This window comes from Loxodonta africana, chromosome 7, assembly GCF_030014295.1.
Source record: "Loxodonta africana isolate mLoxAfr1 chromosome 7, mLoxAfr1.hap2, whole genome shotgun sequence".
In the NCBI taxonomy this organism is placed as follows: Eukaryota; Metazoa; Chordata; class Mammalia; order Proboscidea; family Elephantidae; genus Loxodonta; species Loxodonta africana.
This window is the reverse complement of record NC_087348.1, coordinates 88343719-88415807: the sequence shown is the minus strand read 5'-3', so window position 1 is coordinate 88415807 and position 72089 is coordinate 88343719. Positions and strand designations below refer to the sequence as shown.

The 72089-nt window shown below is 39.3% G+C and overlaps 1 protein-coding gene across 1 annotated transcript; it reads left to right on the top strand.

Annotated features, from left to right (window-relative positions):
- The first annotated feature begins 34309 nt into the window (after positions 1 to 34309).
- Positions 34310 to 38065, top strand: LOC135231729 (prostate and testis expressed protein 14-like). Its single transcript, XM_064288661.1, has 3 exons — positions 34310 to 34371; positions 36352 to 36465; positions 37037 to 38065. The coding sequence occupies exons 1-3, from the start codon at positions 34311 to 34313 to the stop codon at positions 37168 to 37170; spliced, it is 309 nt and encodes a 102-aa protein (XP_064144731.1). The 5' UTR covers position 34310; the 3' UTR covers positions 37171 to 38065.
- Positions 38066 to 72089: the final 34024 nt, after the last annotated feature.

Genomic DNA, 72089 nt, shown 5'->3' with positions numbered 1-72089 from the left:
AGACTGAAATGCTGTTGTTGTTGTTAGGTGCCGTCGAGTCGGTTCCAACTCATAGTGACCCTATGCACGACAGAACGAAATACTGCCTGGTCCTGAGCCATCCTTACAATCGTTGTTATGCTTGAGCTCACTGTTGCAGCCACTGTGTCAGTCTACCTCACTGAGGGTCTTCCTCTTTTCCGCTGACCCTGTACTCTGCCAAGCATGATGTCCTTCTCCAGGGACTCATCCCTCCTGACAACATGTTCAAAGTATGTAAGACGCAATCTCGCCATCCTTGCTTCTAAGGAGCATTCTGGTTGTACTTCTTCTAAGTCAGATTTCTTTGTCCTTTTGGCAGTCCATGGTATATTCAATATTCTTCACCAACACCACAATTCAAAGGCGTCAATTCTTCTTTGGTCTTCCTTATTCATTGTCCAGCTTTCACATGCATATAATGCAATTGAAAATACCATAGCTTGGGTCAGGCGCACCTTAGTCTTCAAGGTGACATCCTTGCTCTTCACACTTTAAAGAGATCCTTTGCAGCAGATTTACTCAACGCAATGTGTCTTTTGATTTCTTGACTGCTGCTTCCATGGCTGTTGATTGTGGATCCAAGTAAAATGAAATCCTTGACAACTTCAATCTTTTCTCTGTTTATCATGATGATAAACAGTTGTGAGGATTTTTGTTTTCTTTATGTTGAGGTGTAATCCATACTGAAGGCTGTGGTCTTTGATCTTCATTAGTAACTGCTTCAAGTCCTCTTTACTTTCAGCAAGCAAGGTTGTGCCATCTGCATAATGCAGGTTGTTAATGAGTCTTCCTCCAATCCTGATGCCCCGTTCTTCTTCATATAGTCCAGCTTTTCCTATTATTTGCTCATCATACAGATTGAATAGGTATGGTGAAAGAATACAACCCTGACACACACCTTTCCTGACTTTAAACCAATTAGTATCCCCTTGTTCTGTCCAAACAACTGCTTCTTGATCTATGTAAAGGTTCCTCATAAGCACAGTTAAGTGTTCTGGAATTCCCGTTCTTCACAATGTTATCCATAATTTGTTATGATCCACACAGTTGAATGCCTTTGCACAGTCAATACAACACAGGTAAACATCCTTCTGGTATTCTCTGCTTTCAGCCAGGATCCATTTGACATCAGCAATGATATCCCTGGTTCCATGTCCTCTTCTGAAACCAGCCTGAATTTCTGGCAGTTCCCTGTCGATATACTGCTGCAGCTGTTTCTGAATGATCTTCAGCAAAGTTTTGCTTGCATGTGATATTAATGATACTGTTCTATAATTTCCACATTCGGTTAGATCACCTTTCTTGGGAATAGGCATAAATATGGATCTCTTCCAGTCAGTGGCCAGGAAGCTGTCTTCCATGTTTCTTGGCATAGACGATTGAGCACCTCCAGCACTGCATTTTTTTGTTGAAACATCTCAATTGATATTCCATCAATTCCTGGAGCCTTGTTTTTCACCAATGCCTTCAGAGCAACTTGGACTTCTTCCTTCAGTACCATCAGTTCCTGATCACATGCCACCTCTTGAAATGGTTGAACATCAACCAATTCTTTTTGGTATAATGACCCTGTGTATTCCTTCCATCTTCTTTTGATGCTTCCTGCGTCATTTAATACTTTCCCCGTAGAATCCTTCACTATTGCAACTCGAGGCTTGAATTTTTTTTTTTCAGTTCTTTCACTTTGAGAAACACCGAGCATATTCTTTCCTTTTGGTTTTCCATTTCCAGCTCTTTGCAGATGTCACTATAATACTTTGTCTTCTCGAGACACCCTTTGAAATCTTCTGTTCAGTCTTTCACTTCATCGATTCTTCCTTTTGCTTTAGCTGTGTGACATTCGAGAGCAAGCTTCAGAGTCTCCTCTGACATCCATCTTGGTGTTCTCTTTCTTTCCTGTCTTTTCAATGACCTCTTGCTTTCTTCATGTATGATGTCCCTGATGTCATTCCACAACTCATCTGGTCTTCAGTCACTAGTGTTCAATGCATCAAATCTATTCTTCAGATGGTCTCTAAATTCAGGTGGGATGTACTCAAGGTCATATGTTGGCTTTCGTGGACTTGCTCCGATTTTCTTCAATTTCAGCTTGAACTTGCATATGAACAATTGATGGTCTGTTCCACAGTCAGCCCCTGCCCTTGTTCTGGCTGATGATATTGAGCTTTTCCATCGTCTCTTTCCACAGATGTACTCGATTTGATTTCTGTGTGTTCCATCTGGCAAGGTCCATGTGTATAGTCGCTGTTTATGTTGGTGAAAAAGGTATTTGCAATGAAGAAAACATTGGTCTTGCAAAATTCTATCATTGGATCTCCAGCATTGTTTCTATCACCAAGGCCATATTTCCCAATTACTGATCCTTCATCTTTGTTTCCAACTTTCACATTCCAATCGCCAGTAATTATCAATGCATCTTGATTGCATGTTAGATCAATTTCAGACTGCAACAGCTGATAAAAATCTTCTATTCCTTCATCTTTGGCCCTAGTGGTTGGTGCTTAATTTGAATCATAGTCGTATTAACTGGTCTTCCTTGTAGGCATACGGATATTATCCTATCACTGACAGCATTGTACTTCAGGATAGGTCTTGAAATGTTCTTTTTGATGATGAATGCAACACCATCCCTCTTCAAGTTGTCATTCCCAGCATAGTAGACTATATGATTGTCTGATTCAAAATGGCCAATACCAGTCCATTTCAGCTTACTAATGCCTAGGATACTGATGTTTACGCATTCCATTTCATTTTTGATAATTTCCAATTTTCCTAGATTCATACTTCATACATTCCAGGTTTGAAATATGTCTTCAAAAATATGGGTTATAAATTCTAACCTATATGCTTGTGGTTATAATCCCAGTTGAGAAAGGATTGTCTTTGTTATATTAATAAGGCAAGATTAGTGTAGGATATATCTTGAGTCAATCTGTTTGAGATGTAAAAGGGGTTAAACAAAGGAATGGAATAGAGATGAGGTCAAACAGATGTCAAGACCTGTGGAGATCACCAAGGAACCAGGAAGCAGAAGCTGAAGAGACAAGGACCTTCCTCCAGAGCCCACAGAGGGAGAAGCCTTCCATCTGAGGTGGTGCTCTAAATTCAGATGCTGTGCCTTCCAAACTGTGCAAAAATAAATTTCTATTTGCTAAAGACATCCACTTGTGGTATTTCTATTATAGAAGAATTAGATAACTAAAACAAAAACCAAACCAAACTTGTTGCAGTTGAGTCCATTCCAAATCACAGTGACCCTATAGGACAGAGCAGAACTGCCCCATAGAGTTTCCAAGGAGCACCTGGTGGGTTCCATCTGCTGACCTTTTGGGTAGCAGCTGTAGCACTTAACCACAACACCACCAGGGTTTCCTAGATAGTGAAGACAGCCACAATATAGTCTATCCTCATGAATGTTCTAGGGTGGTTGAAAGGAATGTGTATTCTAGCACTGTTGTGTATTCTACAAATGTCAGTTAGGACTAGTTGTTTGATAGTGTATTTAGATATTCAATGCAGAGGTTTTTCTTTTCGTCAACTTGTTCCATTGATTATTGAGAGAAGAGTTTTGAAATTTCTAGCTATTATTATGAATTGGTCTACTCCTCCCCTTTCATTGGTTGTTGCCTTATGTGCTTTGACATTCTTTGTTAAAGCATAAAACACTCAGGATTATTATGTCTTTTTCTATTCCTTTTTTATCCCTAAGTAATGTCTCTTGTCATCTCTGGTAATATTCATTTTCTTGATAATATACCCACTCTAGCTTTCTTTGGATTATAATTTACATGATACAAATTTTTACATCCTTTTACTTTATCTATGTATCTAGTTGTCTGCCTATCTACCTATCTTTTTATATTTAAAGTAGGCTGTTCTTGAGCACAGCATATAATTTGTCCATGTTTTTTATATGCTGAGACAATCTCTGTTCTTTAATTGGGCATGTTATACTGTTTACTTTTGGTGTAATTATTGAAATGTTTGGATACACATCTACCATCTTGCTAGTTGTTTTCTATTTTTCCCGCAAAAAAAAAGAGGCACTTTGTATGTCTTCTTTTAGACTGTGTATTTTTTGTCATTCCATTTTATCTCTATTATTACTGGTTTATTAGTTATGCCTCTTTCTTAAAATGTTTTGGTGGTTCCTAGGGCTTACGGAAGGAAACCCTGGTGGCGCAGTGGTTAAGTGCTATGGCTGCTAACCATAAGGGTCGGCAGTTCGAATCCGCCAGGAGCTCCTTGGAAACTCTATGGGGCAGTTCTACTCTGTCCTATAGGGTCGCTATGAGTGGGAATCGTCTCGACGGCACTGGGTTTGGTATGATTTTGGTTTAGGGCTTATGGACGCTCGGATCGCTATGAGTCAAAATCCATTCAACGGCAATGGGTGTGATTTTGGTTTGAGGACTTTTGGTATGCACCTATTATTTATCACAATTTACCTTCAAATAATATACCACTGCACATAAAGTGAAGAACCTTACAAAAGTATATTTACAATTTCTCCCTTCCTTTCTTCATGCTATTCTTGTCATATATGTTACTTTTACATGTACTATACATCTCACAATACTCTGTTGCAATTTCTGTATTAGATAGTCTATTACTTTTGGAGCACTTAAAAATAAATAAAACAACGTGCTTTACACTTACCTTCATTTATGCCATTTCTGGTGCTCTTCATATCCTTTTGTAGACCCAAATTTTTATTTGTTACCATATCTGAAGAACTTCCTTAACATTTCCTATAATACACTGCTAGCAATGAATTACCTCAACTTCTCTTTTTTCAGAAAAATTTTTATTTTATCTTCAGTCTTGGAACTATTTATACTGAGTAGGAATTCTGAGCTGGAGCTTTTTCTATTGGTGTTTAAAAGCATTCAGTCCATTGTCTCCTGGATTGCATGGCTTCTGATGAGTATTCTGGTAAAGTTTCTGTTTTTGTTTCTCAGTACTTAAAGAGCTTTCTTCTCTTATTCTCAACATTTTCTCTTCACTGTTGATTTTCAGCAGTTCAATGGTGTTGTGGTTTCAGTATTTATCCTGTTTGGAATTTTCTCAATTTCTTGGATCTGTTTTAATGGTTTTCATTATCTTTGGAAAATCCATGGCCATTGCCTCTTTAAGTATAAATTCTGCTTGATTCTATATCTCTTCTACTTTTGAGAGGCCTATCACATATGTTAGAATCTCTCGTATTATCCCAAAGATCATGAATGCTCTGTGCATTTTCTTCCTCTTCTCTTTTTTATTCCTTTATCTTTTTATGTTTCTGTTTAAATATTTTCTAGGGCTTTCTCTTCAAGTTCATGGGTTCTTTCCTCAGCTGTGATGAGTTTACTGATGAGCCCATTATAGAAATTGTTTACCATTCATATTGTGTTTTTTGTTTCTTTGTTTTGTTTATTTCTGGCATATTCCTTTGAGTCTTTTTTAGACATTCTATTTTTCTTTTCAAATCCTTCATCTGTTCATCCATGTTATCTAAATTTTCTGCTCAATCTTTTATCATGTAAATTACAGTCATTTTAATTCCATATTACACAGTTGCAACAATTGAGCCATTGCTCAAACTAGTTTTAGTGATTAATCTCTTGACAGTGGTTTGGATCCTTCTGCTTTTTTGTGAGTCTTGTTCTTTTTTATAATCTAATGTTGGGGCATTGTGTGTTTAATGTGTTTTTAATGTTGGGGCATTGTGTGTAGAAGTGTAGAGACTGAAATTAATAGTATTGATGCCTACAAATAGACATATCTGCTCTGTGCCACACTGTTAGTATGAGGATTTGGTTAGTGTATTCAGGAGTTGTGGTAGATTGGTCTTTGTTGTTCCTATCATTACACCACAGGCTTCAAATTTGTCTAGTAGTGAGTTGTTGTAGTCATGTGCTTGCATGGATGTCAGGGTTGCTGCAGGGTTTTTCTTTGTGTTCATCTCCTCGCTCAGCTTTCAGCCATCTCTGAATGACTGCACCACAGAAGTCTCTCCCCAGGATTTTGCTCTCTCTCAGCAGTACACTACTTCTGCTTGCTACCCATTGCTAAGCTTATGGTTGTGACAAACGATTCTCTGTTTCTCGATTCAACCACAGTTGAATGCATAGTAAAATGAATGACAATAATTTATTTTAAAAGTGAGATAAATACCATAAGCACATTTTCCTTACCTGAAACGAGACAAAGGTCATTGCCTACTTCAGTAATTCAAATAACTGAATTTAATGAAAAGACTTGAACAGAAGAAAGAATGGGGATTGTTTATGTGGGACACTGCCTCCTTTGAAAGAACCTAAAGCTTTGAAAGACTTACTTTGGAAGAAAAAGCCTTCTTATGATGTAATTCTCTTAAGAAATTGCTCTGAGCTTTCAGTAAGGAAATTCACCTATAGGTGATGCACAGGCCTAGTGGAGCCTCCTGGACACCAAGCAGAAGGTGTCAGCTCACTGAGTGTAGCACTACTCTGAATTGCAAGTAAGGAACAGAGGTACTTGAGGGTAGAGTGGTGCAGGGACTATAGGGAAAGGATCAGGAAAGGATTCACAAACAAGGAGGGATGTAAGAGAAAGACAGTATGAAAGTTGCCTACTTCACGGATTCTGTCCTCTAACAAATGGGGTGTAAAGATTGAAGAACAGAGCCTAAACATTTGTGTTCCATCTGTATAAAGAGGGTACTAATTTTTCCCTGTGTACATTCTTGTGTTGTTTTGTGAAGATGCTGTATGATGATCTAAGTACCATTGCAAATATTATATTTGTAGTCCCCTTGTTTTGTACATACTCTGATCCTGCAAATGCATGTGAAATAGAAATGTGAGAATTAGCTTACATGTTAGAACCAGGTTTCCATTCCTAGATAAACAAAAATATTATCAAAATACATATTAAACTTCACTGTGTATACCATTTTCAGTAATGTTTCTTTTCAGCACTTCAACCAACTTCCTTAAATTCAATTAACTCTAGAATTGCTCAGAAACTTAAAATAAACAAAACACAAAGAATTTGAAACATAAGTTTTATTTTGAGCAGTCATTCTATATGCATGCAGAGAAATCATTTTCTGCTAAAAGCAAGAGGCTCAAATAGGTTAGTTATAATTGTAAAAAACTAATCTTTGGAATTAGTTTAAAATAAATATATTTGATTATTTCTGACTTAATAAACTATTTGCAAATTGGAGGAATATGAGTCTCCCTGCATGAAGAAAATGATCTATGAAGAGTGTAGGGATAGGGTCATGATAGGGAAAAAGAAGGATATTGTTCTGCATAATAAAAGAAGGAAAATTAAGATTCCAGGAGATCTGTGGCTCCTAGAGCTATAGAGAAAAGAGAAAACTGGAGAGCCTGGAGAGGAGTCTTGAGGGGAGATGGTCAGGCAACATGGTATAAAAGACCTCTGTGAATCCCGAAATTTTCAAAAATCCTTATACTCCCATGGAAACCCTGGTGGCACAGTGGTTGAACACTTCAGCTGCTAACCAAAAGGTCTGCAGTTCAAATCTATCAGCCACTCCTGGGAAACTCTATGCGGCAGTTCTACTCTGTCCTATAGGGTCACTATGAGTCAGAATTTATTCAATGGCCACGGGTTTGGATTTTTCTTGTCTTGTACTCCCCTATGTCTTTTCTTATTTAAGCGGCAAAGGGGTGAAAGCCGAAAAGGAGATAAATTTCTTGTGTGGGGTGGTACTGAGCGAAAGTATGAAGGAAGAGGCAGAGCCAAGATGGCGGAACACACAGATGCTTCTGGCGAGCTCTCTTTACAACAAAGACCAGAAAAAATGAGGGAAACAAGTATATTTATGACAAGCTGGTAGCTCTGAGCTTCAAAGGCAAGCTTAGAAAACGAACTGAGGGGCGGGGGAGGAAGAGACTCTTCAGAAGCAGAGAGGAGTAACCAGACCTGAATCACAGGGAACCCTCAGGCACCATTTCTGGAGTAGCGGGGGCAGGCTGGTACTAGCGTTCGGCCACAGTATCCTCAGGGAGCAGCAGGCCAGCCACACAGCCTACTCACACCTCTGGAGCCAGAGAACAATGGTGCCCTCGGCAAAAGCTAAGTACATGGGTATATCTTACTGCACCCCTCCCTGCCCCAAAGCCAGCTTCAGCAGCTGAAATCCCTGGACCTGAGAAAGGCACTTGTTGAGCACCTAGAGTCATCCTCCCGGCCTTGGGGAAGGAAAAAATTTGCAGTTGGGGGAAAAGATAATTTGCTAGCTCCACTAACCAGGGAAGCTCAGGACAGAAGTGGCTCCTGTCCAGGCATAAACCATCCGTGGCCTTTGAGTACCTTTCCTTTCTGCACAGACCTCCGTGGGCCTATTTCAGGAGAATACGCCCTTGTTGGCAGACTCCAACTGTTTTAGCTGTGTGGTGGAGAGGTGGGTGTTTGATGTTTGACATTGCTTTGCCTATTAAACAAGGTCCTCACCTACCCATATCAGGGACCTCAGGACTGGTAGCTCCACTCAGGTCACCCAACCACCCGTGACAGGGGTCCAAAGATTACTGGTACCTCTCAGTCCTTACAACCAAAAAGTTTGGGTGCCCATGGTCCGTCTGCAGAACATTCCCACCTGCACGCTCTAGGAAACAGGGACGCGCTTCCTCAGAGAAACTCGGGGGTCAGTTCTCAGCCCCCTGCCTTGTTCAGACCGTGACCCCCTGCTGCAATCAGATACCGGTATATACAATAATCACCCCTGCCCTACTAAGAATGTAGGACACAGCCTGTACCACACACTTGATGATCAGCTACCTGGAAACCTGAGCTGAATTCATAGAAGAAAACTGAATGGACTCCTAGACTGATATACCTGATAACAGCTCTAGCCATCTGGGGACAGGATGTCAGAGCTCCAAAGGAGAAAATAATCAAGCTAGCTCACTCAAGCAACCCATAGGGGTATACCAAAACAAAAGGAAGCAAGAACCTACAACACAATAAGCAAGCATAAACTAATACAATAACTTATAGATGGCTCAGAGACAACAGTCAATATCGAGTCACGTAAGGAAACAGACCATGATCACCTCAACAGGCTCTCAAAATAAAGAATCCAGAGATCTTCTAGATGAAAGTGCATTCCTGGAATTACCAGATACAGAATACAAAAGTTTAATATGCAGAACTCTTCAAACATCAGGAAGGAAATGAGGCAATACCCAGAACAAACCAAGGAACACACAGATAAAGAAATTGAAGAAATTAGGAAGATTATTCAGGAACATAATGAAAAGTTTAACTAAAAAAAAAACCCGAAACATAGACAGCAATCAGAAATTCAGAAGATTAACAATAAAATTAGAGAAGTAGACAACTCAATAGAAAGTCAGAGCAGAACTGAGCAAGTAGAAGCCAGAATTTCTGAACTCGAAGATAAATCACTTGGCACTAATGTATTTGAAGAAAAATCATATAAAAGAATTTTTAAAAAATGAAGAAACCTTAAGAATCATGTGAGACTCTATCAAGAGAAATTACCTGCAAGTGATTGGAGTGCCAGAACAGGGAGGGATAACAGAAACTACAGAGAGAATTGTTGAAGATTTGTTGGAGGAAAAACTTCCCGAATATCGTGAAAGATGAGAAGATATATATCCAAGATGCTCATGGAACTCCATATAAGGTAGATCTTAAAAGAAAGTCACCAAGACATATTACAATCAAACTTGCCAAAACCAAAGATAAAGAGAGAATTATAAGAGCAGCAAGGGATAAACAAAAAGTCACCTACAAAGACAGCCAATAAGAATAAGCTCAGACTACTCTGCAGAAACCATGCAGACAAGAAGGCAATGGGATGACACATTTAAAAAATTGAAGGAAAAAAATTGTCTGCCAAGAATCATATATCCATCAAAACTGTCCCTTAAATATGAAGGTGAAATTAAGACATTTCCAGATAAACAAAAGTTGAGGGAATTTGTAAAAACCAAATGAAAACTACAAGAAATACTAAAGGGAGTTCTTCAGTTAGAAAATCAATAATATCAGGTATCAACCCAAGACTAGAACACTGAGCAGAGCAACCAGAAGTCAACCCAGACAGGGAAATCAAAAAAAACAAAGCAAGAATATAATTTTTTTTTTAAAAAAAAAGCTCAAAACAGGGTAACAGTGATGTTCTTATATAAAAGAAGACAACATTAAAATAATAAAGAGGGACTAAGAAACGTAACCATACACCTTCCATATGGAGAGGGAGATACGGCGATACAAAGAAATAAAAGCTAGGTTTAAATTTAGAAAAATAGGGGTAAATAATAAGATAACCACAAAGGAGATAAACTATCCTACTCATCAAAATAAAATACAAGAAAAAAATAGAGACTCAGCAGAAACAAAATCAACAACAACAAATATGAGGAAAGGACAATGTATAAAGATAATCTACTCAGCACATAAAATTAAGTAGGAAAAAGAAACTGTCAACAACACACAAAAAAAGACATCAAAATGATAGCACTAAATTCATACCTATCCATAATTACCCTGAATGTAAACAGACTAAATGCACCAATAAAGAGACAGAGAGTGGCAGAATGGATTAAAAAACAAGATCCGTCTATATGCTCCCCACAAGAGACACACCTTAGACTTACAGACACAAACGAACAAAAACTCAAAGGATGGAAAAAACTGTATCAAGCAAACAACAATCAAAAAAGAGCAGGAGTGGCAATATTAATTTCTGACACAATAGACTTTAAAGTTTAATCCATCACAAAGGATAAGGAAGGACACTATATAATGATTAAAGGGACAATACACCAAGAAGATATAACCATCTTAAATATTTATGCACCCAATGACACAGCTGCAAGATACATAAAACAAACTCTATCAGCATTGAAAAGTGAGATATACAGCTCCACAATAATAGTAGAAGGCTTCAACACACCACTTTTGGTGACGGACAGGACATCAGAAAGAAGCTCAGTAAAGACACGGAAGATCTAAATGCCACAGTCACCCAACTTGACATCACAGACATATACAGAACACTCCATCCAACAGCAGTCCAGCACACTTTCTTTTCTAGTGCACATGGAACATTCTCTAGAATAGACCACATATTGGGTCATAAAGCAAGCCTTAGCAGAATCCAAAGCATTGAAATATTACAAAGCATCTTCTCTGACCATAAGGCCATAAAAGTGGAAATCAATAACAGGAAAAGCAGGGAAAAGAAATCAAACACTTGGAAACTGAACTATACCCTGCTCAAAAAAGACTGGATTATAGAAGAGATTAAGGATGGAATAAAGAAATTCAGAGAATCCAATGAGAATGAAAACACTTCCTATCAGAACCTTTGGGACACAGCAAAAGCGGTGCTCAGAGGCCAATTTATATCAATAAATGCGCACATCCAAAAAGAAGAATGGGCCAAAATCAAAGAATTATCCCTACAACTTGAACAAATAGAAAGAGAGCAACAAAAGAAACCCACAGGCACCAGAAGAAAACAAATAATAAAAATTAGACCAGAACTAAATGAAACAGAAAACAGAAAAACAATTGAAAGAATTAACAAGACCAAAAGCTGATTTTTTTTTAAATCAACAAAATTGATAAACCACTGGCCAAACTGACAAAAGAAAAACAGGAGAGGAAGCAAATAACTCAAATAAGAAATCAGATGGGCAATGTTACAGCAGACCCAACTGAAATTAAAATAATCTTATTAGATTACCATGAAAAATTGTACTCTAACAAGTTTGGAAACCTAGAAAAAAATGAATGAATTCCTAGAAGCACACTACCTACCTAAAATAACACAAACAGAGGTAGAACAACTAAACAGACCCATAACAAAAGAAGAGATTGAAAAGGTAATCAAAAAACTCCCAACAAAAAAAATCCCTGGTCCGGATGACTTCACTGCAGAGTTCTACCAAACTTTCAGAGAAGAGTTAACACCACTACTACTAAAGATATTTCAGAGCATAGAAAAGGACAGAATACTCACAAACTCATTCTATGAAGCCAGCACGTCCCTGATACCAAAACCAGGTAAAGACACCACAAAAAAAGAAAATTATAGACCTATATCCCTCATGAACATAGATGCAAAAATCCTCAACAAAATTCTAGACGATAGAATTCAACAACATATCCAAAAAGTAATTCACCATGACCAAGTGGGATTCCTACCAGGCATGCAGGGTTGGTTCAACATTAAAAAAACAATTAATGTAATCCACCACATAAATAAAACAAAAGACAAGAATCACATGATTCTATCAATTGATGCGGAAAAGACATTTGACAAAGTTAAACACCCATTCATGATAAAAGCTCTCAGCAAAATAGGAAAAGAAGGAAAATTCCTCAACATAATAAAGGGCATTTATGCAAAGCCAACAGCCAACATCACCCTAAATGGAGAGAGCCTGAAAGCATTCCCACTGAGATTGGGAACCAGACAAGGATGCCCTTTATCACTGCTCTTATTCAACATTGTGTTGGAGGTCCTAGGCAGAGCAATTAGGCTAGACAAAGAAATAAAAGGCATTCAGATTGGCAAGGAAGAAGTAAAAGTATCTCTATTTGCAGATGACTTGATCTTATAACACAGAAAACCCTAAGGAATCCTCCAGAAAACTACTGAAACTAATAGAAGAGTTCAGCAGACTATCGGGATGCAAGATAAACATACAAAAATCAGTTGGATTCCTCTACACCAACAAAAAGAACATCAAAGAGGAAATCACCAAACCAATGCCATTTACAGTAGCCCCCAAGAAGATAAAATAGTTAGGAATAAATCTTACCAGAGATGTAAAAAAAAGATTTATACAAAGAAAACTACAGTATACTTCTGCAAGAAACCAAAAGAGACTTATATAAGTGGAAAAACATACCTTGCTCATGGATAGGAAGACTTAGCATTATAAAAATGGCTATTCTACCAAAAGTGATCTATACATTTCATGCAATTCGAATCCAAATTCCAACGACATTCTTTAATGAGATGGAGAAACAAATCACCAACTTCATATGGAAGGGAAAGAGGCCCCCGGATAAATAAGGCATTACTGAAAAAGAAGAACAAAGTGGGAGGCCTTATTTTACCCGATTTTAGAACCTATTATACCGCCACAGTAGTCAAAACAGCCTGCTACTGGTACAACAACAGAAACATAGACCAATGGAACAGAATTGAGAATCCAGACATAAATCCATCCACATATGAGCAGTTGATATTTGACAAAGTCCCCAAAACAGTTAAATGGGGAAAAGACAGTCTTTTTAACAAACGGTTCTGGCATAACTGGATACCCATCTGAAAAAAAAGGAAACAAGACCCATACCTCACTCCATTCACAAAAACAAGATCAAAATGGATCAACGACCTAAATATAAAATCTAAAACGATAAAGATCTTGGAAGAAAAAATAGGGACAATGTTAGGAGCCCTAATATAAACAGTATACAAAACATTATTAAGAATGCAGAAGAAAAACTAGATAACTGGGAGCTCCTAAAAATCAAATACCATCCATAGGCTTCACCAAAAGAATAAAAAGACTACCTACAGACTTGGAAAATGTTTTTAGCTATGAAATTTCCGATCAGCTTCTGATCTCTAATATCTACATGATACTGCAAAAACTCAACTACAAAAGACAAATAACCCAATTTAAAAATAGGCAAAAGATATGGATAGACACTTCACTAAAGAAGACATGAGGAACTGTTCACTATCATTAGCCATTAGAGAAATGCAGATCAAAACTACAATGAGATTTCATCTCACTCCAACAAGGCTGGCATTAATCTGAAAAACACAAAATAACGAATGTTGGAGAGGCTGTGCAGAGATTAGAACACTTATCCACTGCTGGTAGGAATGTAAAATGGTACAACCACTTTGGAAATTGATTTGATGCTTCCTTAAAAAGCTAGAAATAGAACTACCATACGATCCAGCAATCCCACTCCTTGGAATATATCCTAGAGAAATAAGAGCCTTTACACAAACAGATATATGCACACCCATGTTTATCGCAGCACTGTTTACAATAACAAAAAGATGGAAGCAACCAAGGTGCCCACCAACAGATGAATGGATAAATAAATTATGGTATATTCACACAATGGAATACTACGCATCGATAAAGAACAGTGATGAATCTGTGAAACATTTCATAACATGGAGGAACCTGGAAGGCATTATGCTGAGTGAAATTAGTCAGTTGCAAAAGGACAAATATTGTATAAGACCACCACTACTAGAACTTGAGAAATAGTTTAAACTGAGAAGAAAACATTCTTTTGTGGTTACGAGAGAGGGGAGGAAGGGAGGGTGGGAAAGGGGTATTCACGAATTAGATAGTAGATAAGAACTACTTTAGGTGAAGGGAAAGACAACACACAATTCAGGGGAGGTCAGCACAACTGTACTAAACCAAGAGCAAAGGAGTTTCCTGAATAAACTGAATGCTTCGAAGGCCAGTGTAGCAGAGGCAGGGGTTTGGGGACCATGATTTCAGGGGACATCTAAGTCAACTGGCATAATAAAATCTATTAAGAAAACATTCTGCATCCCACTTTGAAGAGTGGAGTCTGGGGCCTTAAACGCTAGCAAGCAGCCATCTAAGATGCATCCATTTGTCTCAACCCATCTGGAACAAAGGAGAATGAAGAACACCAAGGACACAAGGTAATTATGAGCCCAAGAGACAGAAAGGGCCACATGAACCAGAGACTACATCATCCTGAGACCAGAAGAACTAGATGGTGCCCGGCTACAACTGATGACTGCCCTGACAGGGAACACAACAGAGTACCCTGAGGGAGCAGGAGAACAGTGGGATGCACACCCCAAATTCTCATAAAAAGACCAGACTTAATGGTCTGAGACTAGAAGAACCCTAGTGGTCATGGCCCCCAGACCTTCTGTTGGCCCAGAACAGGAACCATTCCCAAACCCAACTCTTCAGACATGGATTGGACTGGACAATGGGTTGGAGATGGATGCTGGTGAGGAGTAAGCTTCTTGGATCAGGTAGACACTAGAGACTACGTTGGCATCTCCTGCCTGGAGGGGAAATGAGAGGGCGGAGGGGGTTAGAAGCTGGCAAAATGGACACGAAAAGAGAGAGTGGAGGGAGAGAGCAGGCTGTCTCATTAGGGGGAGGGTAATTGGGAGTATGTATCAAGGTGTATATAAGTTTTTGTGTGAGAGACTGATTTGATTTGTAAACTTTCACTTAAAGCACAATAAAAATTATAAAGGAAAGAAGGAAAGCAAGAGGCCATTAAAAAGACAGGAAAGAAAGAAAAGACCAAAATGTATGTCAGAAGACACTCTGAAACTTGCTCTTAAACGTAGGGTAACTAAAGCGAATGGAAGAAATGATGAAGTAAAAGAACTGAACAGAAGATTTCAAGGGATGGTTTGAGAGGGCAAAGTACAGTACTATAATGACATGTGCAAAGATCTGGAGCTAGAAAACAAAAGGGAAGAACATGCTCATTATTTCTCCAGCTGAAAGAACTGAAAAAATACAAGCCTAGAGTTCCAATATTGAAGGATTCTATGGGCAAAATACTGAACAACTCAGGAAGCATCAAAAGAAAATGGAAGGAATACAGAGTCACTGTACCAAGAAGGACTTATGAACGTTCATTCATTTCAGGAGGTAGCATATGATCAAGAACTGATGGTGCTGAAGTAAGAAATCCAAGCTACACTGAAGGCATTGGATAAAAACAAGGCTCCAGGAACTGACAGAACATCAAATGAGGTGTTTTAACAAACGAATGCAGCACTGGAAATACTCACTTGTCCATGCCAGGAAATTTGGAAGACATCTACCCGGCCAACCAACTGGAAGAGATCCATATTTATGACTATTCCAAAGAAAGGTGATACAAACAAATGTGAAAATTATCACACAATATCGTTAATATCACAGGCAAGTAAAATTTTGCTGAAGATCATTAAAAAGCAGTTACAATAGTACATCGACAAGGAACTGGCAGAAATTCAAGCCAGATTCAGACGAGGATGTAGAACAAGATACATCGTTACTGGTATCAGATGGATCCTGGCTGAAAGCAGAGAATACCAGAAAGATATTGACCAGTCTTTTATTGACTATGCAAAGGCATTTGATTGTGTGGACCATAACAAATCATGGATAATATTGCAAAGAATGGGAATTCCAGAACATTTAATTGTGCTCCTGAGGAACCTCTACATAAATCAAGAGGCAGTTGTTCAGACAGAACAAGGAGATACTGCATGGTTTAAAGTCAGGAAAGGTATGTGTCAGGGTTGTATATTTTCACCATACTTAGTCTCTATGCTGAGCAAATAACTGAAGAGGACTTGAGGCACTTACTGATGAAGGTCAAAGACCACAGTCTTCGGTATGGATTACACCTCAACATAAAGAAACAAAAATCCTCACAACTAGACCAATAAGGTACTTCATGATAAATGGAGAAAAGACTGAAGTCGTCAAGGATTTTATTTTACTTGGACCCACAATCAACACCCATGGAAGCAACGGGCAAGAAATCGAAGGACATATTGCATTGGGCAAATCTGCTGCAAAAGACCTCTTTAAAATGTTAAACAGCAAAGATGTCATTTTTAAGACTGAGGTGCTCCTGACCCAAGCCATGGCGTTTTCATTCACTTCATATGTATGTGAAAGCTGAGCAATGACTAAGGAAGACTGAAGAAGAATTGATGCCTTTGAATTACGGTATTGGTGAAGAATATTGAACACACCATGGACTGCCAGAAGAAAGAACAAATCTGTCTTGGAAGAAGTACAGCCAGAATGCTCCGTAGAAGCCAGGATAGTGAGACCTTGTCTCACGTACTTTCGACGTTTTATCAGGAGGGTTTTGTTGTTCTTATAGTCTAAGATAATTACTACTTGATAGGATTTTTTAAAAGCTTTAGTATCAATTTGATTTTCTCTTTGTTAAAGTTACACTTTTTTTTTTTAACTTACTGGTTTGTTCTGAGGAAGATCTTGTAAAAGCTCTTCTTTATTGTATTTGAAATCTGCCTAAAAGGCAAACGTTCTATGTGTTTTCAGAATAAAATTTTAATCTTAAATTGGCTGTATCGTGTCCTCAATTGTTTAAGAAAAATGAAACACTCTCACTTATGAAAAAGCTGAGCTTTTTGTGTGTGTGTTTAACAATCATATTACCTCTTATATTTTAAAATATTTTTATTGTCACTTTGGTTATATAGATATCCAAGTATTTTTTTTCCATGACTTGTGATTCCATTCACCAAATGGTAAAACCTCAAAAAATCTAACCCTAAATGATATCTTTGTACCTAAATATTGTCTTTTGGCATTTCCCAGCAGGCACTCAGAAAAGTCTCAAAGATTTGTTTTCCTTCTTTTTGCAAACAGAGAGGTACCAGAAATTATCAGACTTATTTTATATGTTATGAGTCACGTGGTGAGTGTTATCAAATCAGAAGAGGGTCTTACAATATTTTGGTACCTCAAGAAGGCAGGAATCAACTCAAATCTGTGGGAACTACAGGTGAACGCTGGTGACAAGTTCTTGGCTTGGTTTTCTAGCTTTGACAGACTTTTACAAATTCAATCTGAGGTTTCTTTTAAACATTCTGCAAAGCAAATTTAGAGGCCTATATAATAAATTGGAGTGTTGGTGGCACAGTGATTAAGAGATCAGCTGCTTACCTAAAGGTTGGCAGTTCAAATCCACCCGCTGCTCATTGGAAACCCTATGGGGCAGTTCTACTCTTTCCTATAGGGTCACTATGAGCTGTAATTAACTCCACAGCAACAGGTTTGGCTTCCTTTTTTTTTTTTTTTTTTGGTATAAGATAAATTACCATTCTTGTTGCCCCTATGTAAATACATATGGCCAATCTTATTGTTATGAATTGAATTGAGTCTAGTCTGGAGGGAACTTGAGTGGCACAAGTGGTTTGTATCTGCCACTAATCAAAAAGTAGAAAGTTAAAATCCACTCATTGGCACTATAGAACAAAAGGTCTGGTGATCTGCTTCCTTAAACATTGTAGCCAAGAAAACTATGGAGCAGTTCTACTCTATATACATGGTATCGCCATGATTCAGGAGCTGAATGGATGGAGGCTAACAACAGCAACATCTAGTCCAGACTCTGGTCTGGAAGGTAAGCCCCATATGGCTATTTTGTGTTCAGGGCTATGTTTATCAACAGTCAAGGTACACATCCCTTTCTCTGAACTTTATTACGAGCTTCATGTATGTTTACTCATGTCGTATTTCTGGGAAGTACTCCTGTGAAGTATGGAATGTTGAGGCCAGTGTGATCCAGAGTCAGCAACACACCTGAGTCTCACAAATCGTTTGGCTGAGTAAAGCAGACATGATTCTCCCATTTTAAACCTAGTTCAAAAGAGACAGAAAGAAGCCATGAAAAACATGCTTCCTTGGTTGGCCATGGAGGTGAGCAGAGCCAGGGATGCTGGGAGAACCAGGAACAGGGCTCCCTTCTAGCAAGGGACGTATACCCTCTACATGGCTCTCATTGGCTGTTCCTCCCAGCCGGGGGCCTATAAAGCAGTGATTCTCAGTGTATGAGGCATTTCAGACTCTATTCTGCCTCTGCTTCTCCCTGGTGTTGAGTTCTGAGTTGGTAAACACCTCTTGCTTCTGATGCTTGCCCTCTCCTTGCTGTTGGGCTGCCTCCAAGGTTAGCTTCTGTGGGCATTTGGAAAGACAGTGGGGGCTGGCCCTAGACGAGCAGAACCCACATGGATGGCTGTGGATTGTTGGTCCATGGAGATGTAAGGACTGAGGTGCAATGATGGTCCCGACCTCCCCTTTAGAGATGGTCTCCACAGCCTCCATTCCACCCCTACTTGTTTTCCTCCTCATGGGCTTCCACTCTCCTTTGCGTCCTCCTTCACTTTTGGCTCAAATTTGCTCATCTTCATTTCTTCCTCCTTTCCCTTCTATTTTACTTCAGGCCCAACCCACCTCCCACGTTAGTACTAATTCGTGATACTCCAAAATTCCTTAAGCTTTCTTTCTGAGAGCCTTAACTTTGAGTTGAAAGGGATCTAGTAAGGTTCTTTGTGGGTGATGAGCACAGATGATGAAGATTGTTCTGAAAGCACTGAGGGGAGAGGTCTCCAGTCACAAAACATGAGGTCTGAGGGAGCTGCAATGTAGGTCATCATTTTCTCCCTCCAGGAACACAGTCCTTATCAGGAAGCCTGAGTACCTGTGATGACAGAGATTCTGTGTCTGGGAACAGGTCTTGCCCGCAGAGGCACACATGCCTGTTCTTCACAAAGGCCCTTGGTGCAGCCCACCCAAAAATGCAAAAGACGTTCCACAGATGTAAGCCAACCACAGAGAAATCAAACCACACTTTTAGCACAATAATCTATGCCAATGTGTGTGGGAACCTGACCATCGTTCATGCTAGTTGCGGGCAAATTCATGTGCACCATCTCCAGACTAGTGGCAAAAGTGAATGAAGAATGAGCCTCATTTGTTGGTTTTCTCTTTTCACCTCTACATTGTCATGATTGTTATCATATCAAACTTGAGGAGAATTGCATGACTCAGAACCATCTGCCGTGCCAAGGATAAAGAGAAGCGCATTCTGAAGAAGTTCGGTGAAAGGTAGGTGGAGGATGAAAAGCCCTCTCAGCAAAATCCTTGCCAAATTTTCAGAACGTGGCTCTTTCAGGAACCCTGGGGGCTGGAGTAGAGACTGAAGGAGGAGTTTTTTTGTTTTTGTCTTTTATCCCTAAAGAGTTGGAACAGAGTCCTCTGGTTCGGGTGCTATGTTGCCCCTGGTCTTTTACAGGACCAATAAACCTCCCAGGAGAATATGGGTTTGCTGAACAGCCTCTGGGCTCATCAGTGCTGCAAGATCATTAGGCAAAAACCTGCTACTAGATTCTGAGGGAAGACAGGAATTGGGCTATAATATTTCCCTGGGGCTTGTTTGTGCTAAGGATTTCCGAAATGAAGGCTCAGTAGGAAGGACTCGAGGCTGGGTGAGGTGGACATGGGCCCACCTCAGTCATTTCATTCCCTTCCCACCAAGCAGCTTCATGTCCAGGGAAATGTGCTGTTTAACCTCACTCACTAATCACTGATTATTCCTCTTCCAACAAATATTCATTAGTTACCTGTTAGGTGGCAAATAGGAAACCCTGGTGGCATAGTGGTTAAGTGCTACAGCTGATAACCAAAAGGCTAGCAGTTCAAATCCACCAGGTGCTCCTTGGAAACTCTATGGGGCAGTTCTACTCTGTCCTATAGGGTCGCTTTGAGTCAAAATCGACTCGATGGCAATGGGTGGGTAGGTGGCAAATGATGGCCTTCCTGGAAAGGATGTGGAAGCAGAAGTTGTTGTTGTTAGGTGCCCTCAAGTTAGTTCTGACTCCTGGCTGTGTACAAGAGAAAGAAACACTACCTGGTACTGCACCATCTTCACAATCGTTATGCTTGAGCCCATTGTTGCAGTCACTGTGTCAATTCATCTTGTTGAGGGTCTTCCTCTTTTTTTGCTGACCTTCTACTTTTCCAAGCATGATGTCCTTCTCCAAGGACTAGTTCCTCCTGATAACATGTCCAAAGTGTATGAGAAGAAATCTTGTCATCCTTGCTTCTAAGGAGCTTTCTGGCTATACATCTTCCAAGACAAATTTGTTTGTTCTTCTGGCAGTCCATGGTATATTCAATATTCTTCTCCAACACCATAATTCAAAGGCATCACTCTTTTCCAGTCTGCCTTATTCATTGTCCACCTTTTGCATGCATCTGAGGTGATAGAAAACACCATCGTTTGGGTCAAGGGCACCTGTGTCCATAAAGTGACATCTTTGGTGTTTAACATTTTAAGGGGATCTTTTTTTGCAGCAGATTTGTCCAAAGCATGACATCCTTTGATTTCTTGACTTCTGCTTCCATGAATTTCCAAGAAAGATGAATTTCCAAATAAAATGAAATCTCTGACAATTTCAATCTTTTCGCCTTTTATCATGATGTATCTCATTGGTCCAGTTGTGAGGACTTTTGTTTTCTTTATGTTGAGGTGTAATCTATACTGAAGGCTGTGGTCTTTGATAGTCATCAGTAAGTGCTTCAAGTCCTCTTCACTTTCAGCAAGTAAGATTGTGTCATCTGCATATCACAGATTGTAAATGAGTCTTCCACCAATCTTGATACTGCATTCTTCTTCATATGGACCAGCTTCTTGGATTATTTGCTCAGCATAGAGATTGAATAAGTATGGTGAAAGAATACAACCTGACACACACTCTTCCTGATTGTAAACCACTCAGTGTCCCGATTGCCTCTTGATCTATGTACAGGTTCCTCATGAGCACAATTAAGTGTTCTAGAATTCCCATTCTTAACAATATTATCCATAATTTGTTATGGTCCACAGTCAAATGTCTTTGCTTATTCAATAAAACACAGGTAAACATCTTTCAGTATTCTTTGCTTTCAGCCAAGATATATCTGACATCAGCAATGGTTTCCCTTGTTCCAAGTCCTCTTCTCCATCTGGCTTTATTTCTGGCAGTTCCCTGTCTAGATGCACTGCTGCAACTGCTTTTCAGTGATCTTCAGCAAAATTTTACTTGCACGTGATATTAAAGATATTTGTTATTGCCAGTAGACTGATCCCACCAGTCGTTCCACAGAAGAAAAGACCAGGTAATCTGCTTCCATAAAGACTAAAGCTAAAGAAACTTTGTGGGGATATTCTACTCTGTCTAGGAATGCCACAAGTCAAAATTGACTCAAAAACACTCAACTACACTCATAAATTTGGCAGATTTCCTTTCCTCTCGAGGTCCCAGAATAGCCTGAGCTAGAGAAGCTGAGACAAGGATTTTCCTCCAGCGTTGACAGAGAGGGAGCCTTCCCCTAGAGCTAGTTCCCTGAATTTAGACTTTCAGTCTCCAAAACAGGGAGTGAATAAATTTCTGTTTATAAAAACCACCCACTTGTGTTTCTGTCATAACAGCACTAAGAAACTAAATTACGGGTGCACCTAATCAAGCACAAACTCTGCAGTTTGGCATTCAAGACTTTTCCCAAGTTGGCCCTAATCATCTACCCTAGTACTCCTAGTACTTTAGTCACAATAACTATGGGATGTTGAGTCATGATAAATGGAATCAACTAGTTATAGTGGCTCAGAACCTCCTCTTCTCCTCTATAAAGCAGGGGAGATAATATATGTCTATTAAAGAAAATCCACCCTCTCCCCTATTTAAACTCAACTCTTAACCCTTCCCTGAAACTAACAACTTATGACCCTGAATCTAACAACTTATGATGAAGAGAAAAGTTCTGGAATCTTACTGTGACCCAGGTCAGAACAGTCAGTGGTGGTAGCCAGGTACAATTTAGTTCTTCTGATCTCAGGGTAGATGAGTTTGTGGCTCATGTAGACTTGTTTCTTCTCTCATGGTTACCCTCTTATTGTTTGCTCCTGGCAAGTAAAGACCAGCTATTGTGTCTTAGATGGCCACTCACAATGCTTTTAAGACCCCAGACACTACTCACCTCACTAGGATGCAGATCCCCTATTGACTGAGCTCTCCCATGAGATGATGGTACTAAGCGTTCAAACCCATAAAACCAATCTTGGAAGGCATTTGGTTATGTCTGCGAAGCATCTGTATTTGTGTCTTCAATGAATCTTTGTATTTACATGTACCTATTTTTTTTTATAGACACTTCTATCTGTATCTGTTCTCCCCTATGTACACACCATATACCAGTACGCCTACACTCATCCATATGTGCTCACTCAATTTACTTTGGTTGTGCTGTGCTCACTACATCTACATTCAGTGCTATGCTCACTACATCCATATTTTCGCTCACCAAACAAAAATTAACAAATCTCTACTCTAAGGCATAGCTTCCCCTCTTCCTGGTAACCACCAATGAACACTGGTCTCTCTATATATATCTATTTCTGTCTTCTTATAAAAGAGGAATCATACAATATTTGTCCTTATATGCTTGACTTATTTCACTGAGCATTATGCCCTCCAGGTCCATCCATGTTATGTTTCGTGCACTCGTCATTGTTTTTGATGCTTGCATTCCTGAGAAATAGTCCTTGGAATTTCTTGAGTAACTGAGGTTCCTTTATTATTTGAAACCTCTGACAACACCTGAGAATTTGTGCAAATGAATAGAGGCTGGCCAGGCCACAGATACCACCTGGAGGCCAATATCAACTAAACTCAGGAAGGACAGTGGGCATGATTGGAATTAATGATGCTAAGGTTAGCCCTTTTACTTATATTTCTTCTCTTTTCTGCTTGAAAAAATTTGCTGTAGCTGGTCAAGATGAGTCTCCTTGTTTGTCTAAACAGAGATGTCTGCCTCTGTGCACACAGATCAACTGTTTAAATAAACACTATATACTTTAATTCCTTTGTGCAACAGTTACTATTTTGTGTTGCACTAAAAGTGTTGTTTGTCATAAAAAGGAGAGTTATAGGGTAGAACACAGGCCCAGGCTCCTTTAGCCTGTTGTTCAAGGCAACCTCACATACAGGCTAATTTCACATTCTTGCCAGACCGGCTTTTACTTGGGCAGACTGTACTGTGGGTCACCTATAAAACTGGATGAGGTTCACGTTCCATTTTGTTTTTGTCCTGAGAGCTTGACTTTGATCCAGAGAGAGCCTTCTCTCTGGTTTTCCACTTGCCAAAGGACACAGAGTGTCAAGTCTGCATTTGGAGGTGGCCAACCATCAGGATGTGGCCCAAGAAACAAGTTGAATAAGCCTAACATTACTACCAAATTTGCCAGCTCTCATGGGGTTATTTAAGTCTCAATCCTCTCCTATTCCTGGAAAAAGTCCTGATAATTCTTGTGCCTACTTTCTAAATGGCATATCTTAACAATGGATAATTTGGGCCTGCAGTGATTACTCTGAAGATTTTTTGAGATTGGTAAACTGCTTTATTTAAGTAGTACAGTAGATAAGAGGGGATCCTGCATTTCTCAAAGAGATTGGAGTGCTTATTTTGATTGGTATGATGTGACTTTTAAAAGAGAGAATAATTCCAGTATTGCCTCTCTAACGGATTTTTTAAAACATGCACAAAACATGGTTAAATCCCCCACTTCAGGAGAAGTAACTGTTAGTCGTTCTGCTCCCATGGATGTATGCAGGTATGTTAAGTGCATATATATCACATTTTTCTACCTCTGGGGGGTGTTACCAAATTAGATTATAATATCCTTTCAAGGAGCTTTATTTTGATTGATTTAAAGATAAATAAGCATTTAAAAATTTAATAGTCTCAGTATTCCCAGAAATTAATGAAAATGAATTTTTAATGACAAAAAAATGTACTTCAACAGTACTTACGTTTTTAGTACAACAGCATAAACACCATTTTCGAGATCTTTTTGGTAACTTAAAATCTTGGATGTTACGAGGTGGGGCCAAGATGGCTGACTAGGTAGAAGCTACCTCGGATCCCTCTTGCAACAAAGACTCAGAAAAACAAGTGAATCAATCACATACATGACAATCTACGAACCCTGACCATCAAACACAGATCTAAAGAGTTGACCTGAGTGACGGAGATTGAGAACGAACAACCATGGGGAAGCAACAACTGCTTTCGGAGCCTGGAGCCAGCGTCCCAGTCAGAAAACCTTGGCACCGGGCTTTGGACTGGGTGCAGGGGAGCTGAGCATGGCATCCTGAGACAGCGCAAACACGGGATGCAGCCCTAGCCCCCAGAAGTGACCTCGGGGGAAGCCCAGCCAGTGCACGCGGGCAGCGCAGCAATGCGGCTAAGAGGAGGAAAAGTCACTGGGAGGCAGCGACTGATTTTGGAGCCTAGAGTGCGGCGTTCCAACCGGGGAACCTTGGCGCTAGGCTTTGGACTGGGAATGGAGGAACTGACCACAGCTTCTGAGACAGCACAAGAACAGGAGGCATGGGCCTGACCCTCGGGGGCAATCTCGACCCAGCCAATGCACACAGGTTACACACCCCTTGGGAATCTCAGATAAAACAGTCATCACCAAACAAGATAAGTAACTTTGTCTATATTCCGGGGTGCTACTCTCTCCTATTTATCTGATCCCTCCCCTCCCCTTCCCAGGCAGCTTCATTAAACATTGGAATTTCCTGAGCCAGAGAGTGAAGTATGCTGCAGTTTTTCTTTTTTTTGTTTTTTTGGCCTTTTCCTAACCCATTCTCCTGGCCTGAGAGAAGCAGCTACAAAAAAAACCCAGGGACCAAAAATCCTTCCCTAGTTGGATTAAAAATACAGAACCAGCTCCAGCCAAGCATGCGAGATCCACGGTCTTGGGCTTTCATCCCTACGAGGAACAAGGTGGCTATTATAATGCAAAGGCAATTCTGATAGGGATCTGACTGTAATTGTTTTAGCAGATTACTGGAAAGACAAGTTTCCCAGGTCTGATATCTCTGCATATTCAACAGAGCCCTCACTGACCCACAACAGGGAACTGAGGGCAGAAGCTCCCCCCAGACCACCTAGCCTCCTGCTTTAGGGGTCTAAGGATGATGACACCTACCAATCTGTAGAGGTACTTGCATTGGGTGCCTAAGGTACAGCGGCAGAGCCCACCCACCAAAGTGCTTTAGGAATAGAGACACACCTACCTCACTCGCACTTGGGAAAAGCCTGTCAGCATCCTGCCCCCCACCCCCCCGGAGTGTGAAACCCTGCTGCTACAAAATCTGGTGCACACAACTATCACCACTACTCCTCTAGGTGGATAGGTGACAGTCTGCACCACATACTTGGTGACCCAAAATCAGATTCTACTCAACAACAGTGAATGGACTCTTAGGCTTATATTTCTGGTAACAGCCCAAACCAGCTGGTAATAGGACATAAGTGATTCAAGGGCTACAACAATCAAGACGGCACAATCTAGTAGCCCATCTACGTATACTGAAAGAAAACAAAACAAGATAAGACTCAGTGAGCAAATATAAAATAAATCATTACAATATCTTATAGATAGCTCGGAGACAGCAGTCGATATCAAACCACATAAAGAAGCAGACCATGGTTGCTTCTGCAACTCCCCAAACTAAAGAATCAAAATCTTTCCCAAATGAAGATACAATCCTGGAATTGCCAGATGCAGAATATAAAAAACTAATTTTCAGAATGCTTCAAGACATCAGGGATGACCTCAGAAATGAAATAAGGCAATCTACAGAAAAAGCCAAGGAACACACTGATAAAGCAGTTGAAGAAATCAAAAAGATTATTCAAGAACATAGTGCAAAAATTAATAAGCTGTAAGAATCCACAGAGAGACAGCATTCAGAAATCCAAAAGATTAACAGTAAAATTACAGAATTAGACAACTCAGTAGGAAGTGAGAGGAGCACAATCGAGCAATTGGAATGCAGAGTGGGGACCTGGAGGACAAGGGAATTGACACCAATATAGCTGAAAAAAAAAAAACAGATAAAAGAATTTAAAAAAATGAAGAAACCCTAAGAATCATGTGGGACTCTATCAAGAAGAATAACTTGCGTGTGATTGGAGTCCCAGAACAGGGAGGGATAACAGAAAATACAGAGAGAATAGTTGAAGATCCGTTGGCAGAAAACTTCCCTGACATCATGAAAGACAAAAGGATATCTATCCAACATGCTCATCAAACCCCATATAAGATTGATCTAAAAAGAAAATCACCAAGATACATTATCATCAAACTTGCCAAAACCAAAGATAAAGAGAAAATTTTAAAAGCAACCAGGGATAAAAGAAAGGTCTCCTACAAAGGAGAATCAATAAGAATAAATTCAGACTACTTAGCAGAAACCATGCAGTCAAGAAGGCAATGGGATGACATATATAGAGCAGTGAAGGAGAAAAACTGCCAGCCAAGGATCATATATCCAGCAAAACTCTCTCTAAAATATGAAGGCAAAATTCAAACATTTACAGATAAACACAAGCTTAGAGAATCTGCAAAAACCAAACCAAAGCTACAAGAAATACTAAAGGGAACTCTTTGGTCAGAAAATCAATAATATCAGATACTAGCACAACACAAGGCCACAGAACAGAACATCCTGATATCAACTCAAATAGGGAAATCACAAAAACAAATTAAGATTAATTTTAAAAAGAAAAAAAAGCTCAAAACAGGGAATCATTGAAGTCAATATGTAAAAGATCACAACAATCAAAAAGAGGGACTAAATACAGGAGGCACAGAACTGCCATATGGAGAAGGAAACAAGGCGATATAGGACAATACAAGTTAGGTTTTTACTTAGAAAAATAGGGGTAAATAATAAGGTAACCACAAAGAGGTATAACAACTCCATAACTCAAAATAAAAACCAAAAAAACATAACGACTCAGCAAACATAAATTCAACTACTATGAAAATGAGGAATACACAATTTACAAAGAAAAACGTCTCAGCACAAAAAAGTAGGTGGAAAAATGAAATTGTCAACAACACACACAAAAAGGCATCAAAATGACACCACTAAACACACACTTATCTATAATTACGCTGAATGTAAATGGACTAAATGCACCAGTAAAGAGACAGAGAGTCTCAGACTGGATAAAGAAACACGATCCGTCTATATGCTGCCTACAAGAGACACGCCTTAGACTTAGAGACACAAACAAACTAAAACTCAAAGGATGGAAAAATATACATCAAGCAAACAACAATCAAAAAAGAGCAGGAGTAGCAATATTAATTTCTGACAAAATAGACTTTAAAGTTAACTCCACCACAAAGCATAAAGAAGGACACTACATAATGATTAAAGGGACAATAGACCAGGAAGATATTAAATATTTATGCACCCAATGAAAGAGCTACAAGATACATAAAACAAACTTTAACAGAACTGAAAAGTGAGATAGACACTTCCACAATTATACTAGGAGACTTCAACACACCACTTTTGGAGAAGGACAGGACTTCCAGTAAGAAGCTCAATAGAGACACAGAAGACCTAACCGCTATAATCAACCAACTTGACCTCATAGACTTACACAGAACACTCCACCCAACAGCTGCAAAGTATACTTTTTATTCTAGCACACAGGGAACATTCTCTAGAATAGACCATATATTAGATCATAAAACAAACATTTGCAGAATCCAAAACATCGAAATATTAACAAAGCATCTTCACAGACACAAGGCCATAAAAGTGGAAATCAATAACAGAAAAATCAGGGAAAAGAAATCAAATACTTCGAAACTGAACTATACCCTGCTCAAAAAAGACTGGGTTAGAGAAGACATTAAGGAGGGAATAAAGAAATTCATAGAATGCTACAAGAATGAAAACACTTCCTATCAAAACCTATGGGACACAGCAAAAGCAGTGCTCAGAGGTCAATTTATATCGATAAATGCACACATACATTAAGAAGAAAGAGCCAAAATCAGAGAACCGTTCCTACAACTTGAACAAATAGAAAGTGAGCAACAAAAGAATCCATCAGGCACCAGAAGAAAACAAATAATAAAAATTAGAGCTGAACTAAATGAATTAGAGAACAGAAAAACAATTGAAAGAATTAACAATGCCAAAAGCTGGTTCTTTGAAAAAATTAACAAAATTGATAAACCATTGGTCAGACTGACTAAAGAAATACAGGAAAGGAAACAAATAACCCGAATAAGAAACGAGATGGGCCACATCACAACAGACCCAACTGAAATTAAAAGAATCATATCAGATTATTACGAAAAATTGTACTCTAACAAATTTGCAAACCTAGAAGAAATGGATGAATTCCTAGAAAAGCACTACCTACCTAAACTAACAAAATCAGAAGTAGAACAACTAAACAGACCCATAACAAGAAAAGAGATTGAAAAGGTAATCAAAAAACTTCCAACAAAAAAAAGGCCTGGCCCAGATGGCTTCACTGAAGAATTCTACCAAACTTTCAGAGAAGAGTTAACACCACTACTACTAAAGGTATTTCAAAGCATAGAAAATGATGGAATACTACCTAACTCATTCTATGAACCCAGCATATCCCTGATACTAAAACCAGGTAAAGACACCACAAAAAAAGAAAATTACAGACCTATATCCCTCACGAACACAGATGCAAAAATCCTCAACAAAATTCTAGCCAACAGATTTCAACAACATATCAAAAAAATAATCCACCACAACCAAGTGGGATTTATACCAAAAAAAAAAAAAAATTTTTTTATGCAAGGCTGGTTTAATATTAGAAAAACCATTAATGTAATCCACCACATAAATAAAACAAAAGACAAAAACCACACAATCTTATCAATTGATGCAGAAAAGGCACTTGACAAAGTCCAACACCCATTCATAATAAAAACTCTCAGCAAAATAGGAATTGAAGGAAAATTCCTCAACATAATACAGGTTTTTTTTTTATACAAAGCCAACAGCCAACATCACCCTAAATGGAGAGAGTCTGAAAGCATTTCCCTTGAGAACAGGAACCAAACAAGGATGCCCTTTATCACCGCTCTTATTCAACATTGTGCTAGAGGTCCTAGCCAGAGCAATTAGGCTAGACAAAGAAATAAAGGGCATCCGGATTGGCAAGGAGGAAGAAAAATTATCTCTATTTGCAGATGACATGATCTTATACACAGAAAACCCTAAGGAATCCTCCGGAAAACTATTGAAACTAATAGAAGAGTTTGGTAGAGTCTCAGGTTATAAGATAAACATACAAAAATCACTTGGATTCCTCTACATCAACAAAAAGAACACTGAAGAGGAAATCACCAAATCAATACCATTCACAGTAGCCCCCAAGAAGATAAAATACTTAGGAATAAGTCTTACCAAAGATGTAAAAGACCTATACAAAGAAAACTACAAAGTACTAGTGCAAGAAACTAAAAAGGACCTACATAAGTGGAAAAACATACCTTGCTCATGGATAGGAAGACTTAACATAGTAAAAATGTCTATTCTACTAAAAGCCATCTATACATACAATGCACTTCCGATCCAAATTCCAATGACATTTTTTAATATGATGGAGAAACAAATCAGCAAGTTCATATGGAAGGGAAAGAAGCCCCAGTTAAGTAAAGCATTACTGAAAAAGAAGAAAGTGGGAGGCCTCATTCTACCTGATTTTAGAACATATTACACAGCCACAGTAGTCAAAACAGCCTGGTACTTGTACAACAACAGGCACATAGACCAATGGAACAGAATTGAGAACCCAGATATAAATCAATCCACATATGAGCAGCTGATATTTGACAAAGGCCCAGTGTCAGTTAATTGGGGAAAAGAAAGTCTTTTTAACAAATGGTGCTGGCATAACTGGATATCCATTTGCAAAAAAATGAAACAGGACCCATACCTCACACCATGCACAAAAACTAACTCCAAGTGGATCAAAGACCTAAACATAAAGACTAAAACAATAAAGATCATGGAAGAAAAAATAGGGACAACCCTAGGAGCCCTAATACAAGGCATAAACAGAATACAAAACATTACCAAAAATGACGAAGAGATACCAGATAACTGGGAGCTCCTAAAAATTAAACACCTTTGCTCATCTAAAGACTTCACCAAAAGAGTAAAAAGACCACCTACAGATTGGGAAAAAATTTTCAGCCGTGACATCTCCAACCAGCGTCTGATCTCTAAAATGTGTATGATTCTGTTAAAACTCAACCACAAAAAGACAAACAACCCAATCAAGAAGTGGGCACAGGATATGAACACGCACTTCACTAAAGAAGATATTCAGGCAGCTAATTTTTTTTTTTTTTAAGAGATACATGAGAAAATGCTCTCGATCATTAGCCATTAGAGAAATGCAAATTAAAACTACAATGAGATTCCCTCTCACTCCAACAAGGCTGGCATTAATCCAAAAAACACAAAATAATAAATGTTGGAGAGGCTGCGGAGAGACTGGAACTCTTATACACTGCTGGTGGGAATCTGGAAATCTATCTGGCGTTTTCTTAAAAAGTTAGAAATAGAACTACCGTACAACCCAGAAATCCCACTCCTTGGAATATATCCTAGAGAAATAAGAGTCTTTACACGAACATATGTATGCACACCCATGTTTACTGCAGCACTGTTTACAACAGCAAAAAGCTGGAAGCAACCAAGGGGTCCACCAATGGATGAGTGGTTAAATAAATTATGGTATATTCACACAATGGAATACTACACATCGATAAAGAACAATGATGAATCTGTGAAACATTTCATAACATGGAGGAACCTGGAAGGCATTATGCTGAGTGAAATTAGTCAGAGGCAAAAGGACAAATATTGTATAGACCACTATTACAAGATCTTGAGAAATAGTATAAACTGAGAAGAACACATACTTTTGTGGTTACGGGGGGAGCGGAGGGAGGGAGGGTGGGAGAGGGTTATTCACTGATTAGTTAGTAGATAAGAACTACTTTAGGTAAAAGGAAGGCCAACACTCAATACAGGGAAGGTCAGCTCAATTGGACTGGACCAAAAGCAAAGAAGTTTCCAGGATAAAATGAATGCTTCGAAGGTCAGCAGAGCAAGGGCGGGGGTTTGGGGACTATGGCTTAAGGGGACTTCTAAGTCAATTGGCAAAATAATTCTAGTATGAAAACATTCTGCATCCCACTTTGAAGTGTGGCGTCTGGGGTCTTAAATGCTAACAAGTGGCCATCTAAGATGCATCAATTGGTCTCAACCCACCTGGAGCAAAGGAAAATGAAGAACACCAAGGTCACACGACAACTATGAGCCCAAGAGACAGAAAGGGCCACATGAACTAGAGACTTAACATCGTCCTGGGACCAGAAGAACTAGATGGTGCTCAGCCACAACGATGACTGCCCTGACAGGGAGCACAACCGAGAACCCCTGAGGGAGCAGGAGAACAGTGGGATGCAGACCCCAAATTCTCATAAAAAGACCAGACTTAATGGTCTGACTGAGACTAGAAGAATCCCAGCAGTCATGGTCCCCAAACCTCCTACTGACCCAGGACAGGAACCATTCCCGAAGTCAACTCATCAGACATGGAAGGGACTAGACAATGGGTTGGAGAGAGATGCAGATGAAGAGTGAGCTACTTGTATCAGGTGGACACTTGAGACTGTGTTGGCATCTCCTGTCTGGAGGGGAGATAGGAGGGTAGAGAGGGTTAGAAACTGGCAAAATTGTCACGAAAGGAGAGACTGGAAGGAGGGAGCGGGCTGACTCATTAGGGGGAGAGTAAGTGGGAGTATGCAGTAAGGTGTATATAAGCTTATATGTGACAGATTGACTTGATTTTAAACTTTGACTTAAAGCACAATAAAAATTATTTTTAAAAAAATGTTGGATTTTAGCTAAATTAGCCAAGTTGTACTAAATGGATTCTGTTACAAATAGTAATTTTGTTCTAATGCAAAAATCTAGTTGTTCTAGACTGAGAGCAAAGAATGTGTGGGGCAACTCTATGTGTATGAAAAGTAGTATAAGGTTGGTGGTAAAGGGATGTTCTTACAGTCAAACACACTAAGACTTGATAGGATTTTTTGAAATCTTTAGTATCAAATAGTATACAAAGCTAGAATTTGGTTTTCTCTCTGTTAAAATGACAAATTTTTCTTTAATTACTGGATTGCTCTTAGGAACAGCCTGTAAAAGTTTATCTTCTTCAAAATCTTCCTGAAGGCAAAGATTCTATATCTTATCAGAATAAATTTCTGACCTCATGTTGATCTTATCATTTCCTCAATTGTTTAACAAAATCCAAATCCTCTCACTTATGAAAAACCAGATTAATATATAATCATTTTTCCTCCTACAATTACTTTAAAAATGTTTTTGTTGTCACTTTGGTTATATAAATAAAAAAAAATAGCCAACTATTTTTCTCTATGACCTGTGATTCTATTTAACCAAATCTTAAAACCTCTCAAAATGTAATCCTGTGTGATATCTTCACGTGTAAAACTTGTCTTTTCACATTTCCTAGCAGACCCTCAGAAAAGTCTCAAAATATTTGTTTTCTTTCTATTTGTAAACATAGGCACTACAGATTATTAGATTTATTTGAAATGTTATGAGTCATGTGGGGAGTGTTATCAAATCAGAAGAGGGCCTTATAAAATTTTAGGACTTCAAGAAGAGGGGAACTCACTCAAATCTGTGGATACTACAGGTGAAATCTGGTAGCAAGTTCTTGACTTCATTTCCTAGCTTTGAGAGATTTTTACAAATTCCATCTGAGATGTCTTATAAAAACATTCAGCAAAGCAAATTTAAGAGGCCCATGTGATAAATGGAAACCCTGGTGGCGTAGTGGTTAAGAGCTATGGCTGCTGACCAAAGCGTCGGCAGTTCGAATCCTCCAGGCACTCCTTGGAAACTCTATGGGGCAGTTCTACTCTGTCCTATAGGGTCGCTATGAGTCGGAATCGACTCGACAGCACTGGGTTTGGTTTGGTTTTTTGGATGTGATAAATTAGCATTCTTGCAGCACCTGTGTAAATACTTACGACCAACATTATTGTTATGGATTAAATTGAGTCTAGTACGGAAGGAGCTTGAGTTACACAAGTGTTTTGTATCTGCTGCTAAACAAGTTGACAGTTCCAAACCATCCAGCAGCACCATAGAGCAAGAGGCCTGATGATCTACTTCCTTAAGCATTATAAACAAGAAAACCTTGTGGAGTAGTTGTGCTCTGTTACAACACATGGGTCCTACGTTGACTGGACAGCAGCTCACAACAACATCTAGTCTGGAATGCAATCTGGAAGGTAACCCCCATACTCCTATTTTGTGCTCAGGGCTGTATTTAGAAACAGTCAAAGTACATATCCATTTCTCTGATATTAACTTTATTTCAAACTTCAGATATCTTTATTCCCACCGTATTTTGGCAAAAATAGTCCTGTGAAGTGTGAACTGTTGAGGCCAGTGTGATCCAGGGTCAGCAACTCACCTGAGTTTCACAAATCCTTTGGCTGAGTAAAGTAAAAAAAAAAAAGTAGACAAGATTTTTCCTAAAGCTAATTAAAATGAGACAGAAAGAACACGGCTCCTTTGGCTGAGTGTGGAGAAGAGCAGAGCCAAGGATGATGGGAGGAGCCAGAGCCATGGCTCCCTTCTAGCAAGAGAAATACACCCTCTACCTGCACTATCATTGGCTATCCCTCTAGCCTAGGGTTATAAAATAGACACTCTGAGTATGTGAAGCACCTGCTGGCTCTGTTCTGCCTTCTGCTCCACCTTGGTGTTGTGTTCTAAGATGGGTAAGCATCTCCTGCTGCTACTGCTGAACCTTTCCTTGCTGTTGGGCTTCCTGCAAGGTAAGCTTTGGGGATGTCTGGAAGGATAGCGGTGGCTAGGTCTAGGCAAGCAGAACCCACACAGGCGGCTGTGGATTATTAGTCCATGGGGAAGTGAGGAGTAAGGTGCAAGGATAGTCCTGACTTTCCCCATAGAGATGACGTCCACAGCCTCCAACCCACCGGCACTTGTTTACCTCCTCCTAAGCCTCCACTCTCCTTTGCTTCCTCCTTTGCTTTTGGCCCAAATTGCTGCTCTTCATTTCTTCCTCCTTTCTCCTCTATTTTACTTCAGGCTCAACCTACTTCCCACGCAAGTACTATCCTGGTAAAGTCACTGGACCAACACTCCAATTTGATATTAAAAAGAAATAAAGTTTATTGAATCAATGAACCTTGGGAGAGTATGCATTCAGTTTGGCTGTAACTATGCTCTGCCTTACAGGCAAAACAAAGAAATTTAGCAAGTAGAGTGAGTGCAGATAACAGTTTCATATCAAAGCAATGGTAGGAAAGGTGAGACTTTACAAGGGTCGCAATTAACTGAAAAGCTTTCTCTAAATCAGTTTCTAGTGTAACACAAATCTCTCATACCTGATACAATTTAATTAGAGCAATACTTCTAAAATGAAAAGTATAAACAATTTTGACATGAAAGTTAAGCGATGTGGAAGTTTAGTGATATATTCGCAGCTGGGCAACTTAACTGGAATCTTTAGATACAGAACTGGCCATTAGTTGTTGTGTTGTTGTTAGGTGCCACTGAGTTGATTCCAACTCATAGTAAATCTGTAGGACAGAGTAGAACTGCCCCAGCGTGTTTCCAAGGCACAGCTGGTGGATTTGAACTGCCAACCTTTTGGTTAGCAGCCTAGGTCTTAACCACTATGCCACCAGGGCTCCTACCATTAGTTAAAAAAAAACAAATCCAGTGCCCTCGAGTTGTTTCCGACTCATAGCAACCCTATAGAACAGAGTAGAACTGCCCCATAGAGTTTCCAAGGAGCGCCTGGCGGATTCAAACCGCTGACCCTTTGGTTAGCAGCCACAGCACTTAACCACTACGCCACCAGAATTTCCACCATTAGTTAGGAGAACATAAATAAACTCTGCTTACTTAGCTGAGAGAAAAAGTGATAATGCCTATGTGTTTTCTGAGGAATTTACTTTGAGGTGGTTAAAACATGTTTATCTATAGGCTCTAATTAACAACTCAATGAAGCTTTTTCTAAGGTCAGCATTAAGAACTCTCTAAAATAACAAGTACAACTGAGCTTTGTTTTCCAAATAGCAAACTTGAACAGAAGCCTAATGGTTATCAGGAGTGTAGAAGTAAAACCTTCATTTTAATTTCAGAATGGAGTGCTTCATTTTAGTCCTGAAATTCCCCCGGTTACACCTACTGGCACCTCAAAATTAAAAAGTTCCTCACATAGTTCTAATTCATAACACTCCCAAATTCCTCAAGCTTTCTTTCTGAAAGCCCTGAATTTGAGTTGAAAGGCATCTAGGAAGGTTCTTTGTGAGTGGTGAGGACAGGTGATGAAAGTTGTTGTGAAAGGACTGAGAGCAGGGTCCTCAGGTCACAGGATATTAGGCCTGGGGGAAGTGCATGTAGATCATGATTTTTCTCTCCAGCAATGCAATCCATTTCAGGAAGCCTGAGGAATTTTTTTTTTTTTTTTTTTTTTTTTTTTGAGTACCTGCGAGTATAGATATTCTGTCTTCGCTTGGGCGCAGGCCTTGCCCCAGAGGCACACGTGACTCCTCTGCACAAAGGTTCTTGGCACATGCCCCCTGAAGATGCAGGAGAGGCTCCACTGATTTAAGCCAATGCCAGAGAAATCAAACCAAGCTTTTAGCTCAATAATCTATGACAATGTGTATGGGGACCCAGCCATTGTTCATGCCACGTGTGGGCCAGGTGGCAGGCACTGTCTCCTGACCAGCAGCAAAAGTGAGCCCAGAAAGAGTTTCATTATTCTCCTTTTGACTTTTCAGCTTTATATTGTCAGAAGTGTGCTTATGTCAAACCTGATGGGAGCTGTTTAGGTCAGAGGACCGCCTGTCGTGCCCCGGATCAAGGGGAGTGCCTTCTGAAGAAGTACTATGATGGTAGGTGGAGAATGAGAAGCCCTCCTGGCAAGAATCTTGCCAAATTTTCAGGAAGGTGGCTCTCTCAGGAGCTGGAGGCGGCCGGAGCAGAGAGGGGGGGAGGATTTTTTCCCCTAAAGAGCTAGGACAGGGTCCTTTGGTTCTAGTGCATGTTGTCACTGACCCTTAGCAGGACCAATAAACCTATCAGGAGAAAAATGATTTGCTGAAGAATCTCTGGGCGCTTGGGTTCTATAAGATTGTCAGGGAAAAAGATGCTATTAGATTCTAAGGGATGACAGGAATTAAAAAAGACTGGGACTTGTTTGTGGTAGGGCTTTCAGGAAACGAAGGCTCAGTAGGAAGGATTCCAGGCTGGGGGAGGTGGACCCATCAAGGACCCACCTCAGGCATCTCAGTCCATTCCCACCAAGCAGCTTGGCACCCAGGGCAATGTGCTGTTTAACTACACTCATTGAATCACTGATTCTTCCTCTTCCAACAAATATTTATCGCTTACAAGTGGTTGCCTTCCTGGAGGTGACTTGGAGGCAGAAATTAGAAATCCCACTTTCTTCTCTTTCTTCTTCAGGTAACAGTGTCGTGTTTGGATTCCAGGATTGTAGGCTCATGTGCCACAACGTGACCATACGCCGAAGAGTTTTGCTAGCGGTTACTTCATGCTGCAAAGACAGGGATTTCTGTAATGCATTTCACCGTCTTTAATATTGATCCTGTGCCTTGGTCCTCCAGTTCAGCCCTTCTCTGTTCTCATATGTAAGCCTCAAAGACTAGGCTTTCTTTCCCCTGCATTGTCCAAGCTCTGAAACCTGCTCCCACTCAGCTACAAGTGTTTTAGTTTTAATAGCTCAATCCATCTGATAGCTGCTTTCTCCCTCTCACTGTTCATGGTGATCTGTCCTTTCTTAGATTCTAGTCTCCTTTTGCTTTGTTCCTTCTTTCTGTATAATTTATTTTGAATTTGTTGAGGCTTGTTTTATGGCCACTGCTATGGGTTGAATTATGCCCCCCAAAACAAATGTTATAATTCCTAACCTCTATGCCTGTGGTTGAAATCCCCTTTAAGAATGGGTTGTCTTTTCTCCTTCCTGGAGGGGAGATAAGAGGGTGGAGGGGGTTAGAAGCTGGTGAAAAGGACATGAAAAGAGAGAGTGGAGGGAGAGAGCAAGCTGTCTCATTAGGGGGCGAGTAATTGGGAGTGTGTAGCAAGATGTATATGGGTTCTTGTGTGAGAGACTGATTTGATTTGTAAACTTTCACTTAAAGCACAATAAAAACTATTAAAAAAAAAAGAATGGGTTGTCTTTGTTATGTTATTGAGGTAGGATTAGTGTAGGATGTATCTTGAGTCATTCTTTTTTGAGATATAAAAAAGATTAAACAAGGGAGCAGAGCATAGATGAAGTAAGATAGATGCCAAGATCTGCAACGAACCAGGAAGCATGGAGATCTGCAGTGAACCAGGAAGCAGAAGTGGAAGAGATGAGGACCTTCCTCCAGAGACAGCAGAGAGAAAGCCTTCCTCCTGAGCTGGTGCTCTGAATTCCAAGTTCTAGCCCTCTAAACTGTAAGAAAATAAATTTCTGTTTTTTAACATCCACTTGTGGTATTTCTGTTATAGAAGCACTAGATAACTGAGACAGCCACAGTATAGTCTACCGTCATGAATGTTCCAGAACAGTTGAAAGGAATGAATTTTCTACTACTGCTACGTATTCTACAAATGTCAATTAAGACTAGTTATTTGGCAGTATATTTAGATATTCAATCCAGCGGTTTTTTGTTTTGTTTTGTTTTTGTCAACTTGTTCTATTGATTACCAAGAGAAGAGTTTTGAAATCTCTAGCTACACCTTTCCATTGGTGTTGTTTTATGCAGTTTGCAAATCTTTTGTTAGTGTATAAAATATTCAGGATTAATATGTCTTCTTGATGGATTGATCTTGTTACCCTTAAGTAATGTCCCTCTTTATCTCTGGTAATATTTATTTTCCTGATAATATAGCCACTCTAGCTTTCTTGGATTAGTATTTACATGATACATCTTTCTACATCCTTTTATTCTCCCTGTATCTATCTATCTATCATCTGTCCATCTATCTATCTGTCTGTCTATCTATCATCTATTTATATTTAATGTAGACTTTGAACACAGCATACAGTTGGTTCTGGTTTTTTATACAATTAGACAACCCCTGTCTTTAAACAGGTATTCTATAATCTTCATTTTTAATGTAATTATTGATATGGCTGGATTAAAATCTACCATATTGTTAGTTGTTTTCCAGTTTTCCCATAGAAAAATATAGTCACTTTTTATGTCTTCTTTTAGATTTTGTATTTTTTGTGATTCTATTTTAACTCTATTATTACTGGCTTATTATTTATACCTCTTTTCTAAAATATTTTAGTGGTTGCTAGGGCTTATGGTATATACCTTTTACCTTAAAATAATATCATACCACTCTATATAAAGTGAAGAACCTTACAAAAGAATAATTCCAATTTCTTCCTTTCTTCATGCTATTGTCATGTATTTTACTTTTACATGTACTCTGCATCTCACAATACTTTGTTACTATTTTTGCATTAGTCAGTCAATTATTTTTTGGGGCATTTAAAAATAGGTAAAACAATGTCTTCTCTACATTTACTTTTATTTATGCCATTTCTGGTGCCCTTCATGTCCTTGTGGAGACTCAAGTTTCTATTTGGTATCATACTCCTATCTGAACAACTTCCTAAACATTTCTTGTAATATTTCTCTTTTTTTTTTTTTTGAGATAAATTTTTATTTTACCTTCAGTTTTAGAACTATTAAATAAGTATAGAATTTTGAACTGGAGTTTTTCTACTGGTGTTTGAGAGCAGTCACACCATTGTCTACTGGATTGCATAAAAAAATAGCTTCTGACAAATATTCTGGTATAGTTGCTATTTTTTTTCTCAGTACATAAAGAGTTTTCTTCTCCTGTTGTTCTCAAGATTTTCTCTTCATCTTTGATTTTCAGCAGCTGATGGTGTTATTGTTTCAGAATTTATCCTGTCTGGGATTCTCTCAGTTCCTTGAATCTGTGTTTTAATGGTTTTCATTATTTTTGGAAAATCATAGCCATTGCCTCTAAGCATATATTCTGCTTGATCCTATCTTTCTTTTTTTTTTTCTTATTTATTAACTTTTATTAAGCTTCAAGTGAACATTTACAAATCCAATCAGTCTGTCACATATAAGTTTACATACATCTTACTCTGTACTCCCACTTGCTCTCCCCCTATTGAGTCAGCCCTTTCAGTCTCTCCTTTCGTGACAATTTTGCCAGCTTCCCTCTCTCTCTATCCTCCCATCCCCCCTCCAGACAAGAGTTGCCAACACACTCTCAAGTGACCACCTGATATAATTAGCTCACTCTTCATCAGCATCTCTCTCCCACCCGCTGACCAGTCCCTTTCATGTCTGATGAGTTGTCTTCGGGGATGGTTCCCGTCCTGTGCCAACAGAAGGTCTGGGGAGCATGGCCGCCGGGATTCCTCTAGTCTCAGTCAGACCATTAAGTATGGTCTTTTTATGAGAATTTGGGGTCTGCATCCCACTGATTTCCCGCTCCCTCAGGAGTTCTCTGTTGTGCTCCCTGTCAGGGCAGTCATCGATGGTGGCCAGGCACCAACTAGTTCTTCTGGCCTCAGGATGATGTAGGTCTCTGGATCATGTGGCCCTTTCTGTCTCTTGGGCTCCTAGTTGTCGTGTGACCTTGGTATTCTTCATTTTCCTTTGATCCAGGTGGTTGAGACCAATTGATGCATCTTAGATGGCCGCTTGTTAGCATTTAAGACCCCAGACGCCACATTTCAAAGTGGGATGCAGAATGTTTTCATACTAGAATTATTTTGCCAATTGACTTAGAAGTCCCCTCAAACCATGTTCCCCAGACCTCCGCCCCTGCTCCCCGGACCTTTGAAGCATTCATTTTATCCCAGAAACTTCTTTGCTTTTGGTCCAGTCCAATTGAGCTGACCTTCCATGTATTGAGTGTTGTCTTTCCCTTCACCCAAAGCAGTTCTTATCTACTGATTAATCAATAAAAAACCCTCTCCCTCCCACCCTACCTCCCTCCCCCCTTCGTAACCACACAAGTATGTGTTCTTCTCAGTTTTTACTATTTCTCAAGATCTTATAATAGTGGTCTTATACAATATTTGTCCTTTTGCCTCTGACTCATTTCGCTCAGCATAATGCCTTCCAGGTTCCTCCATGTTATGAAATGTTTCACAGATTCGTCACTGTTCTTTATCGATGCGTAGTATTCCATTGTGTGAATATACCACAATTTATTTACCCATTCATCCGTTGATGGACACCTTGGTTGCTTCCAGCTTTTTGCTATTGTAAACAGAGCTGCAATAAACATGGGTGTGCATGTATCTGTTTGTGTGAAGGCTCTTGTATCTCTAGGGTATATTCCAAGGAGTGGGATTTCTGGGTTGTATGGTAGTTCTATTTCTAACTGTTTAAGATAACGCCAGATAGATTTCCAAAGTGGTTGTACCATTTGACAGTCCCACCAGCAGTGTATAAGAGTTCCAATCTCTCTGCAGCCTCTCCAACATTTATTATTTTGTGCTTTTTGGATTAATGCCAGCCTTGTTGGTGTGAGATGGAATCTCATCGTAGTTTTAATTTGCATTTCTCTAATGGTTAATGATCGAGAGCATTTTCTCATGTATCTGTTGGCTGCCTGAATATCTTCTTTAGTGAAGTGCGTGTTCATATCCTTTGCCCACTTCTTGATTGGGTTGTTTGTCTTTTTGTGGTTGAGTTTTGACAGAATCATATAGATTTTAGAGATCAGGCGCTGGTCGGAGAAGTCATAGCTGAAAATTCTTTCCCAGTCTGTAAGTGGTCTTTTTACTCTTTTGGTGAAGTCTTTGGATGAGCATAGGTGTTTGATTTTTAGGAGCTCCCAGTTATCGGGTTTCTCTTCATCATTTTTGGTAATGTTTTGTATTCTGTTTATGCCTTGTATTAGGGCTCCTAGGGTTGTCCCTATTTTTTCTTCCATGATCTTTATCGTTTTAGTCTTTATGTTTAGGTCTTTGATCCACTTGGAGTTAGTTTTTGTGCATGGTGTGAGGTATGGGTCCTGTTTCATTCTTTTGCAAATGGATAACCAGTTATGCCAGCACCATTTGTTAAAAAGACTATCTTTTCCCCAATTTACTGACACTGGTCCTTTGTCAAATATCAGCTGCTCTTACTTGGATGGATTTATATCAGGGTTCTCAATTCTGTTCCATTGGTCTATGTGCCTGTTGTTGTACCAGTACCAGGCTGTTTTGACTACTGTGGCTGTATAATAGGATCTGAAATCAGGTGCAGTGAGGCCTCCCACTTTCTTCTTCTTTTTCAGTAATGCTTTGCTTATCCAGGGCTTCTTTCCCTTCCATATGAAATTGGTGATTTGTTTCTCTATCCCCTTAAAATATGACATTGGAATTTGGATCAGAAGTGCGTTATATGTATAGATGGCTTTTGGTAGAATAGACATTTTTACTATGTTAAGTCTTCCTATCCATGAGCAAGGTATGTTTTTCCACTTAAGTATGTCCTTTTGAATTTCTGGTAGTAGAGCTTTGTAGCTTTGTTTGTATAGGTCTTTTACATCCTTGGTAAGATTTATTCCTAAGTATTTTATCTTCTTGGGGGCTACTGTGAATGGTATTGATTTGGTTATTTCCTCTTCAGTGTTCTTTTTGTTGATGTAGAGGAATCCAAGTGATTTTTGTATGTTTATCTTATAACCTGAGACTCTGCCAAACTCTTCTATTAGTTTCAGTAGTTTTCTGGAGGATTCCTTAGGGTTTTCTGTGTATAAGATCATGTCATCTGCAAATAGTGATAACTTTACTTCCTCCTTGCCAATCCGATGCCCTTTATTTCTTTGTCTAGCCTAATTGCTCTGGCTAAGACTTCAAGTACGATGTTGAATAAGAGCGGTGATAAAGGGTATCCTTGTCTGGTTCCCGTTCTCAAGGGAAATGCTTTCAGGTTCTCTCCATTTAGAGTGATATTGGCTGTTGGCTTTGCATAGATGCCCTTTATTATGTTGAGGAATTTTCCTTCAATTCCTATTTTGGTAAGATTTTTTATCATGAATTGGTGTTGGACTTTGTCAAATGCCTTTTCTGCATCAATTGATAAGATCATGTGGTTTTTATCTTTTGTTTTATTTATGTGATGGATTACATTAATGGTTTTTCTGATATTAAACCAGCCTTACATACCTGGTATAAATCCCACTTGATCGTGGTGAATTTTTTTTTTTTGATGTGTTGTTGGATTCTATTGGCTAGAATTTTGTTGAGGATTTTTGCATCTATGTTCATAAGGGATATAGGACTATAATTTTCTTTTTTTTGTAATGTCTTTACCTGGTTTTGGTATCAGGGAGATGGTGGCTTCATAGAATGAGTTGGGTAGTATTCCATCATTTTCTATGCTTTGAAATACCTTCAGTAGTAGTGGTGTTAACTCTTCTCTGAAAGTTTGGTAGAACTCTGCAGTGAAGCCGTCCTGGCCAGGGCTTTTTTTTGTTGGCAGTTTTTTGATTACCGTTTCAATCTCTTTTTTTGTTACGGGTCTATTTAGTTGTTCTACTTCTGAATGTGTTAGTTTAGGTAGGTAGTGTTTTTCCAAGAATTCATCCATTTCTTCTAGGTTTGCAAATTTGTTAGAGTACAATTTTTCGTAGTAATCTGAAATGATTCTTTTAATTTCATTTGGTTCTGTTGTGATGTGGTCCTTCTCATTTCTTATTTGGGTTATTTGTTTCCTTTCCTGTATTTCTTTAGTCAGTCTAGCCAATGCTTTATCAATTTTGTTAATTTTTTCAAAGAACCAGCTTTTGGCTCTGTTAATTCTTTCAATTGTTTTTCTGTTCTCTAATTCATTTAGTTCAGCTCTAATTTTTATTATTTGTTTTCTTCTGGTGCCCGATGGGTTCTTTTGTTGCTCACTTTCTATTTGTTCAAGTTGTAGGGACAGTTCTCTGCTTTGGGCTCTTTCTTCTTTTTGTATGTGTGCATTTATCGATATAAATTGGCCTCTGAGCACTGCTTTTGCTGTGTCTCAGAGGTTTTGATAGGAAGTATTTTCATTCTCGTTGCATTCTATGAATTTCCTTATTCCCTCCTTGATGTCTTCTATAACCCAGTCTTTTTTCAGGAGGGTATTGTTCAGTTTTCAAGTATTTGATTTCTTTTCCCTAGTTTTTCTGTTATTGATTTCTAGTTTTATTGCCTTGTGGTCTGAGAAGATGCTTTGGAATATTTCGATGTTTTGGACTCTGCAAAGGTTTGTTTTATGACCTAATATGTGGTCTATTCTAGAGAATGTTCCATGTGCACTAGAAAAAAAAAAGTATACTTTGCAGCAGTTGGGTGGAGAGTTCTGTATAAGTCAATGAGGTCAAGTTGGTTGATTGTTGTAAGTAGGTCTTCCGTGTCTCTATTGAGCTTCTTACTGGATGTCCTGTCCTTCTCCGAAAGTGGTGTGTTGAAGTCTCCTACTATAATTGTAGAGGTGTCTATCTCACTTTTCAATTCTGTTAAAATTTGGTTTATGTATCTTGCAGCCCTGTCATTGGGTGCATAAATATTTAATATGGTTATGTCTTCCTGATCAATTGTCCCTTTTATCATTATATAGTGTCGTTCTTTACCCTTTGTGGTGGATTTAAGTCTAAAGTCTATTTTGTCAGAAATTAATATTGCTACTCCTCTTCTTTTTTGCTTATTGTTTGCTTGATATATTTTTTTCCATCCTTTGAGTTTTAGTTTGTTTGTGTCTCTAAGTCTAAGGTGTGTCTCTTGTAGGCAGCATATAGACGGATCGTGTTTCTTTATCCAGTCCGTGACTCTCTGTCTCTTTATTGGTGCATTTAGTCCATTTACATTCAGCGTAATTATAGATAAATAAGTTTTTAGTGCTGTCATTTTGATGCCTTTTCATGTGTGTTGTTGGCAATTTCATTTTTCCACCTACTTTTTTGCGCTGAGACGTTTTCCTTAGTAAATTGTGAGATCCTCATTTTCATAGTGTTTGACTTTATGTTAGTTGAGTCGTTACGTTTTTCTTGGCTTTTATCTTGACTTATGGAGTTGTTATACCTTTTTGTGGTTACCTTATTATTTACCCCTATTTTTCTAAGTAAAAACCTAACTTGTATCGTTCTATATCGCCTTGTATCACTCTCCATCTGGCAGTTCAATGCCTCCTGTATTTAGTCCCTCTTTTTGATTATTGTGATCTTTTACCTATTGACTTCCATGATTCCCTGTTATGTGTATTTTTTTTTAATTAATCTTAATTTGTTTGTTTTTGTGATTTCCCTATTTGAGTTGATATCAGGACATTCTGTTTTGTGACCTTGTATTGTGCTGGTATCTGATATTATTGGTTTTCTGACCAAACAATATCCTTTCGTATTTCTTGTAGCTTTGGTTTGGTTTTTGCAAATTCTCTAAACTTGTGTTTATCTGTAAATATCTTAATTTTGCCTACATATTTCAGAGAGAGTTTTGCTGGATATATGATCCTTGGCTGGCAGTTTTTCTCCTTCAGTGCTCTGTATATGTCGTCCCATTCCCTTCTTGCCTGCATGGTTTCTGCTGAGTAGTCTGAACTAATTCTTATTGATTCTCCCTTGAAGGAAACCTTTCTTTCCTCCCTGGCTGCTTTTAAAATTTTCTGTTTATCTTTGGTTTTGGCGAGTTTGATGATAATATGTCTTGGTGTTTTTCTTTTTGGATCAATCTTAAATGGGGTTCGCTGAGCATCTTGGATAGATATCCTTTCATCTTTCATGATGTCAGGGAAGTTTTGTGTCAGGAGTTCTTCAACTATTTTCTCTGTGTTTTCTGTCCCCCCTCCCTGTTCTGGGACTCCAATCACCCGCAAGTTATCCTTCTTGATGGAGTCCCACATGATTCTTAGGGTTTCTTCATTTTTTTTAATTCTTTTATCTGATTTTTTTTCAGCTATGTTGGTGTGGATTCCCTGGTCCTCCAGATGTCCCAGTCTGCATTCTAATTGCTCGAGTCTGCTCCTCTGACTTCCTATTGCGTTGTCTAATTCTGTAATTTTATTGTTAATCTTTTGGATTTCTACATGCTGTCTCTCTATGGATTCTTGCAACTTATTAATTTTTCCACTATGTTCTTGAATAATCTTTTTGAGCTCTTCAACAGTTTTATCGGTGTGTTCCTTGGCTTTTTCTGCAGTTTGCCTTATGTCGTTTGTGATGTCTTGGAGCATTCTGTAAATTAGTTTTTTATATTCTGTATCTGATAATGCCAGGATTGTATCTTCATTTGGGAAAGATTTTGATTCTTTTGTTTGGGGGGTTGGAGAAGCTGTCATGGTCTGCTTCTTTATGTGGTTTGATATGGACTGCTGTCTCCGAGCCATCACTGGGAAACTAGTTTTTCCAGAAAATCCACTGACTGGGACGCTGGCTCCAGGCTCTGAAAACAATCGCTGCCTCCCCGTATTTGTTTGTTCTCCATCTCTAAATCTGTGTTTGTTGTTCAGGGTTCATAGATTGTTATGTATGTGATCGATTCACTTGTTTTTCCAAGTCTTTGTTGCAAGAGGGATCCGCGGTAGCGTCCACCTAGTCTGCCATCTTGGCCCCGCCTCCCTATCTTTCTTTTACTTATGAGAAAGCAATCACATATTTTAGACTCTTACATATCCCAAAGCTCATGGATGCTCTGTGCTTTTTTTTTTTTCTTTCTTTCTTTTTTCATTTTTTTAATTCCTTTACTTGTTTGTGTTTCAGGTTACTTTCAATGGCATTCTCTTCAAGTTCACTGATTCTCTCCTCAGCTGTGGTCAGTTTACTGATGAGCCCATCATAGAAATTCTTTAACTCTGATATAGTGTTGTTTTATTTCTAGCTTCTTTCTTTAAGTCTTTCTTAGAGATTCTATTTCTTTTTTCAGATTCTTCATCTTTTCATTCATGTTGTCAAATTTTCCAGTCAATCTTTTATCATAGTAATTATAGTCATTTTAACATCCCTATTTCACAGTTTCAACAATTGGGCAATTGCTCAGACTAGCTGTAGTGATTAATCTCTTGACAATGGGTTGGATTCTTTTGCTTTTTTGTGTGTCTTGCCATTTTTATCTAATATTGAGCATTGTATGCAGAAGAGTAGAGACTGAGGTAAATTGTATTGATGCCTAGAAATGGACATGTCTCTTCTGAGCCCACATTTAGTCTGAGGATTTGGTCAGTCTAGCCAGGAGTTGTGCTATGTTGGTCTTTGTTGTTGCTATCATTTCTTTCAGTGTACCACAGGCTTCAAATTCTTCTAGTAGCAAGTTGCTGTTGTGTTGTGCTTGTGAAGATGTCAGGTGTGCTGAAGGGTTTTTCTTTGTGTTTATCTCATCAGCTTTCATCTATCCTTACATGACTGTACCACAGAAGAAGTCTGTCACCAAGATACTGCTCCTCTCTCAGCAGTGTACTACTTCTGCTTGCTATTCAGTGCTAAGCTTATGGCTGACACAAACAATTCTCTGCCATCCTGGTTTAACTACAGTTGAATGTATAGTAAAATGAATGAGAAGAACTCATCGAAGAAATGTGACCTGAACAATATAAGCACATTTTCCTCACATGAAATGAAACTTAAGTCTTCAAATAGAAAGAGTCTACCAAATGCCAAGTAAGATAAACAAAAAAAAAGAACCCACTGACACATATTGTGAAAATTCAGGGTTCCAAGTATAAAGAAAAGGTACTCTACTTTCCTAGGACAAAAACACCAAAAACCAAACTTGTTACTGCCAAAGTGATTCTGACACATGGCAACACCATGCGTTCCAGGGTAGAACTGCTTCATAGTGTTTTCTTGCCTGTATTTCTATGGATGCAAATTACCAGGCCTTTCTTCTGTGGCACCACTGGGTGGATTCAAGCACTAAACCAGTAGGTTACCGGGTGAGCACAAGAATTTGTGCCACAAGGGGAACTTTCCTAGAGAGACAGAACAGAAAAACTATAAAGAAATGAGAATAAAATTTACATTGTTCTTAGTAGCAGCCCTAGAATCTGGAATCAATGGAGTAATGTCATTAACATTCTCATGGGGTCTTCCAGATTTTAAGATTACAGAGGAAAGGTGTCAAGGATTGAACTGTGTCTCCCAAAAATTTGTGTCATCTTCACTAGTCCATGATTCCCAGTATTGTGCAATTGTCTTCCATTTTGTGATCTGATATAATTGTCCTCCATTTTTTGTTACTGTGTAATTATTTTTTTTTAATTATCTTCCATTTTATGTGTTGTAAATCCTACACCTCTCTATGTTGATAGGGCCAGATTAGTGTAGAGTGTATGCCCTTATGAAAGGGTATAACTCAAGTCAGAGTCTTTCTCAGGTCATGTCCTTACTCAAGTCACTGCCTGTCTTAGTCAGCTAGTGCTGCTATGACAGAAATACGACAAGTGGATAGCTTTAACAAAGAGAAATTTATTTCCTCACAGTCTAGTAAACTAGAAGTCCAAATTCAATGCATCATCTCCAGGTGAAGGCTTTCTCTCTCTTTTGGCTCTGGAGGAAGGTCCTTCTTATCAATCTTCCCTTGGTCTGGGAGCATCTCTGACAGGAACCTCAGGTCGAAAATACATGCTCTAATCCTGGCACTGCTTTCTTGGTGGTATGAGGTCCCCCTGTCTCTCTGCTTGCTTCTCTCTTTTATATTTCAAAGAGATTGGCTTAAGACACTATCTAATCTTGTATATCTCATCAATATAACTGCCACTAATCTGTCTCATTCCATCATACTGATAGGATTTTTTTTTTTAGGGAAATCACATAAAATACTGGACAATCACACAATACTGGGACTCATGCCCCAGCTAAGTTGACAGAAATTTTGGGAGAACAATCTATGACACTGCCTATGTCACCACCTTACTCAAGTCACACCTTTGCTTGATTCGCACCTTTTATCCTCCAAGAAATAAAAGAAGAGAGAAACAAGAGAGGGGAAAGGGAACTCACTACCACCAGAAAGAAAAGCCAGGAGCAAAACACATCTTTGTACTTGTGGTCCCTGTGCTGAGATCCTCTTAGACCCAGGGGAAGATTCATGCCAAGACACATGGACATCTCAAAGGAATGCCAAGACCACAAATGTTGAAAGGAGATAAAGGCCTTCCCCTAGAACAGACAGAGTTAGAAAGACTTACAACTGGCACTCTGAATTTGGACTTCCAGACCTCTAAGCTGTGAGAAAACAAATTTTTCTTCGTTAAAGGTATCCACTTGTGGTATTTCTGTTATAGCATCACTAGATAACTAAGAAAAAAGTTTTCTGCCTTCCTAGTCTCATAAGCAACTCAAACATAAGGAGAATGAGAGTAAAATTGCATATTTTATCTTACAGGAAACAAAGTACATGTAACATCACAATATGAAACACAAAGATGGAAAACCAACGAAGGAGTGAGAAATGACTTGACAGGAGGGGACATGGAAAGGTAAGGGTCTGCAGAAGGTGTATAAGAAGCAGGACCCAGTGAGGCTTAGGAATGGGGCCAACAGGAATTGCAAAGGTAGAATGAGGCTATAGCCTAAAAAAATGGTAAGAAGTTGGTAAGGAGCAGTTAGAGTCCCATTCTCTACCACATCCCACATAAGGATAATTGATTCCTCCTCTTGCCCCTCAAACCAAAAACCTTTTGCTGTGGAGTCAATTCCATCACATAGCAACCTTATTTGTGCAGCTTTTAAGCACTTGGCTGTTAACCAAAAGGTCAGTGGTTCAAACCCACCAGCAACTCTGTAGGAGTAAGATGAGGCAATCTGCTTCTATAAAGATTACAGCCTTGGAAACCCTATAGGAAAGTCCTACTTTGTCATATATGATTACTTGGAGTGCTTTCCCCCTAGAAGAAGAGAAATTTATTCACAGAGCTACAGACACTGGACTCCAAGTAGAACTGGAGACAAGATAAAATGACAGCCTGGGATGAAGATGAAATGAATGTCTGAAACGAGAATGGTTATGATCCTGTTCGCCCTTCCTCTGAACCAAACCAAAAACCGAACTCACTGCCTTAGAGTTGATTCAAACTCCTAGCCACTCTATAGGACAAAGGACAACTGCCCCATAGGGTTTCCAAGGCTATAAATATTTACTAAAGGAGACTGCCACATCTTCTTCCCCCAAAGCAGATGGTGGGTTCAAACCACTACCCTTTTGGTTAGTAGCCAAGCAATTTCACCACTGTGTCACCAGGGCTCCTGAGCCCGTCATTACTATTCCCTGAATGCTGTAGACTATTCTTCTCAAGCAAATAGGAGTTGGGGATTTTTTTTCTATGGAAAAAATTACCACTGTAAAATGAGAGAACTACAAATACTGACAAATACAACTACAAATACAGGGCTACCTCCCTGGAAAAGTCATCTTTGCTGGCCTGCCCACAGTATAGACCACCAGTCAAAAAGCCCTGCCCTTGCTCACAGAGCTTCCTGTCAGCTTTTTAACATCAGCAGTAAATTTCAAAAGCAGAATCATGAGACATTTTAGGAAATATTTCTATAGGAAAGACAAGACCAAAAGAAACATATTTTTTTTTTAAACTTAGATGAACAGAAAACTAGAAAAATCTTTTTCAAAATGGCAATATATTTAGAGCTAATCATAACCATTTTTAATTAATAATAAATTTGGAAGATAATGTTCAACAAAACCCACAGATACTAAAAATAAATAAACAAATGAACAAAAAAACAAAGTGGTAGATAATAGAGAAGGCCTGAGTTTTAGAGTCAGACTTGGCTCCTCTCTTTCTTTAATAATCCATATCCTGTCCATTAATAAAATCTGTCAGCTTTACCTTCAGAGCCTAACCAGCACTGGCCCTATCACAACCTCCAGTGCTACCCCTGGTGCACTCACCATCTTCCTTCACCTGCAACACTGCAATAGCCTCCTAGTCTCCCTGCTTCCAGGCTGTCTTACCTTCCATTATTACAGCCATAGTTTATACTCCACATCTGCAGCCACAGTGATTCTTTTAAAAGATAGGCAGAGCAGATCATTCCTCTGTTGAACACCTCTCATTGGCTTCCCATTGTCCTCAGAAAGTAACTGAAATCCTTAAAGAGGTCTGTAAGGCAGTACAAGATTTGGGGTTCCTTTACTTCTCTGATCTAATTTTCTACCCTCTCCACCCAGCAGATCTTGTCCTCCTTGCCAGCAAAATAAAACTTCAGAACATTTGCACTTTCTGTTCCCTCTGCCTTGAAAATTTTCTCTAGGTAGCCTCCAACCTCACTCCCTCATATCCTCCAGTATCTGATCAAATATCACCCTTTCATTGAAGTCTACCACCAAAAACTCTAGCAAGATAACATCATTTGTACTAGCCTCTGTCAATTACACTAAGGAACCCCAAGAGTCATACTATGTCAATGTTAGCAACATCTGTCTAATATGGTATGAGATAATATATCAAAACAGAGACAATTCTTAAGAGTTTCTTTCATTAAGAATTAAAAAGTAGTAATAATTATTAATACCAAGAGGCAGTATTATTTGTACATTTGTGTTTTCAATATCACATCGTATAATTAGGCAGATATTTTTTTTATTAACTTTTATTGAGCTTCAAGTGAACATTTACAAATCAAGTCAGACTGTCACATATAAGTTTATATACACCTTACTCCGTACTCCCACTTGCTCTCCCCCTAATGAGTCAGCCCTTCCAGTCTCTCCTTTCGTGACAATTTTGCCAGCTTCCAACTCTCTCTATCCTCCCATCCCCCTCCAGACAGGACATGCCAACACAGTCTCAAGTGACCACTTGATATAATTAGCTCTCTCTTCATCAGCATCTCTCACCTACCCACTGTCAAGTCCCTTTCATGTCTGGTGAGTTGTCTTCGGGGATGGTTCCTGTCCTGTGCCAACAGAAGGTTTGGGGACCATGACCGCCGGGATTCCTCTAGTCTCAGTCAGACTATTAAGTATGGTCTTTTTATGAGAATTTGGGGTCTGCATCCCACTGATCTCCCGCTCCCTCAGGGGTTCTCTGTTGCGCTCCCTGTCAGGGCAGTCGTCGATTGTGGCCGGGCACCAACTAGTTCTTCTGGTCTCAGGATGATGTAGGTCTCTGGTTCATGTGGCCCTTTCTGTCTCTTGGGCTCTTAGTTGTTGTGTGACCTTTCTGTTCTTCATTCTCCTTTGATCCAGGTGGGTTGAGACCAATTGATGCATCTTAGATGGCCGCTTGTTAGCATTTAAGACCTCAGACGCCACATTTCAAAGTGGGATGCAGAATGTTTTCATACTAGAATTATTTTGCCAATTGACTTAGAAGTCCCCTTAAACCATGGTCCCAAAACCCCCACCCTTGCTCCGCTGACCTTTGAAGCATTCAGTTTATCCCAGAAACTTCTTTGCTTTTGGTCCAGTCCAGTTGAGCTGACCTTCCATGTATTGAGTATTGTCCTTCCCTTCACCTAAAGCAGTTCTTATCTACTAATTAATCAGTAAAAAACCCTCTCCCACCCTCCCACCCTCGTAACCACAGAAGTATGTGTTCTTCTCAGTTTATACTATTTCTCAAGATCTTATAATAGTGGTCTTATACAATATTTGTCCTTTCGCCTCTGACTAATTTCACTCAGCATAATGCCTTCCAGGTTCCTCCATGTTATGAAATGTTTCATAGAATCGTCACTATTCTTTATCGATGAATAGTATTCCATTGTGTGAATATACCACAATTTATTTATTTAGCCATTCATCCGTTGATGGACACCTTGGTTGCTTCCAGCGCAGATATTTTTTAAAAGCACTAAAAATTCACCCAGATTCATTAGCCATTTTAGTGATCTCAAATTTGGTGTGGTAGTCAGCCGCGAAGAGGGCCCCCAATGATCCTCATCTTATCTGCAAAATACAGTTAGTGGGCTTGGTTTGGGTTTCAAGTCAAAGTATGCCCTAATTGACATACCCAGCAACATAAGGGAGCCAATGGGAATTCCGGTATCCTCTATGTGAGGAACTTATTGAGATTCAGTGAAGAAAACTGACATAGAGAAGGAAGAATTGGAACTAGGTCAGGAGGGGCCTAGGGCAAGTTAGTAGGAAAACTGTCACCAGGTATTGGAGACTCAGGTCCAGTTTGTTTCAAGTGTTTCAAAACTGTGACAACAGGCAACCCTTATTTCAGTGATTCGAATAACTGAAGTTAATAAAAAGACATGAACAGAAGAAACAATGGCGGATTGCTTATGCGGAATACTGTCACCTTTGAAAAGATCTAAAGCTTTAAAAGACTTGCTTTGGAAGCAAAAGCATTCCTATGTTGTATTTCTTTTAAGAAATTTCTCTGAGCTTTCATTCAGGAAATTCACCTAAAAGTAATGTCTATCCGGGCTCCATGCAGAAGGTGTAAGCTCACTGAGTGCAGTACTATTCTGAGTTGCAAGTAAGGAACAGAGGTACCCGAGTGTAAAGCACAGTGAGGCAGGGGTGCCATGGATTGAATTATGTTCCCCCAAAAACATGTGTATCAATTTGTCTGGGCCATTATTCCCAGTATTGTGTGGTTGTCCTCCATTTTGTGATTGTAATTTTTATGTTAAAGAGGATTAGGGTGGGATTATAACACCCTTACTAAGGTCATGCCCCTGATCCAATGTAAAAGGAGTTTCCCTGGGGTGTGCCCTGTACCACCTTTTATCTTACAAGAGATAAAAGGAAAGGGAAGCAAGCAGAGAGTTGGGGACCTCATACCACCAAGACAAAAGCACCAGGAGCAGAGTGTGTCATTTGGACCCAGGGTTCCTGCACAGAGAAGCTCCTAGTCCAGGGGAAGATTGACCAGAAGGACCTTCCTCCAGAGCCAACAGATAGCGAAAGCCTTCACCTGGAGCTGATGCCCTTACTTTGGACTTCTAGCCTACTAGATGAGAGAAAATAAATTTGTCTATGTTAAAGACATCCACTTGTGGTATTTCTGTTATAGCAGCACTAGATGACTAAGACAAGGGGCTACAGGGAAAGGATCAGGAGAAGATCCACAAACAAGGAGGGATATAAGAGAGGGAAAGTATGAAAGTTTCCTAATTCAAGGATTCTGCCCTCTAAAAAATAGGGTGTAAAGACAGAAGAAGAGAAACTAAACATGTGGGTTCTATCTTTATAAAGAGGAAAATAATTTCCCCTTTGTCTACTTTGTTGAGTTGTTTTGTGAAATTGCTCTCTAATGGTCTAAGTGTTACTGCAAATATTATATAGTTGTTCCCGTACCTTTGTACCTACGCTGGTCCTGCAAATGCATGTGAAACAGAAATGTGAGAATTTAGCTTATATGTTAGAGCCAGGGTTCCATTCCCAGATAAATAAAAAGATTATAAGAATCCATTTTCAGTGTTTACTTCCAGCACTTCAAGAAATTTCCTTAAATTCAATTATCTCTGCAACTGCTCAGGAACTGTTAAAATAATCAAAACACAAAGGTATTGAAACATAAGCTTTATTTTGAGCAGTCATTCTACATGCATGCAGGAAGATCATTATTTTTCTAAAAACAAGTGGCTCTAAATAGGCTAGGTACAATTGTTAAAAGCTAAATATTTGAATTAGTTTAAAACAATAATATTAGATTATTTCATAACTTAATAAACAATTTGCAAATTGGAAGAGTGTGAGTCTCCCTGCATAAAGAAAATGACCTATGAAGAAGGCAGAGCTAGGGCCATGATATAACAAAAGGAGGAAAATTAAGATTACAGGAGATCTGTGGTTCCCATAGCTCTAGAGAAAAGAGAAAGTTGGAGAGCCTGAAGAGGAGGCTTGAGGGGAAGTTGGTCAGGCAACATGATGGCATAAAAGCCCTCTGCTGAGCCCCCGTATTTTCAAAAACTCTTGTATTCTACAATGCCTTTTCTTATTTTGGCGGCAAAGAGGTGAATGCAGAAAAAGAGATAAATTTCATGTGCTGAGCACAAGTATGAGGAAAGCTAACCACGTTGCAGTTGAGATGATTCCAACTCATAATGACCTTATAGGACAGAGTAGAACTGCCTCAAGGGTTTCCAAGGCTGTAAATCTTTACGGAAGCTGACTGCCACACCTCTCTCTCAGAGACAGGCAGGTGTGTTCCACCCTCTGGCATTTTGGTTAGCAGCTGGGCTCTTAATAACTTTGCCACCAGCACTCCTTTGAGGGAATCTAGGGAAGGTGAAATGTCTGTGATGTCAAGAGACCAGGGAGAGACAGAATTAGGGCCAAGAATGACCATAAAAATGTAAAGTGATGTGTACACCTACCTGATGGATGCCGATATTCCAAATACATCAAAAGCTTTCATGGTCAGAGGCAGGTTAATAGCAAAAGGGCTTTATCTAGTTTGAGGTTTCCATCCTGTTCCACCTGCAGACACAGTATCTCTTGAAGCTACACTGGCTTCCATAAAGGGAGTCCAGCTAGAGAACAGATGTTACCAGAAATGAGTGGTTTACCGAGCCAGGGACCTGGGACAAAGATTTTAAATTGTGCTGCACCACTCTACAAAGACGTGCTGAACCTGCAGGCCTCTGAAGCTGAGAGGCAAAGGAAGAGGGCTGAGAAGTCTCCCAGGCCACATGAGAGCCCTGGGACTTCTAAGTCAAGATTCCTATTGTGCACACATTTGCACACACTATGTGCATACTACAGACACACAGCAAAGAGAAAAAGCCTCTTAAAATATGCTGTGAGTCGAATGACTCTTGCCAAGAGCAGCACAAGAAGCTCAGTTCAGCTACTGACCTGAGAAAAAGAAGATGCATTCCCTGAAGGAAGAGATATAATCTCAGCCCTGGGAAGGGTATGACAGAATGGGTCAATATTAAGATATAAATGTTATAAAATAACATTTATTTTTCTGTGAAACAGGGATCTAACTGTAAGCCTAAAACTGATTTATGTGAAGAATTCAGAAGATTGTTATTTGTTGACTTTGAGCTCATTTTTCATTCATAGTGACCCCATGAGAAAGATTAGAACCGACCCATGGTGTTTTCTAGGCTATGATCTTTCTGCCACAGAGCTGCTGGGCAGGTTCAAACAACCAACCTTTTGGATACCAGTTGAGTGTTTAACAATTTGGCCACCAGGATTCCTTATTAAAGAGTTATTGGAGAGATAACTGATGTAAAAAAAAACAGAGAAGAAGCAAGTAATTCTAAGTGCCCATAGAGGGGGACAGTGGAAGAGTCATGATGAGGTACCGATTACCTACCAGAAGAAAATGGGAGTGATGTGCATTAATTGCTCCATCAACAAGATTGCTTACAAGTCTAAATAAGAAAACTAAGATCCTCAAGTCCCCCTCGCTCCTGAGTTCAGATCTATATAGACAACTATCAGCTACTCCCATGTCATACATTTAGATACCATCCCCACCCCTACTCCCTTAGGAGCAGGGAGGTATATTTTTGGGGAAATTAAACCAGAAAAACTTGGGGCAGAGAGCACTAGGTACAGGGTTAGGGAGTAGAAATGAGGTAGGTGTCAGACTGAAACCCAGAGGATCAACTAAAAGTCTATATGCTGAATGATAATGCCTCTAGTTCCCTTCTCTTATCAGCTTTCAAAAGGCTGGTAGTCAGGCTCTGCCAACCCCTTCCTATCTAGGCAAGAGATCAGAAGATCCTTCTCTAGAAGAGTTGATGGTGTCTTAGTTATCTATACAAGTGTTTGGCTTTAACACACAGAAATTTATTCTCTCTCAGTCTAGTAGGCTAGAAGTCCAAATTGAGGGTGCCAGCTCCAGGGGAAGTCTTTCTCTCTCTGTGGACTCCGGAGGAAGGTCCTTGTCATCAATCTTCCCTTGGTCTAGGAGTTTCTCTGTGCAGGGACACCAGATCCAAAGGATGTGCTGTGCTCCAAGGGCTGCTTTCTTGGTGGTAGGAGGTCCCCCTGTCTCTCTGTTCCCTTCTCTCTTTTATATTTCAAAAGACATTGGCTTAAAACACAACCTAATCTTGCAGATTGAGCCCTGCCTCATTACTCATAGAGGTAGGATTTACAACACATAGGAAAATCACATCAGATGACAAAATGGTGGACAATTACACAATACTGGAAATCATGGACTAGCCAAGTTGACACACATATTTTTGCAGGATACAATTCAATCTATAACAGATGGATCTCGAAAAAGACCTACAGATTTTGACAGAGTTGTTTGCCCATTTGACCCCAGTACCTAAAGGGAAGATTCACTTACTGCTGACCAGCCCTACCTCATCCATGCACACAGGGTTCTTAGAGTCTCTATCTGAAATGTGAACACAGGGCCAAGGTCACCAGACATTTTCGGAAAGCTTCCAACATGAAAGACAAGCGTAAACACACAGAAAGATATGCCATGGAGGTAACAGAAACAATATACAGAAGAGATGAAAAACTTTACATATGGTTTCAACCCCCAGGGATGAAGAGAAGATACTAGGAGTGTACAGAAGAAAAACAGTGTATATAGAAAGGATTAGGAAAAAATAATAGCATTAAAGTTATCAAAAAAATATGGAAAAGTAGAAGAAAATAGAGAATTACAAAAAACACACACACAAGAAGTGAAAATTATTTCCCATCCATATTTCTTTACTCAGTTTAGTTTCAGAAGAGACTAAAGATCTTTTTAGAATAATAGACCAAAAAAAAAAGAATGAATGAAAAATGATTCTCCAATAAATCATGAAATGCCAAACTGACCAGAAAAAAAAAACTAAATAAACCAAACCCGTTGCCATTAAGTTGATTTCAACTAACCAAACTGACAGTGGTTTTAAAAAATTGGGGTCTGTTTTCTCACATATTAAGAACTCTGGAGGAAGACAGTTGCTAGTACCAGGTCAGAGGCTTGAATGTCAAAGTCTAGTATCTAAAATTCTTCTGTCCTTTCCCTTAATCTTTTTATTCAGAGTCACAAGATGGTACCCAAAGGCAGGCATCACATCCATATTCAAGGTGGTGCCTGAACGTGAGGTGCATATTCCAGGAATTGAGCACAGAATCTCCCTCTTGGGTGTCCATAAGGAGGCGAAAATTCTACCACTGAAGCACCACTGCCTCCTGCTTTTACCACTGACTGGAATCATATTGTATTTCAATCTGTGTGTTAGTTTCTCACCTGTATCTTCAGGTTTTTTCTGTGTGTTCATTACTTTATTCTGTCAAAATCTTCAAACTACTAAGAAAATAAAGCATTTAATGTTTATTTGAGCCATTAATCTGTGTGCACATAGGGAGACCACAAAGTTCAGACAAAGATGGAGAGTCATCTAAGGCTATTTAAGGTGAGTGTTTTAAGAAGAGAGGAAATATAGAGTAGAAAAATAACTAAAAGGACTAATCTTAGCATAATTAATTTCAATCATGCTCCCTGCCCTTCCTAAGATTACTTGACAAGGCCATCAGGTGGTGGTTGTGGCCTGGTCAGCTTCTATTCATTTGCACAAATTCTCACTTGTTCTCTGAAGGGTTTTTTGTTTTGTTCTGTTTTGGTTTTTTGCTTGTTTTTTATTAATTTTTTTAATAATACTTTATTGTGTTTTCAGTGAAGGCTTACACAGTAATTTAGGTTCTCATTCAACAGTTTCTACATCAGTTGTTCAGTTACATTGCTTACATTCTTCACAATGCCAGAACATTCTCATTATTTCACTTCTGGTGCTCTTCTTCCACCACCCTAGTTTCCCTTCCCCCTTACATTCTCATCTTTGTTTTAAAGTAATTGCATGCAGTTTCTAAATAGTAAAGCCACCTCGGCTACTCAAGAAATTCCAAGGATTATTTCTCAGAAAAAAAGTCAAGGGCCAAAGTACTTTGGGTAATGTTAAATTTTGGCAAAGCAAGATTTTAAGCAAGGCTGTGGTAAACAGAGGTCATATCACCAAAAGGGATTTGCACAATTTCATAGTCACTGTGTCACCTTATGCCAGTTTATTTGTCCTTGGTTGCGTGCCACATTGGTCAGTGACCTTTGTAAATCTTCCTGTGTACTGAGAGAAATCTATGTCCTCAGTTTCTCTTTTTAACAATGATATACCTCTTGGTCATACTGCTAAAGACTTTGAGCAAGAATCTCAATCACTGTTTAGTAGATAGCTTCATCTAAGCATTCTGAGGTCCGATCCTAGCTTTCTATTAGCTTCTGTAGACTGATGATGTTGGATACCATTTACAGTCTTACCGGTTGCACACATGCATTTAAGATTCTTGAGAATATGCATTTTAGGAAAGCTACTGTTTTTTTTTTATATACTGAGAGTGACTAAGGGGACAACAAGCAAGGTCCAAAAATTTTCTCTGAGCCAAAGACCCCAACAACCGAGACTTAGACATATCCTTTGGACTTTCTGTTTTTTCCTTCGGCCTTTTCAGCTGCTCATTGTGCATGAGCTTCAGCTGCTACTACACTTTGATAAATTTTGTGCTGGCCAATCATTTAGGTACACACAGCATTCAAAGCACAAACACCTTCTTGTGAGGTCATCACAGAACCTAAACTAGTCTATTCTGTAAAGTCATTTCAGAAATTTCAGGTAATCTTTTGGAGAAGGAAAGGCTGGTTTGTCCAAGCTGTGACAATAAGTCTTTTAATTCTAATGCTACTTTGCCTAATACCATATGTAATCTTACAGTGTTTTTTCTCATTCTAGAAATTCTAGCTCCTGAGCTATTCCCTTAACTGGGGATCTTGTTAGTTTGCTTTGGGTTAAATGCCCTTTCCAACTTCAATTTAGTGTTGCATCTAAACAAGCAATAGTTTGTTCTCTTGTTTCTACAGCCATGGTCTCTTTCACGCTGCTATTTTTTTCCTTTGGGTAAGTTGTGTATGGACATATAGGGAACAGGATAAGCTATGTAGCAAGAACCAATTTAATTTACAGGTAGAAAACAAAACCATTAGCTGCATAGCTTTTACAAAGTGATGCAAAATAGCTCAAAGACAATGACAGGACCAGAATCTGATAGACCACAAGGGCATTATAATTTTCTATTGAAACATAAAAGTTCTCTCTACAGTCACCCTCTTTTTGATCAAAGATAATCTCCAAACATGGTTGTTCTTGATCTTAAAATAAGACTGGTTATAATTATGTACATAGGTGCACCAAGAATGGTAATTTATCACTTGGCCTTTTATATTTCCTCTGCTGAAAGTTTTTATAAGGAATCTCAGATTAAACTTGTAACACCCATGGAGCCACCAGATTTCACCTGTATTGCCTGCAGATTTAAGGATCCCTGATGGTACAATATTTAAGGGCTCGGCACCTACCAAAATATCAGAGGACCAAATCTATCAGCCATTTCACAGAAAAAAAGATCTGGCAATTTGCTCCCATAAAAACCAGAGACAAAGAAACCTTATGGGGCAATTCTACTCTTTCATATAGGGCTGTTATGAGTCATAATTGACTGGAAGACATGCAACAGAAACATCCACAGATTTGGCAGATTTCCTTGCTTCTTGAAGTCCCAAAATATCATGAGGTTTCTGACCCTGCCAGAAAATGATCTTTCTTACTCACCTCTAAGGCTGGGAGCCCTGCAAGCCAAGTATCAGGTCAGTTTTCCTGGGAGGGCTTTGTAACCACTGGCTGCATAAAGTCAACTTTAGTTCCTTCAAGGTGTCTGGTTATAGCTGATTCTAAGGTCATCATTTTGTAACAGGACATTCCAGTCAAAAGTTGGTGATAAAACTAATGTCCATTTGTGTCCTATTAACAAGGAGGAGAGACTCTATGGAATTTATGCAAATAATTACATTGCCATGAAAATACGAATACTCATTAAGAGTTTTCCATTTCTAGAGGAATCAGGAAGAGAGAAAAAGATGTGTTTCATTTCTAGTTACAAAAACATAGTCTACTAAATTGTTCTGAGAGACAGTTTAAAATACAAGAAAGAGATTCCTTTCTTCTGGAAATAAGAACATTCAACATCAGCAATACTCAAAACAAAATCCATAATAATCATCCAGCTCACTTAGGCCTATGTAATTGTTTCCTGTTGCACTGCACCTTGGGTTTGCAGTCTTGTGAACCTATCAGCTTCTCCATAGGTCTGAAAATCAAGCGCCTCTACCAACAAATTTTATCTCTTTTGGGAATCCTGGTTTTGCTAATGAGAACATATCCCTGTGAAATATGTCTTAAATCTAATCACTTTGAGATACAAAGAGCAACATAGACACACAGACCAGTGAGTACGAATGGAAGAAAGATAGATGTAATGGGAAATCTCCAAGGAAGGAGGAAGGTTGGAGCTAGAGAAGCTAGTTATTGTTTACGTAATTATTGAAAATTTTCCCAGAACTTTGTCCTCATCACAAGTCGTTAATTTATTATTCGGAATCGACTTGACAGCAGTGGGTTTTTTTTTTTTTTTTATGGATAGAGAGTCTTCCCCTAGAACCAGTTCCCTGAATTTAGACTTTCAGTCTCCAAAACAGTGAGGAAATAAATTTCTGTTTATAAAAACCACCCACTTGTATAGGAGCTCTAAAAAAGATAACATACTGGTGCATCTAATTACGTACAAACTCCAAAGTTTGGCATTCAGGACTTTTCCCAAATTGGCCATCATCATCTACCCCAGTTCTACCAGTACTTTAACCAGTCACAATAACTATGGGATGTAGAGTCAAGATAAACTGGATTAACAAGATATAGTGGCTCAGAACCTTCTCTCCTCATCTGTAAAATAGGGGTAATAATATGTCTATTCAAGAAAATTGACCACCTTCTTTTTAAACTTAACACATAACCCTTTCCAGAAATTAACAACTTGTGATGAGGACAAAGTTCTGGGAAAATTTTCAATAATTACGTAAACAATAACAAGACTGTAATTTAATAAACCAATCCAGCCTAAAGCCCCACTTTTAATAGCCCACCTCCCGCTGATTAATTGAATGAAACCAATTGTTTTAAGTTTCCATTTTGGAAAATCCCCTAACAGTTTGTACTGCGTATAAGCTGATCAAAATTGTAAAGAGCTCGCCTCATTAGAAGTGTGCTCTGCAGATAGGATAGGTTTTTTTTTAACCCAATAAAATCTTTTAACTGTAACTGACTTATTGATGAGATTTAAAAATATGTATATATTTTACTGAGTTTTTGGTGAAAGTTTACACATCAAATTAGGTTCCTATTTGACAATTTCTGCACAAATTGTTCAGCAACATTAGTGACACTTATAACATGTCAACATTCTCCTTCTGTTTGTTCCATTTCGAGTACCCTAGTTTCCCTACCCTCTTATCTTTTCATCTTTGCTTTTGAGTAATTGTTTCTTTGGGGTTCATACTGATGGTTTTTAAGTAGAGCACCCATCTTATGAGTAATATCCTTTATTTTGTGCGTGCTCTGCTACTTTGCTAAAAGGTGATCCAAGAGCATAGGCTCAGTTCTGGGTTTAAAGACTGTCTCAGGGCACTAATCTCAGGGATATCTCTGTTCTCTAATGTTCCAGTTTGTCTTGCTTTTATTTATTTATTCATTTATTTACAAGAATTGGAGTTCTGCTCCATGTTTTTCTCCCATGCTGTCTGGGACCATCTATTGCGACCCAGGTCAGTATAATTAATGGTGGCAGCCAGGCACAATTTACTTCTGGTCTCAGGCTAGATGAGGTTGTGGCTCTTGTATATTTGTTTCTTCTCTAAGCTTTCGGATACTTTCTTGTTATTTACTCCTGGTGAGTAGAGACACGTAGTTGTGACTTAGATGGCTGCTCAAAAGCATTTAAGACCCCAGATGCTACTCGATTCACAAGAATACAGACCATAATTTTTGTGAACTCTGATGTCAATTGACTGAGTTATCCCATGAGATGATGGTCCTTAGCTTTGAAACCCAGAAAACCAAACCTGGAAGGTGTTTGATTATGTCTGTGGAATATCCATATTTGGGTCTCCATTTAATATGTGTGCCTGCACCCAAATATTTGTATTTAAATAAAAATACAAATATTTGGGTGCAGGCACACATATTAAATGGAGACACAAATATTTGTATTTACACATACTGGCAGGTACTTCGAAGCCCTGGTGGCTCAGTGGTTAAGTGTTCAGTTGTCAACCAAACGGTCTGTAGTTCTAATCCACCAGCCACTCCTTTGAAACACTGTAGGGCAAGTTCTACCCTGTCCTATAGGGCCACTATGAGTTGGAATCGACTGAACGGGACTGGACGGCAATGGGTTTTAGTTTGTTATAGGTACTTCTATTTTTTTTTTTATGTACACACCTGTACCTACCCATATCCCAATATGCCTATACCCACCTGGGATCAATAAGGTTCTGTGCCAGCTTAGTTGGGCTAGGATTCTCAGTGGTCTGGCAGTTATGATGTACTTCAGTATTGATATGATGTAATCAACTCCATGATAATATCTGAAATAATGTGATTACCTCCATGATGGGATCTGCTCTGAGTAGCCAATCAGTTGAAAAGGATTTTCCTTGGGGGTGGGGTCTGCATCCAATATATGTGGACTTTCTGTCCAAGTTTTACTCACTCTGGATCCTGTTTATCTGGCCTCCAATTCATGGGACTTGAGCTAGCACCTTGCCTACTGATCTTGGGATTCCTCAGCCTCCATGGTCTGGATCATGGGTTCACCAGTCCCCACAGCTATGCGAGTCTGGAGAAGCTTCCAGCCTAACCCATGGACTTGGGACCTCCCAGGCTCTACAACCACGTGAGCCATTTCCTTGATATAAGTCTCTCTCTCTCTCTTTCTCTATACATGTATATATATGCACACACACACATATACATAAATATGTATATATATACACACACATATATAAATATGTATATATATATGTATGTATGCAGTGGGGTTTTTTTTATACACCACTGGTTTTGCTTCTCTACAGAACCCATCCTAAGACACCATCCAAATGTGCTCAAACACTAGCTTTTACTTTGGTTATGCTGTGCTCACTACATCCACATTCCATGCCACTTTTAACTATCACCAAAAAAATTCAGAAGTCTCGATATTCTAAAGCACACTTTCCCCTTCCCATCTATTCCCTTTGTTTTTTGTTTGTTTTTTCTTTTTTTCTCACTGCCATCTCAGCCTTGGCAAGATGGTATCTCATTGTAGTTTCGGTTTTCATCTATCTAATGGCTAATGATTGTGACAATCTTTTCATATATTTCTTGGCTGCTTGAATGTGCTCTCTGGTGAAAGTTCTATTCATGTCCTTTTCCCATTTTGTATTTGGGCTGTTCGTCTTTTTGGTGTTGACTTGTCATAACTTTTTATACATATTGCAGATTAGACTCTTATATTGACCAGATTTTTTCTTTTTTTTTTTTTCTTTCTTTTCTTCTGATTAAGGTGAAAAAGCAAATTAGTTTCTCATTCAAAAACTTATACACAAATTGTTTCATGGCATTGGCTGCAATCCCACATTACATCAGCACTCACCCCCTTTCCCTTTCTACCCCAAGTTCACCACATCCCTTCGTGCAGCTTCCCTGTCGCCTTCCACATTCTCATCTTTGCTCCAGGGCAGTTGTTGCCCATTTGAGCGCATATACTTGATTGATCAGAGAAGCACATTACTCATGTGTTATTGTGTTATAGATCTGCCTAACCTTTGGCTCCAGCTCTTTGCACTTGTCATTTATAATACTTTACTTTGTCTTCTCGAAAGGCCCTTTGAAAACTTCAGTTCTTTTACTTCATCAATTCTTCCTTTCACTTTAGCTGCTCGATACTCAAGAGCAAGTTTCAGAGTCTCCTCTGACATCCATCTTGGTCTTTTCTTTCTTTCCTGTTCTTGCAGTGACCTCTTGCTTTCTTCATGGATGATGTCCTTGACGTCATTCCACAACTCGCCTGGTCTGTGGTCACTAGTGTTCAATGTGTCAAATCTATTCTTCAGACGGTCTCTAAATTCAGGTGGGATATACTCAAGGTCATATTTTGGCTCTCGTGGAATTGCTCTGATTTTCTTCAGTTTCAGCTTGAACTTGCATATGAGCAATTGATGGTCTGTTCCACAGTCAGCCCCTGGCCTTGTTCTGACTGATGATATTGAGCTTTTCCATCGTCTCTTTCCACAGATGTAGTCAATTTGATTTCTGTGTGCTCCATCTGGTGAGGTCCACGTGTATAGTCACCATTTAAGTTAGTGAAGGAAGGTATTTGCAATGAAGAAGTCATTGGTCTTGCAATATTCTATCACTGGATCTCTGGCATTGTTTCTATCACCAAGGCCATATTTTCCAACTACTAATCCTTCTTCTTTGCTTCCAACTTTTGCATTCCAATCGCCAGTAATTATCAATGCATCTTGATTGCATGTTCAATCAATTTCAGACTGAAGCACCTGATAAAAATCTTCTATTTCTTCATCTTTGGCCCTAGTGGTTGGTGCGTAAATTTGAATAATAGTCGTATTAACTGGTCTTCCTTGTAGGCCCATGGATATTAACCTGTCACGGGCAGCGTTGTCCTTCAGGATAGATCTTCAAATGTTCTTTTTGACGATGAATGCAACACCATTCCTCTTCAAGTTGTCATTCCCAGCATAGTAGACTATATGATTGTCCGATTCAAAATGGCTAATACCAGTCCATTTCAGCTCACTAATGCCTAGGATGTTGATGTTTATGGTTTCCATTTCATTTTTGACTATTTCCAATTTTCCAAAAGGGAAGAATATGCTTGGCATTTCTCAAGCTGAAAGAACTGAAGAAAAAATTCAAGCCTCGAGTTGCAATAGTGAAGGATTCTACAGGGAAAATATTAAATGATGCAGGAAGCATCAAAAGAAGATGGAAGGAATACACAGAGTCATTATACCAAAAAGAATTAGTCAATATTCAACCATTTCAAGAGGTGGCATATGATCAGGAACCGATGGTACTGAAGGAAGAAGCCCAGGCTGCTCTGAAGGCATTGGCAAAAAACAAGACTCCAGGAATTGATGGAATATCAATTGAGATGTTTCAACAAACAGATGCAGCACTGGAGGTGCTCACTCATCTGTGCCAAGAAATATGGAAGACAGCTTCCTGGCCAACTGACTGGAAGAGATCCATATTTATGCCTATTCCCAAGAAAGGTGATCCAACCGAATGTGGAAATTATAGAACAATATCATTAATATCACGCACAAGCAAAATTTTGCTGAAGATCATTCAAAAGAGGCTGCAGCAGTATATTGACAGGGAACTGCCAGAAATTCAGGCTGGTTTCAGAAGAGGACATGGAACCAGGAATATCATTGCTGATGCCCGATGGATCCTGGCTGAAAGCAGAGAACACCAGAAGGATGTTTACCTGTGTTTTATTGACTATGCAAAGGCATTCAACTGTGTGGATCATAACAAACTATAGATAACACTGTGAAGAATGGGAATTCCAGAACACTTAATTGTGCTCATGAGGAACCTTTACATAGATCAAGGCGCAGTTGTTTGGACAGAACAAGGGGATACTAATTGGTTTAAAGTCAAGAAAGCTGTGTGTCAGGTTTGTATTCTTTCACCATACCTATTTAATCTGTACACTGAACAAATGATACGAGAAGCTGGACTATATGAAGAAGAACGGGGCATCAGCATTGGCGGAAGACTCACTAACAACCCGCGTTATGCAGATGACACAACCTTGCTTTCTGAAAGTGAAGAGGACTTGAAGCAGTTACTAATGAAGATCAAAGACCACAGCCTTCAGTATGGATTACACCTCAACATAAAGAAAACAAAAATCCTCACAACTGGACCAATGAGCAACAACATGATAAACGGAGAAAAGATTGACGTTGTCAAGGATTTCATTTTACTTGGATCCACAATCAATTGCCATGGAAGCAGCAGTCAAGAAATCAAAAGACACACTGCATTGGGCAAATATGCCTCAAAAGACCTCTTCAAAGTGTTGAAGAGCAAAGATGTCACCCTGAAGACTAAGGTGCGCCTGACCCAAGCCATGGTATTTTCAATCACATGATATGCATGTGAAAGCTGGACAATGAATAAGGAAGACCGAAGAAGAATTGACACCTTTGAATTGTGGTGTTGGTGAAGAATATTGAATATACCATGGACTGCCAAAAGAACGAACAAATCCGTCTTGGACGAAGTGCAGCCAGAATGCTCCTTAAAGGCAAGGACGGCGAGGCTGCGTCTTACATACTTTGGACATGTTGTCAGGAGGGATCAGTCCCTGGAGAAGGACATCATGCTTGGCAGAGTACAGGGTCAGCAGAAAAGAGGAAGACTCTCAACAAGGTGGATTGACACAGTGGCTGCAACAATGAGCTCCAGCATAACAACGATTGTAAGGATGGCACAGGACCACGCAGTGTTTCGTTCTGTTGTGCGTAGTGTCACTATGAGTCGGAACCGACTCGACAACACCTAACTACAACAGCAGCAATCTTTGGCTGAAAGGTGAACATCTGCATTGGCTTCAATTCTGAGTTAGAAGGGTGTTTCAGGGCCATAGTCTGGAGAAATTCCATTCCTCCAGTCTCTGTCAAACTAGTAAGTCTAGTCTTTTTTGTGAATTTGATCACTTTTCTACATTTTTCTCCTGCATTGTCTGGGACCCTCTGTTGTAATTTCAGTCAGTGTGATCAGTAGTGGCACCCGGTAGTCCTTTGGACTAATTGCTGCCTTAGGTATTTAGTTTTTTTCCCTCTCCTTTGCTCTGAACTAGAAGAGACCGATAGCTGAACCTTAGATGGTCACTCCAAAGTTTTTAAGACCTCAGATGCTACTCACCAAAGTAGGATGTAGAACGTTGTCTTTAAGAACTATGTTGTCGCAATTGATGTTGATGTCCTGTCTTAGCCATCTAGTGCTGCTATAACAGAAATACCACAAACGGATGGCTTTAATAAAGAGAAATTTATTCTCTCACAGTCTAGTAGGCTATAAGTCCAAATTCAGGGCATCAGCTCCAGGGAAGTCTTTCTCTGTTGGCTCCGGAGGAAGGCATGTGTCATCAATCTTTCCTTGACCTAGGAGCTTCTCCATGTAGGAACCTCAGGTCCAAAGGACAGGCCCTGCTCCCAGCACTGCTTTCTTGGTTTTATGAGGTTCCCAACTCTCTGCTTGCTTCCCTTTCCTTTTATCTCTTGTAAGATTAAAGGTGGTATAGGCCACACCCCAGGGAAACTACATTGGATCAGGGATGTGACCTGAGCAAGGCTGTTACATCCCACCCTAATCCTCTTTAACCACAGGCAGAGATTATGATTTATAACACATAGGAAAATCACAAAATGGAGGACAACCACTCAATACTGGGAATCATGGCCTAACCAAGTTGACACATATTTTGGGGGAACGCAATTCAATCCATGATATGTCCCCTGAGTCTGTCGTCCTTTGCCTTCAAGCCCAGGACCTTCGTCCTGTGAGGTGTTTAGTTATGTCTAAGAGGTTTCCCTGAGGGCGCCACTTGTGGGCTCTATTGTCTATATTAATATATAAGAAGCACTACGGTCATATACTTAGAAATTTCAACCTCTGAACCTGTATCTGCTGGTAGGTGTGTTCCCTTACCCCTCCCTCACCTCGTGGCGTATCTATGTATGTACCCATTTGTTGATTATTGTCTGTTGATTGTTGTTTGCAGCGTTGTCTATGCTATAGTAGTTACCCTAGTTGTCCTTTATTCCTGTGATCCTCTCAGTACCCTCTCTTGCTTTGGTCATGTTGTGCTGACTTCTCCCATATTGTGTATTGCCTTTCCCTTCACCAAATACTAACTCACGTGTACTATCACTTTGGTAATTTTCCCTCCCTTCTCCTCCCATCTCTGGTAACTATCTAAGAGTCTTTTTTTTCCCTCCTTTTGTGTAAACCTTTTGCTGTTACATTTTAAAAGCAGTCTCATACAATATTTGTCTTTTTTGTAATTGACTTATCTCATTCAGCATAATACCACCCAGATTCATTTATGTTGTGCAATGTTTCACGGATTTGTCATTCTTCTTTAAGATTGCGTAGTATTCCACTGTGGGAATACTTCAGTTTGTTAATCCATTCTTCTTTTAATGGGCACTTAGGTTTCTTCTACTTTTTTGCTAAAAGTGAATAATACAGCAAGGAACATGGGTGTGCATGTCTATTTGTGACACGGCTCTTATTTCCTTAGGGTATATACCTAAGAGTGGAATTGCTTGTTCATACAGTATTTCTATTTCTAGCTTTTTGAGGAAGCACCATACCTTTTCCATAATGGTTGGACCATTTTCATCCATACAAGCAGTGTATTACAGTTCCAATCTCTCAATCTCCCCACACCCTCATCAACATTTGTTATTTTCTGTTTTTTTTTTTTGGGGGGGGGTTCTGTTTTTGCTTTTTTTTTATTAGTGTCAGTAATGTTGGGTTGAGGTGGTATTTCACTGTAGTTTTGATTTGCATCTTTCTAATTGCTGATTTCATGAGCATTTTTTCATATGTTTGTTAGTGGCCTGAATATCTTCTTTGGTAAAGTGTTCGTTTCCTTTGCTCATTTTTTAATTGGGTTATTTGCCTTTTTGGTTGTTGTTGTTGAGGTGTGAAAGTGTTCTATAAGTTTTAGTGATTAGACCCTTGTCAGATATATATAGCCAAAATTTTTTTTCCAGTCTGTAGGTTCTCTTTTTTCTCTTTTGGAGAAGTCTTTCATTGAGCATAACTGTTTAATTTTTAGGAGGTCCCATTTACCTAGTTTGTTTACACCTATGTGTGCATTTTTACTTATGTCTGGCAATCTATTTATGCCATATATTAAGGACCCTAGCATTGTACCTTATTTTTCCTTCTTGATTTCTATAGTTTTAGGTTTTATATTTCAGTCTTTGATCCATTTTGAGTTAGTTTTTGTGTACGGTGTGAACTATAGATCCTGTTTCATTTTTCTACAGATAGATATCCAATTTTGCCAGCACTGTTTGTTGAAGAGTCTGTCTCTTCCCCAGCCAATATCCTATGGTCCTTTGTCAAGGATCAGCTGTCCACAGATACATGGATTTATGTCTGGGCTTTCATTTCTGTTCTGTTGTTCTATGTGTCTGTTGTTGTACTAGTACCTGGCTGTTTTGACTACCATGGCTGTATAGTAGGTTATCAGATCCGGTAGAGTGAGGCCTGCTACTTTGTTCTTTTTAACAAGATTTTACTTTTTCAGGGCCTCTATCCCTTCCACACAAAATTAGTGATTAGTTTTTCCACCTCAGTAAAGAATTCCACTGGCATTTGGATCAGGTTGCATTGTATCTATACATCACTTTGGGTAATATTGATATTTTCACAATGTTAAGTCTTCCTATCCAAGAACGTGGCGTACTTTTCATTTATGTAGGTCTCTCTTGGTTTCTTGCAGTAATGTTATGTAGTTTTCTTTGTATAAGCCTTTTATGTCTCTGGTTCGATTTATTCCTAAGTTTTTTATCTTTTGGGGGCTATTATAAATGGTATTGGTCTCAGTTATCTAGTGCTTCTATAACAGAAATACCACAAGTAGATGATTTTAACAAACAGGAGCTTTTTTCTTACACTTTAGGAGACTAGAAGCCCAAAATCATGGTGCCAGCTCCAGGCGAAGGCTTTCTCTCTCTGTTGTCTCTGGAGGAAGGTCCTTGTCATCAATCTTTCCCTGGTCTAGAAGCTTCTCAGTACAAGGACCCCAGGTACAAAGGACACGATCCCCTCCTTGTTCTTCATTCTTGGCGTTAGGAGATCTTGCTCCTCTCCTTTCTCTCTTTTATTTCTTAAAAGAGATTGACTCAATATACAACCTAATCCTGTAGATTGAGTCCTGCCACATTAACGTAACTGCCTTTAATCCTGCCTCATTAACATCATAAGCCAAAACAAAAAAATAAATAAACAAACCCCTTTCCTTTGAGTCAATTCCCACTCATATTGACCCTATATGACAGAGTAGAACTGACCCTTAGGATTTCCACAGATCAGCTGGTGGATTAGAACAACTTACATTTTGGTTAGCAGCTATAGCTCACTTTAGCTCTTAACCACTGCACCACTAGGGTTCCATTAACATCATAGAGGTTAGGATTTATAACACATAGGATAATCACATCAGATCACAGAATGGTAGACAACCACATAATACTGGGACCAATGGCCTAGCCAAGTTGACACACATTTTGGGGGGACACAATTCAATCCATAACAGTATTGTTTTCCTGATTTCCTTTTCATAGTTCTCTTTGTTGATGCAGAGGAATCCAGCTGATTTTTTTAAGTTAATCTTGTATCCTGCCTCTCTTCTGAATGGTGCTATTAGTTCCAATAGCTTTCTTGTGGAGTCCTTAGGATTTTCCATGTATAAAATCATATCATCTGTGAATAGGGATAGTTTTACTTCTTCCTTACTAATATGGATGCCCTTTATTTTCTTTTCTTGCCTTATTGCTCTCTCTAGGACTTCCAAGACAACGTTGAATAAGAGTGGTGATAAAGAGCATCCTTAAGGGAAAGACAACAAGTGATACAGGAGAAGCTAGCACAACTGGATTAAACCAAAAGCAAAGACATTTCCTGAATACAACTGAATGTTTTGAAGGCCAGAATAACAGGGACGGGGGTCTGGGGACCATGGCTTCAGGGGACATATAGGTCAATTGGCATAAGAAAATGGATTAAGAAAATGTCTGCATCCCAGTTTGGTGAGTGGCGTCTGGGGTCTTAAAGGCTAGCAAGTGGCCATCTAAGATGCATCAATTGGTCTCATCTTACCTGGAGCAAAGGAGAATGAAGCACACCAAAGACATAAGGTAAAGATGACCCCAAGAGACAGAAAAGGCCACATAAACCAGAGACTACATCAGACTGAGACGGGAAGAACTAGATGGTGCCTGGCTACCACCAATGACTGCGCTGAAAGGGAACACAACAGAGAATCCTTGCGGGAGCAGGAGAACAGTGGGATGCAGATCTCAAATTCTCGTAAAAAGACCAGACTTAATGATCTGAATGAAACTGGAAGTCATGGTCCCCAGACCCTCTATTAGCCCAAGACTGGAACCATTACTGAAGCCAGCTTTTCAGACAGGGATTGGACTGGACTATAAGAAAATGATACTGGTGAGGAGTGAGCTTCTTCACTCAAGTAGACACAAAAGACTTATGTGGATAGCTCCTGTCTGGAGGTGAGATGAGAAGCCTGAGGGGAGAGGAGCTGGTTGAATGGACACAGGAAATACAGGGTGGAAAGGAGGAGTACGCTGTCTTATTATGGGGGAGAGGAGCTAAGACAACATAGCAACATATGTATAAGTTTTTGTAGGAGAGACTGACTTGATCTGTAAACTTTAACTTTAAGCAAAATAAATAAATAAGAGCATCCTTGGATGGTTCCTGTTCTCAGGGGGAATGCTTTCAGATTCTCTACTTTGAGGATAGTGTTGGCTGTTGGTTTTGTATAAATACCCTTTATTATGTTGAGGAATTTCCATGCTGTTCCTATTTTGCTGAGAGTTTTTATCAGGAATGGGTGTTGGACTTTATGAAATGCCTTTTCTGTATCGATTGATATGAT

Excerpts from the sequence above, each read along its gene's own strand:
- LOC135231729 (XM_064288661.1), top strand. The coding sequence starts at position 34,311 with ATGGGTAAGCATCTCCTGCTGCTACTGCTGAACCTTTCCTTGCTGTTG. Across the intron at positions 34,372-36,351 it reads GCTGTTGGGCTTCCTGCAAG|CTTTATATTGTCAGAAGTGT; the intron begins GTAAGCTTTGGG and ends TTGACTTTTCAG. Across the intron at positions 36,466-37,036 it reads TCTGAAGAAGTACTATGATG|GTAACAGTGTCGTGTTTGGA; the intron begins GTAGGTGGAGAA and ends TTTCTTCTTCAG.